Consider the following 72089-nt stretch of genomic DNA (forward strand, 5'->3'; position numbering starts at 1 on the left):
CAGATAATGCAGTTTTCAAGGCCGTTGGGTTCATTCGTGTAAGTTAAACCAACACATGGTTTGCATGTTGTGCTGGTGAATTCAGTGCAATGTCTAAAAACGCGGCTTCCTAAAAATATATTAAAGATGAACAATCAGTTACTTTCTTAGGGAGTCAGTTGCATTTACCTGTTTTAGTATATGGTAAATTTGTACTTGCTCCATATATTCATATATATCTAGAGCAAAATTCTATACTAAATCTCATTACCTGGTGGACACATGGGACAGCATTCTCCGTTTATTTTGTATTCAGCTCGTGCACATGTGCAAATGTACATTTCAATATTCAGGAAGAAAACAGTAGTAATAATAAAAGTATGTTTTAAACTGGAAATCATCATGAAAGTGCTGATGAGACTTCTCAAAAAGAAGAAATGAACGTTTCCTCCCCAGACCTCATGGCCATTTCTGCAGTCGTTTCTGTTTCTTAATGAAGGCAGACATATTCTGGTTTATTTAGAAATTTCAGTTCTGCAGAGATTTGTTGATGCTGCTTATGGATCATTTTACAGCTGCTTTAGAATTTCTGGATTTTTGACAAGCATTCAGAGTTAGAATTTGAGGAAAAAAAAAACTCTTCGGAGAAGAATCTGAAAAATAAAAAGTAGAAATTTCAGACTATAGAAAGGAATAATGTCATGTAAAACAGCACTGTCTTCAATTTCCAGCAAAGAATCCAGAACATGTATAAACAATTGGTCTGAAGAAAAAATGCACCAGTTTTACTTTTACTTACACAAAGGCAAAAGCTCAATGTGAAAAGTAGAAAAGAAATTATATACCATTAAATGTATTTAATTTTGCTTTAGACTTTTAGATATTATTTATTTTAGCTATTAAGAGTATCATATGGTCGATGCAAACTGTATTAACCAACAGAAAACTCCATAATATAAAGTACCATAAGTACCATAATATAAAAATCAATCAATGTTGCTAACCAAGCACTTTATAAGCCTTTCATTTGTTATGCCAGAACATGCACTGAACTCCAATTCCCATAATGCACCTCAGCCTACAAGCATTAACACCTTGGACTAATCTGCCAACATAAACACCGTCACCTGTTCCTGTTTGCACTTCTCTACTCAGTCACCTTAACACACACATACACACACACAAGCACTCTCACTACATCTTCACAAAATATTCATTCAGCTCTGACTTTTTAGCTGCCATACTAAGCCTTATATTTATTACTTTTGAATACTGTTTGCCTTGATCTTGGATAAAAAAGCAAACAAATAAACCAACAAAAACCTTTGACCTTTGTATTCTATAGGCGTTTCTAATACAAAGCATACAAAGTCTTCAAAACTAACTTCAAATCTAGGCATTGTTCATGTTTAACTACTTGTTTTAACTACAGTATTTACCATTCAACTCTATCATAGCTAAGCTTTTGTATTGTGTTATCTGAGGTGATCTAAGAGAAAAAGATATGCAGACACAAAAACATGCACGTGCCTTTAATGTTTTGTAATATAGAGGCAATATTTATCATTAAGTGAGTTTTAATAATGTTTTAAAGATTTTGGCAAAATGTTTTACCTGTCATCATATAATATAAATAAGACACGTTATTGTAATCTTTAAACACAAATACACTGTCAGTTACTAGTAAATTAGGTTCTTACAGTTTTGTCGTCTCCTTAGAAATTAATGAAGAAAAGCTGCTACTGACGTCGTGTTTCTTGTAATTTGTTTTTAAAAAGCTGTCGTTTAGTAACATAAAGTCCGTCTGTTCAGCAGTGTCGTGGGCTTTCTGTTTCGTAAACATTAACGGCGCCTCCTTCAGTTTTTTCTCATTTAAAGGAGTGGACGCTGCAAATGGCTAAAATACTTTTGGTGATTTCGGGCAAAGTATTTTTACTTAGCGAGTCTACAGAACAATTTCCAAAATACATTTGACTTATAAGACTTTTTATTATTAATCCTGCATGTAGATCATGCTGTATTTGTGCAACACAATAGAAGGAAGCAGGATTTTTTGGTTTGTTTGTTTTTTGCCTTTTTTGGTCAGAGTATTAGTACGAAGGTCTGTCTCAGACTGGCTTCCGGATCTTGCCTTGACCGTCACAGTTCCTCTTAACAGCTATGAATAGCAAAAATGTGTTTGAGTGGCTGTCAACTTTTTTCTCTGTAAGTTAACAAATAAAAATAAATATATGCACATGCACAATTATCCCTTTTGAATAACTTCTTGTGAAATTTTGATAGCAAGCAGAATTTCAAAGCACTATTTTTCCTGTTTTCTCCAGCAGCCTATGTCCTAGAGTTAAGTACAATATAAAATTTTGTCTCTGTGAAATTCCTCCAAATACAAACAAGTCAAGAATTCAGAGTGTTCTCATTGTCTCACTACAATAATAAGTCCTCCATCAAGCTAAAACCCTCATAGAGAGAAATTAGTATTGGGTTCATCGTGATTATTGAAGAGGCGGGTCTTCAGACAAGGAAGTGACTCTTCTGATCAGACACCAGTTACAGATGAATGCAGTGATGTCCAGCAGTAATGCAGCCATTCACCAAGTCATTCCAGTCCCTAAAAGAAGGCTTTGCATTGCATTTTTCTTCCTTTATTATGACTGATGTCTAGATCCCCAGAGAGGACAGCATGTTCACCTCGTGTCCTGATCTTCTGTTCTGTAAGTTCTAAAAATGAAAATTATATTTTAGTTCTTGCTATAAAATAGTAGTCAGCATCTCTCTTTAAAACACATTATAAAATACAGAATTATTTAAAGAATCAAACAATTAATAAAAAACATATTTATTTTTACATTTCTAATAAAAAAGACTTCCTAGCATGACTCTTACCCCTTTTATTATAGATATACTGTCTATGGAGTGGGTATTTTCTTGGATGGGAAAAACAAAATTAAAATCACTTTTCTATACATATATGAAAAAATTAACATATGTTCATATATTAACATACATTTATAAACAGAGAAAATATTTAATAATCTTAGAATCTTTTGTCAAATGTTCATTCTAGAATTAATCTTCTTGCATAACTGGTTCATTATATTTGCATTAACATTTGCATGAATATTTATACTTACAAGTTCAGTTTTTGTACCTCGTTCCTTCTCAGCATTCCAATCTGTTTAAAAAGGACAGTTTTTAGAAAAATAGTTTTTTAATCAGCATTTTCTTATAATGTAATCTATTTTGTAAAATTAGTTTGAAACACTTACCTGAACGTCGGCTAAACTCATGTCTAATTTTGACAAAAAGAACTACTACAACAGCCACAACTGCAATGAAAACTATGATTCCAACTATAAGGGCCACTAAATTGATTTTATTTCCACACTCAACATCAGATATCATTGTTCCTGGTTTAATTGCTTCAAGTCCTAAATCTTCACACCTGTCCAAAAGAATCCAGACATCATTATTCATCATTATTCAACAGGTTTCTAGAGTATATTCTGTGGTATACATTTTGTCAATACATTGCATACATTCTGTTGTATCAGCAGTTTAGTCAAGTAAACACTCACTTTGTATGTAGTTTGCACATTTCAAGTGAGCCATCAGAGTAGGTACCATTTTTACATTCAGCACATTCGGCATCTTCACGTGCTGTTCCTGTAAAGAGATGAAATCTGCTGAGAAACAATACAAAATCCTAACATTTGCCTAATTAGTTTCATTGTGCAACTGGGAATGATTACAGTACATAGCAGATATATTATACCAACCTTTCTGCTTTATATATTGTCCAGGGCTACATTGTGTGTGTTCCACAGCCTGTGTACAACTACCCTTCTCATAATTAGTACAGTACAATCCCTCTAGTGGCTCACAAACTGTATCTGAAATTCTTGTGCAGGCTGTTTTTACTTGTAAGCCTTGCCCTGTACAGGTACAGATAATGCACAGATCAATGAAATGGAACATTTTGATGCCTTTTTTTATTATATTAAAAGCACATAGTAATAAACATTGTTTTAATGTGTATAAAAATTGTATAAAATCTGTAAGAATGCATATTTCTTACAAAAAGACAAACTTACCAGAATCACACACTGCACAGCTAAAGCATTGTAGAAGATCAGTTGGCTCAGAAGTGAAAGAGTCAACACAAGGCACACAGGTTGTGCTGACAAATTCTGTGCAATGCCTATAAACATGGCTTCCTGAAAGATATGAATGTTGAACATGTCAGACTAATGCTTTAATAAATCTTTAACTTAAATTATTAAGGAATCCTGACTAAATGATTAATTGTGGAATCTCATTGGACACTTACTGTTTTAAGTAGGACTTCATAATGTCTCATTTTGGGTAAAATCTCTAACCCTGTTTAATCCTCTAATCCATAGGTCACTAACAGGCGGACCGCGGTCCGGGCCTGGACCAAGAAGCTGTCCAATCCGGACCCGGACCTACAGCCAAAACAAATGGCTATGATGTAAAACTTGACGGGGCACTTTTATTTTAACCGGAGCAGCTTTTGCAATCTTTACGGTAGTGGTAGTGGAAACGCACAGACCAATTGGATGCGAGTTATGCCATCCCACGTGATACCACTCAGCCAATCAAGTCTGTGCATTCATGAAGTAAACACTGCGACCCAACAGTGCAAGATATGAGAGAGAATTAGAGTAAAGTTACACATGGAAGAAAGATAGCGATACATGTAGAAAAAAAGGGAGAGAAACAGACGAGTGAGACGGAGAAAGGGAGAAAAAGAACAAATGACGAAAAAAAAAGAAAGGTGGACAGCGAAAATAGAGCATTTAATCCAGAATGGACAGACTCATTTCTGTTCACACTTCCCACTTCACACTAAACTAGTGTGTCTCATATGTTCAGAAACCGTGGCACTTATTAAAAGTGGCAATGAGAAACGCCATTATGAGACAAAACATAAAGGTTTTGAACAAACATATCCACTCAAATCTGAAGACAGCGACTTCTGAGGGAAGTAGCCCGATACATCCTGACCATGTTTGGCTCTACATACAACTGCGAGGCAGCTTTCTCTACAATGAACAGAATCAAAACTAAATACTGTTCCAGGGTCACTAATGAGTACCTCCACATGTGTATGAGAACGGCCCTGACTCCATTCAAGCCCAGGTTTAACCCTAACCCTAACCCAAGCCAAGCTAGAGCTCAGTTCTCTCACTGGGATATAAAGGGGAAAGTTAAGCACTTTATTTAAACATACACAATTTTCACATTTTATTTTTCTCTTATTTTGAAATGTAGCCCTACTTTTATATAATGAGAGAACATTATACATATCTACAATCATACATTCATTCATTCATTTTCTACCGCTTATCCGAACTACCTCGGGTCACGGGGAGCCTGTGCCTATCTCAGGCATCATCGGGCATCAAGGCAGGATACACCCTGGACGGAGTGCCAACCCATCACAGGGCACACACACACACACTTTCATTCACTCACGCAATCACACACTATGGACAATTTTCCAGAGATGCCAATCAACCTACCATGCATGTCTTTGGACCGGGGGAGGAAACCAGAGTACCTGGAGGAAACCCCCGAGGCACGGGGAGAACATGCAAACTCCACACACAAGGCAGAGGCGGGAATCGAACCCCCAACCCTGGAGGTGTGAGGCGAACGTGCAAAATCTGATCTCTCTCTCTCACACACACACACACACACACAAAAATGAGGCATTTTTGTATATAAATAAGGTTTATTATACCAAATATATATATTTTTTTTGCAAAATATATGTTAATATGTTGGGTTTATTGTTTAACCGAATTTATATGAATTTTAAAGATACCGACTTTTTTTTCATTCTTTTTTTTATGAACAATTGTCAGATGACTTTTTGGTCCTTTTGGGTTTGAACATGGATGGTACTTGCTCTAAAACATCTCAAGATCACTGTACTAAAGGAATACAATTTTCCAGAGCTTTCTGTCCCACTGGTCTAATAATAGGTGTCATGTCTAATACTTTATGAATGCTATGAACAACAGAGAAACACAATGATGTAATTTTAGTACTTTTAATAAAAAATGTAAACAAATTACAAAATTTCGTTCTTCCTTCAAGTCCTTCGTTCAAGTCCATTCAGTTGCCTTCTTGAAGTAGGAAACTTCTTTATTGGCAATTTTAAACTTTTTAAGTGTTTAAATTTGAATTGCAGGAGCTTACTTTTACGCACAGACTTTGAGAACAGATTAGAAATCTTTATAATTACATGAAACAAGTAATAATAAATAAAATAATAAACAAATGTACATATAAGTCAAAAGGAAACACCATTGATGAAACTAATAAAAAAAGAACCCTGAGAATAAAAAGAACAGGATACAATGTAGGAAAGTGCATGTGTGCATTAGTGAGTATATGAATGTTTGTGTACTCTCTCTCTCTCTCTCTCTCTCTCTCTCTCTCTCTCTCTCATTCAGATGGCTCCAACAATAAAATACATCAATCGTTGTAATGGTTTAAAAATACAGAAACCAAAAAATACAAGTTTACAGTAAACACGACTTTTTGCATAAATGCATGCATTAAGAGATGAGATTTCTTCTTCTGTGTCACAAGCGAGTGTTAGAAGCATAAAGTTGCACAGCGCCACCTTGTGTGCCGGTTCATTGCATTTGGGTTCTCACTGTTCCATCTTGTAGTTAGACTGCTAGCTTTCCAGCACCACTCCTTAGGTTCCATATGCATGACCTAGGTGATCTACATGTAGTTGACTCCATTCTAGGAAAATAGTAGAAAATTGAAAGGCATCAAATATTTGTGAGGATCATAACAGTATAAAAACTGTTAGATCAATATTCAATATCTCAATAGGGAGAGTAATAACTTTTTCATAGCAGGAATACAGGGTTCCGCACATATTTTGTTGTAGTATATCAAATGCACTTTGTTTACACCAGGACACTTTTGTGCATTAATAGTTTATGGGTGAAGGTCTGATAACATTCTTTATAAAATATGCGTGTATCGGATGGTGGAAAACCATTGATTCTTATCTGTCCTAGCTTGACAATGACTTTCAAATTTTATTTTATAGCACAGATTTACATCAAAGGATGTAAGATTAAATAAATTAATTTATGGCATAAGCTTCTTTTCTACTACAAGTTACAATAGAGAAGGGGGTTGTTCTAAACTTGTCTGTCTATATGACTGAATTTGTTAAATACACATTCAAAAGGTCTGTATATAACACACCCTGCATGTCTGCACACTGAAATAAATGCAGGACAAATCCATACTCATCAACTGAACAGACAAATGAATGGATGCAGTCCTCCCTGCAAGCTTGTATTACACACAGTATACAGCACAAACATCATAAGAGGCCAAATCGATTTAAAAAAAAAAAATTTGAACACAAAAAAACCCAAATTCCTCTGCCACCACAGGACATATTTAACCAAAATTGAAAGCACACTGAATAACTGAAACTGAACTGTTTTGAGCACAACATGCACACGCACATCAACTATATGGACTGCACAGACCTACACCAAATAGACACACTTCCAACCTGTTTACATGCTGTTTACATCCATCAACCTGTTTACATGCTGTTTTTGCACACTTTTTTGCCCTTTGCACATGCTCACATTTCAGTCGTTTGCACAATTCTTTACACTATCTCAGGGACCTGCTGCTATAACACTATGTTCATTCTAGTATTAATGCATGCAATATTGTTGAACATACTGTACAGTATTTACACTGGTCAGCGTTTTCTATTTATTGTCTTTTGTGTATAGTCTTTTTTGTATTGTCTTGTAAATTTTTGTCTTGTCTGTCTTGTCCTGCACTGTTTACACCAGGTTGCACAGATGCACTTTATGTATCTAGGACTACTTACTAAGTCCTTATAGCTCTGTCTTTGTTTTATGTAGCACCATAATCCTGGAGAAATGTTGTCTCATTTCACTGTGTATTGCAACAGCTATATATGCCAGGACTCTGCCCGGACTTTGTCCATGTGCCTTTTTGTTTATGTTTGGTGTTCACGTGTCTGCCCCGCCCTTGTCGTTTCCTCCCCGCCTCTGCACACCTGTCCTTCATGTCTGTTAATTATTTGTATTATTTAGTTGAGCCGCGTTGCCTTGTGCAGCGCGGAATCCTCTGTTGCCTTCGTCTGGTTCGTCTTTGTCCTGTTTCGTGGTTTTTAAGTTAATAAACCCTGTTCTGTTAAGTTGTCGTGCATTTGGGGCCGTTTTTACCCTCGCGCCGTGACAATATATGGTTGAAATGACAATAAAGGCTTCTTGACTTAACTTCAAGAGCTCACTGATTTTTATCTTACACTAAACTCTAAGGATTAAAAAACCGAATGTTACTTTTTGCTCAAAATAGGGTGCAAATTTACAAATAGAAATCGAGAAAAATTAAAAACTAAATATATGATGTGAACACAACTTGGCCAACTTGTTTGGCGACAAAACTGTTCACCTTTTCCAGCTAAAATGTGCCAAGGTACATCACACATCTCTCTTTACTTTGACAGGTATGAAGATTTTGGACTTACAGAAATAACAAATTCTTTGGATGTTGAATGTGAAAAAAACTTCCAGTAGCTCTAATAGCTGGAGTCTCCCTAGTTATTGTGGTAGTTTTGGCTGGATTACTTATTGCTATTTTTAAAATGCGAAAGAAATGCCAACTTGGGTAAGTTTCATATTAATATAAGAATGGTGTTTAATTTGTCTTTTAAATGTTTTATTATTAAATTGGAAACTTTGATAACATTTGTAATTTAAAAAATGTTTTCTTTTCTTTTCTTTTCTTTTTACAAGAACAAATTTCCGTCACCAAAGCACAGGTAAGAGGCAATAGGAACAGACGTTACCTGTTACAGTTGGGAAATGTTCTGTACTCCTGAAGGAAAAAAATGTGCAAATATGAGATATAGAATGCAGAATGTGTATTTAAAACAAAATGATCTGTTATTTTATTTAGTAAGTATAAATAATTATATACTTTGATAAATTTGGCTAACACTAGAGAAGATTTTATTTCCTTTAGTGGTATCTTTACATCTTTTATTTCTATCTTCTTGTCTTAGAAAGGAGACGTGGGGTGATCATGGGGCTTCTCCAGTTGACCATGGAAGATGACCATGGAAAACAGTTTTGTGATCCACAGGAGCAAGAGCTCACAAACATTAGACCAGGGGTGTCAAACTAATTTTGGTCTGGGGGCCGGATACAGCTTAAAAGGATCTCGAAGGGGCCCGACCAGTAAACTCATAGCAAAATTACATAGAACTAACAATAAGTCCACTTTTTTTCTTTGTATTAGTGCACAGAAGAAGTAAATTATAAAAATCTTTATATTAAATGAATTGTCCTTTTACAAAAATATATTATAAACAACCTAAGTAGTATGTGCAATTTCAACAACACTTTTACCCAGTTTAACATTTAAGTTCATTATGCATAAAAAGTGAACACCGTTATTGTACAATGGCGCAAAACATTTAGTCACAGATTTGTGGAACTTAATAACACTGTCCTGCATGTTAACATAAATCAAACATCAAAATATAGAAACTGTTTAAAATCCAACAAATCTGGGAAGCAAATCTGAAGAAAATCTTTGTAAAAACTGTTAATTTATACGTAAGTATGTAAGTATGTATGTTTTTAAAGTACACAATATTTTATCAATTTGCCCCTAAAACTTGCCATTTTTTAGCCTGAACAAGTGCATCAATATCGGGCATTATGTCCTGAGTAGCAGCCAATTTTAGAATCTCATTTAAAGGTAGGGTCTCCGATATTTGTGAAATGCTTCAGAAAACTGCGTTGGGCCACCAAACAAAACAAAAATCAAAACAAACGTGTAACCTATGAGCAGAAAGGGGCGGGTCTTGTCAATAAGGGGCGGAGAGACTGTTCAGTGCGCATGTGTGACATTAGCAGAAAGCAGTTTTAACATTGACATGGAGGATAAAAACAAAGAAAGAAAGCGAAGAAAGGCTTACAGTAAGGCAAGAAGTAGGACCCGTGTTAATATAGGATCAGCTTTCCAGCTCTGGAGAGAAGGAGCGGGAAGTTGGCCGCATATTCACAGATTCAAGTTTCCTGAGTCAGTAACTCCTGAGCTAAACACTGTTACTAGCAAATTGTAGCAATTAAGTTCAGTTAAGTTAAGAGAATTTCAGTTCTGTCAGGACCACTTTGTCAAAAGAGAATTTATTAGATGATATGCATACAGTTAGTGTTGGCGGTATGGTTCTGTTCTGGACAAAAATCCACGCGCCCGTCCGTGCGCATGCATGGTCAGAGCGCGAAGAGCAGCGACTAGAAAATAGAATAAACCCCCGTATAACAGAACCACTAATCATGCATAGTAATGGTACTTCAAATACTTTAGGTACTTTTGTTAGCCATGGGAAAGAAGCTATTTTTCAGTCTATTTGTTCTGGCTTTGAGACAACGGTAGCGGCTGCCCGATGGGAGAAGTGTAAACAGTCCGTGGTTGGGGTGAGAGGGATTTTTGATGATGCCCTTTGCAAACAGCGTTTTTTGAAAATGTTCTCTAAGGTGGGTATTCAATACCGATGATTTGTTGGGCAGTTTTCACCACCCTCTGAAGGGCTTTACGGCCTGAAGCTGTGCAGCTGCTGTACCACACTGAGATGCAGTTTGTGAGGATACTCTCAATGGTACAGCGGTAAAAGTTCTCCAGTATCCTGTAGCACAGACGGGACTTTTTAAGTCTCCTCAGAAAATATAGGCACTGTTGTGCCTTTCTGATCAGGATGGAAGAGTTCAGAGACCAGGAGAGGTCCTCAGCGATGTGTATTCCAAGGAACTTGAAGCTGGGTACACGCTCAGCAGCAGTTCTGTTGATGTGAATTGGAGGATGAGTGTGATTGCCAGCACGTCTGAAATCCACAATGACCTCCTTGGTCTTTTTGGTGTTAAGTTCCAGGTTATTGTCATCACACCATGCTACTAGGTGCTGGATCTCCTCCCTGTAAGCCGTCTCGTCGTTACCTTCAATCAGGCCTACCACTGTGGTGTCGTCTGCAAACTTTATAATGCTGTTATGCTGTTTATGCACTTTATATGTATATGCTGTTTGTTTGTTGTACGTTTTGTTTTATGCAGTGAACTGTATATTGCTTGTAAGGTGACCTTGGGTGTTCTGAAAGGTGCCATGAAATAAAATGCATTATTATTATTATTATTATTATTATTATTATTACCTGTATAAAAGACACTTGGGAGCCAGAAATCTTGCTAATTGATAGGGGGTCAAATATTTATTTCATTCATTAAAACCCAAATCAATTTATAACTTTTTTGAGCTGCATTTTTTGGATTTCTTTGTTGTTATTTCTGTCTCTCACTGTTAAAATAAACCTACCATTAAAACATACAAAATCAGCAGGGGATTAAATAAATTTTCCCCTCACTGTAACTAGCCAGCCAGCCTAGCGAATATAACAGTGCACTTTACAAAGACTGGAGGGTTTTGGTGGTATCCAAATTCTCAGTTGTTGCATCCCATAGTACAGCAGACTGAATGCATATCCATACCAGTCTGAAACTCATGATGAATTGGTCATGCATAAGTATGGAAGCATGGTCATACAATGATATCACATTAATCACAGGCTTCTCGCAGTAACATTAGCACTTGATTATCTAAATTGCCTACAAGAAACTTTCACTGTTTTGAAAAACAATGCGTACAAAGAATACACTGCAGCTGTTTTTTGCTGATTGCACATTCACTGTGACTTGGACAATTGCACCTTACACTCTCAGCAACGACTTTAAAAGAAACATCACTCTTAACCATGTTGTTTACTTTGCACACATTACAAACTGTCACACTGTTTCTGGTATATACTATTGTGCATATTCAATATTGTTGTAAGAATAGTGAGAATGGAATTGTAGCATTGATGAATTCCCCTCCACCCAAAGCTAAACCTCAACCCAGATACAATTTATGAGACACTCCTGTCCAAAAGCAAAGTGAACAAAAACAAATGAGAAATGCAAAAAGGAAGAGGCATAGAGAAGCTAAACGGGAAAGGAAAGAGGAAAAAACGCAACAGATGTTTGCTAATACTGTAAACTTCTGAAAGTAGAAAACTTGGTTACAGAAATGAAACAATTGATTATGAATTAAATAAAATTATGATTCCAACTGCCATTAATGTTTATTGTCTTTTGTGTATTGTATTTTTTGTACTTTTTGTATTGTTTTGTAACTTTTTGTCTGCATTGTCTTGTCTGTCTTGTCCTGCACTGTTTGCACCAGATTGCACAGTGGCTAAGACCACTTACAATTCCTTAGCCCTGTCTTTGTTTTATGTAGCACCATGATCCTGGAAAAATGCTGTCTCATTTTACTGTGTACTGCAACAGCTATATATGGTTGAAATGACAATAAAAGCTTCTTGACTTGACTTGACTTGCTACTGCAAGATTGCAGAGGAACAGCTGGAAGAAGATTAAGACTAAATGCGATTTATGCGATAATAAGTTTAAGATAATAAGATAATAAAAAAACACAATGTATAAATACAAAGAAGAAAAAGAGAAGAAAAAAGACACCACGAGTAAGTAGTTACGTTAACAGACATATTGCACACAGGTAATATTGCATGTTTTTAAAATTTCTGTTATTGCACGTGTTGTTTAAAATACTTGGTTATTGCACTTTATGTGGCTAAGACCACTTACAATTCCTTAGCCCTGTCTTTGTTTTATGTAGCACCATGATCCTGGAAAAATGCTGTCTCATTTTACTGTGTACTGCAACAGCTATATATGGTTGAAATGACAATAAAAGCTTCTTGACTTGACTTGACTTGCTACTGCAAGATTGCAGAGGAACAGCTGGAAGAAGATTAAGACTAAATGCGATTTATGCGATAATAAGTTTTATTTATCAGAAGTTCAAGAGAGCTTTGATCGCTTTTATTTACATTTATATGTATCCATTTTCTATAATTGAAATATATATTTAAATGTTGAATGTGGCTAGAAGAAAATAGAACAAGCTGTTCCATATAATCACAAAATGACATGTAACCAAATGATTTCCTAATATACACTGGGGCCTATCATTCTTATGCAAGAGCATGTGCACTGTCCTGGACAGTGGCAGGTAAATGCAAGGCAAGTGCCCAGTTCTAAAAAAAAAATAAAAATAGTATATAAAGCGTGTTGTATTGAATAGCGGGTGTTCATTCTACTATAGGCAAGATTATGCTTAGTTATTGTACTACATTTGTATTGCTTAAGTATTGTGCATCAGAGAACAAATGCAGTCTAACACTTTAGTGTTTCTTTGTTTGTTACTATCTTTGCATTTTAATTACTTTTACTTATGCTAGAATTGTTTGATTATTTGAAGGAGATTTTATTTGTAATTTTATTTTATTTTCTTTACATATATTACATTTACTTATTTGTATTACATTGCTTTAACCTGTTAAAAATCACTGTAAAAACTATAAAAACAAGGCCTTCCATTGTGAGGACCCTGAAAAGATAAGATAAGAAAAGATAAGATAAGATAAGATAAGATAAGATAAGATAAGATAAGAGAACCTTTATTCATATTTCTCAGTTACAGCAGCAGAGAGAAAGATATATATATATAAAATATATATATGCAAATATATAAAAAAACACAATGTATAAATACAAAGAAGAAAAAGAGAAGAAAAAAGACACCACGAGTAAGTAGTTACGTTAACAGACATATTGCACACAGGTAATATTGCATGTTTTTAAAATTTCTGTTATTGCACGTGTTGTTTAAAATACTTGGTTATTGTTATTATTGCAGTTAAATAGGTATCCACTGTGTAATTATGGTGACTGGTTCACTGGGAGGAGCTTTGATTGTAAATTCTAATAGCAGCAGGGAGAAATGACCGTTTGTATCGCTCCTTCAGACACTTAGGATGTAATAGTAAGTCACTGAAGGAGCTGCTCAGAGATGAAACCGTAGAGTCGTTCTCCAGCAATAATGATGGTTTTGCTACCATCGTCCTTTCTCCCACCTCCTGTACACTGTCCAGCTGAATCCCCAGGACTGAGCTGGCCTTCCTGATCAGCTTGTCCAGTCTATTCCTTTCTGCAGTAGAGATGCTGCTGCACCAGCATACCATGTGGCTGAGGCGACCACCGATTCACTCCAAAAGACCTTAGTCTCCTCAGCAGAAAGAGTCCGTTCTTATAGATTGCCTCAGTATTGTCTGTCCAGTCCAGTTTGCTGTTCAGATGAACACCCAGGTATTTGTAAGCATCCACTCTCACAATGTCCTTTCCCTGAATGTTCACTGGTGGTAATAATGAAGTTTGTTTGTGCCTACAGAAATCCACCACCATTTCTTTGGTTTTCCCCACATTTAACTGGAGGCAGCTCCACTGGCACCAGTCCACAAAGTTCTGGATCGGTCCTCTGTACTCCCTGTCATCATCATCTGTGATCAAACTGATGATGGCAGAGTCATCAGAGAACTTCTGCAGCTGACAGTTTGCTGAGCTGAACATGAAGTCTGCAGTCTAGACGATGAAGAGGAACGGGGACAGAACCGTTCCCTGCGGGGCTCCAGTGTTGCAGACAACCATGTCAGACTCACAGTCAAGAGTCCTCACATACTGTGGTCGGTCTCTGAGGTAGTCCAATATCCAGGCAGGCAGATGATGGTCCACTCCCATGTTCACCATCTTATCCCTCAGGGGCACAGGTTGGATGGTGTTAAAAACACTAGAGAAGTCAAAAAACATGACTCTCACTGTGCTCCCAGCCTTGACAAGACAAGAAGGTCTATTTCTGACTCCTTCATCTAAAGTTCAAACAATAGACTAGGTAGAAGAACTTGAAGAGGATCCTTTGAAGATGCCGAAGCTTCGAAGGAACCCACTCCAAGTTAAGACCAGTCTTGATTTGTACTGTCTGCCGTGATAGCAGCTTACTCGTGCAAAACACAGGATGCACTCCTTAGTGGGTCTGTCGAAGCTTTGTCTAGGCAGGCCAGGAAAATTTGTCACTAAGTGACATGCAGGTCCCTACAATTACTTTAATATGTCTGTCAAGTATTAATAATGTAGTCTATTGTATAGGTTTTTGTAACGTTTAGTGAATATAAAATAATCTTATAAAATAAATCTATATGGTATAACAGAACATACTATGTATAATTTTTTTTGTCCATATACTGTTTGATTCTTTGCAAACTAGAATTTATCTGCACAAGACTGCAGCTCTAAATTATGTAATTTATATTTAAACATGTAACATCATACACTTTATTAGGAACACTGGTCCATTTGCCCATTCTTGCAGTTATCTCCAGTATTTTCTTATATACTTATACCAGCCCTTCTGGGACCAACAATCACAGCACAGTTAAAGTCACAGAAAGCACACTTTCTTTTATTATTAATTCCAATGTGAAAATTAATTGAAGTTCTTGACCTGCATCTGAATGAATTTTTTTGCTGATTAGATAACACCATAAATGTCCAGTTGTGCAGATGTTCCTAATAAAGTGAACGGTGAGTGTCTACAAACCAGGGGTCATTTTAATAGCTAATGTATTTTTATTTTATTTGATTAGTAAAGAAGCAGGCAAGAAATCTGCTTTCTTAGTCCCGTGTGGAATAATATTCTATGGCAAGGGGAATTAATAAATAAAAAGATCTTGACTTTGCCCCTGCACTCTTTAACAATAAAAAAGTCTTTCATTCATGTGTATTAATAATGTTTATTAATATTTTGATCATATATACGTGAGCCTTGCCGATTAACCTATAAGTTTAGTACTAAGACAAATCCGTATGTTAATAAGGCTACAGGTGTTTAGTCATAAACACAAAGCAGAGTCATTAAATTGCTACAGTACAAGGTAATTCATCCCATTTATAAATTCCTTCATAAATTCAATCACAGAGTTATATATACATGGTATACATAAAAAAAAAATTATAAATAAAATGTAAATAAAAGCCACATGCCCCTAAATAACAGACATCCCAACCTGCAAAAAGTATTTTCAGGGAGGTATTCCGAAGTGCCCCTGTTTCTCAGATCATAAAAAGTGTGCCCCCCATGAAAATGAAATGACCCCCTATTCATATGTTCTGCATTATGGCCCTGCATTATTAGTGAATTATGTGCAAGAGTGGCAAGACAAAATGCTTTATAGACTGGGAAAGGAACCAAGTTTCAGTAGGTGGAGTTCACCCTCCTTTAGTCAGTACATCTCTTTCTCTCTCTCAGATTCTGGTTAAGCTGATTTGCTGATGAGACCTCACAGCTGTGCTACATGTGGCTAACTCATTTGCTGACATGTTCAAATGTTCAGCAATGGTAAATGTTCATCTTGCAATTCTATATTTATAAGACTGAAACTGTAAAGTAAAAAAAAACAGAAGTACCCAGAGTCACCAGAGATGTAACAGGAAAAACCAAGTAATTCAAATAATCACTCTTTACACCTTTGGAGACCATAAAAACATCTCAAAATGCAGAAAACATCAAACATTGAGGTGGATGGTCTACTACTGCAGAAGACCACATTGGGTTCTACTCCTGACTGCCAAGTTTATTATTAAGTTTATTTTTTTCCTATCATTCAACTGTCCAATTTATGTGATGTGCTCATGATGGGCTCTGCTTCCTGTTCTTGGCTGACAGGAATGAAACCCAATCTAATCTTCAGCTGTAATAGACCGTCACCTGTGTTCAATGTTTTGCGTGTTCTGAAATCCTTTTCTGCTCACCATAGTTTTTAAGAAAAGTATTTAAGTTACTATATCTTTCTTGTTGGCACAAATCTGACCTTTTTCCTCTGAGCTCTCTCTTTAACAAGGCATTTCCAACAACAGTTGTTGGTGGAAACACTACATGAAGATGCTGGTCCTTGTCTGAATGAATGTATGCACTGCATTGCAGCCACATCATTGATTAGATAAGTTTTGTTTTGCATATGAGCAGGTCTATCTGAGACTTTTCCATTTCAGGATCTTGCCTTGACTTTCACAGTTCCTCTTAACAGCCCTGTATGACATGCAGTGACATTTTGGACAGTGGTAATTGCAAACCAGTGTCATATAGCTTCATTTTCAGGTCCTCAGTCAGCATTGTTGCTTATCACATGATTTGAAGAGTCAGAGAATGTACCTACAATTCCTAATGACGATTTTTACCCTGCCTGATGTCTCCTAATGATTCAATTTGGGCATAACATTTTAAGTTCTAAGACTTTATATGAAAGGTGTTCAATTTTTTGCAGACACAATGGCTATTTTTTCTTCTTCTTTTTAATATATTTGTAGAGGATGAGTTTTTTTCTTGATCAAATATCAACAGAGCGGTATAAGCGGTAGAAGATGAATGAATGAATATATGAGGAGATTTGAGACTCAGCACTATTTGTTTAGCTGAGGCAGACAGATGGGGGAAGGTATCCATTTTATTGCGGATTTATTGTTAGTGCAGCATGTAGGATAGTGAGAAGTAAAAAAGAAACTCACTCCATTTCAGCTGTTTCTCTGAAATGTAACAGCAATTCACTGCCAATGCCTATAAATGAAACTGGTGCTTAGTTTAATATTGTAAAAGCCTTACTCACTGCACTAATCAGGAAGTCTAGGCTTTAAGTAACTTCCTTACTGTAATCTACTTATTAGATTTGCAGGAAGAAGTTATCCTCATTCTACCTAAAAGATTAGTTCCTTGAAATATTCTGGAGATGAAAGAATCACTGTCCTGCCTGGTTTCCTGTTTGTCTGCCAAATGCTGTAATTGACATTCTGCATTGTACCTAATATCTTTTTTCTGTTATAATTCTAGTTTATACAGTATCTCACAGAAGTGAGTACACCCCTCACATTTTTGTAAATATTTTTATTATATCTTTTCATGTGACACTGAAGAAATAGAATAATGGTGGCCACACAAAATATTGGCACTTTGGGCTCAATTTGGACATTTTCACTTAGGGGTGCACTCACTTTTGTGGCTGTGTGTTGAGTTATTTTGAGGGGACAGCAAATTCACACTGTTATACAACTGTACACTCACTAATTTACATTGCAATTGGCCACTTTAAATACCTTTTCTCATAATTGGATGCACAAGTTCAAGGCTTAATGAGCTCACCAAACCAATTGTGATTTCATTTCTTCAGTGTTGTCATATGAAAAGATATAATAAAATATTTACACAAATGTGAGGGGTGTATTTACTTCTGTGAGATACTGTATCTGTTTCTCTCCCTACACAATATAACGTGGAACAGACACACACTGAGTACAATCTGCAGCCTTCTTAATTTTGACCACAACACACAATATTTTGAGCTACTAACAATCCCATTAATCCAGCCTTGAATCTTACAGGCATTAAGATATAAAAAATGTACTATCTGAAAGATTAATAACATTGGGAATTTAACCCCTCATCTTTAGATTTTAGCTTTAGGGTGTTTAAAAAAATAAAAACTATATAGAGAATTAACAATTACTGTATATATGCTGTATATCTAGCAGTGTGTATGAAATATTGTATTGTTCAGGGTTAAGCTGTATGACAAAATCCAGGTTGAAGAATGTAGTCCAAACAGAAAGCACAGAACTAAAAGCAAAAGTACAAAAATCCCCTGAAATTTGAGAGCAGACGCTAAAACAAAACACAATGTACTCTCAAATGACATTAAGAAAAGAGAAGAGACTTTCGTTCTTTCTGTTATATTTTTGGATTTTTGCAGCAGTGATTAAGTTACATTACTTTGGACATCAGACAGGCCCATAGGGGAACATAAATCGCTTAAGAGGGAGTAGAGCTACATGGCATGCTGCTTCATCAACATTTAGCGATTGTTAATAGAAAGCATCACTTCTCTAAGTAGGTCAAAGTCACAGTGAAATATTTGACTCAAGGTTTTTTTTATAAGGGACACTATCTAAAAACTAACTGCAGCTGAATGCTCAAATCTGACTGGTCAGAATGTGTTGCTTTAAAAATAAACAGTGATGTAATACTGGACGTGTTACTGGATGTTAATGCATTTCAGAAATCTCTATTTTAGAACACGTTTATATAATTTTACATTTATGGAAGCTCCAGTGTCAGTGTTTTGTAAAGTAAATTTGTAACATGGCAAAATCTTTAGAACAGGGGCCTGTTTCAGAAAGCAGGTTAAGTGAAAACTCTGAGTATGTTAACCCAGACATGAGGGAAACTCTGGGTCTTCCGTTTCAGAAAGGGAGGTAAGTTAAACCGGAGAAGGAGTTTGGTGCTTACTTTGCATATATTTGTACATGTTATTGTCTCTGTATTGTATACAGTATGTTCCAAGCATATTCACTCCATCTTTAGTGCTCTTTATTCTGTAGTTGTGTTTAATGTTTAATGTAAATCTATATAACATTACCATTAGTACATCTTTCTCTTTCCAGAGCTCACATATTCACGTTAAATCACGTCCAGTGTGTGAACTCGTGTTCCTGTGGATCACATGGTTGTTTTTCACAGTCATTTTTATCTGGAGAAGCCACATGACCAGTGTGATTAAGGGCACACAGAACCACTCTAGGACAAGAAGAAAAATTATTTGCAAGATTTAAATGTCATACCACCAAGGAAATAAAATAATAAATCCTGTAGTGTCAGTCAAATTTAACAAAAGTTTTTATTATTTATACTTAAGAAACAAATTTTTTTTTCAGTCTGAAAACACATTCTGCATACAATCTCTCATTTCTAAACATATCTGCATTCAGGTCTACAAAGACCATAGTATACATCTCTTCACACATAGTATATGTTTCTTACCTGTCTTCTCTTCTCAGTGTTGGTGAACTTTTCTTTGTAGTTTTCATATAATCTTTTTCCTTGTAAAACAAAACAACATTTTATATTATGATCTAAAATTAAATAATTTTCCTTCATTTCCTTCTAAAATTTTCTATTTCTTAGTACAATCTACCTAATTAAATTTTCATGAATAGAAAATATTTAGAATTTTATATTTACAGCATTTGGCATTTGCCCTTATCCAGAGCAACTTACACGTATCTCAATTATACAACTGAAAAATTGAGAGAGAGAAGGACCTTGCTCGGGGGCTCAGGAGTGGCAGCTTGGTGGTCACGGGGTTCAAAATCTCAACCTTCCAGTCAGCAGACCAATACATTAAACACCGAGCTACCACTTCCCCAGAGTTACCAATTCCCTTAGAATATTACTTACATGTATGTTTGTATGGAAGTCCATTTTCTCAGCAGAATCAGCTATTTTAAACACAGTTAGGGATACAAAAGGGTTTCAATTTAAAATTAAATATTTAAAGGCCAAATGAAATCTATATTTAGATCAATATGAAACTTACCTCTAGGTGGACATGTACAACATCTTTTTATAAAAAAAAACAATGCTCCAGCTACTGCCACAACTGTAGTAATCCCTAATAAGGCTCCGGTTATTACAGCTACTGGAAGTGTTTTTCCACATTCAGTATCCAAAGAATTTGTTCCTGGTTTTATTTTTGTAAGTCCAAAATCTTCACATCTGTCAAAGTAAAGTCAGATATATTTTAGCTGGAAAATGTAAACATACAATTCATTTATTTATTTTTAATCTTTGCACTATAAATTGAGTAAAAAAGTAACATTGTCGTGTGTTAATTTTTTTAATCCCTTGGGTTTAGTGTACAATTTAGTCCTTTGTAATTAAGGGTACAGCAGAGGAGGGAAGGTAAGCTCTGTTAATTAATAATAGACAGCATAGATCATGTAGCCATGGCACTGTGAACCTGTGAGTCTTTTCCGTAAACAATTCAAGGTGGAGAATCATGGAAACATTCCTGATAGTATCATGATTGATTCTTAGGTAGGTTGAAGATTTCAGAAAGCTATTTTGTTTAATTCATTTGGTTCTCAAATTCACGAGGATCCTGACCAAGATAAAGCAGTTACTAATTAATGAATGGAGATTGATTATTATTGATTATTATTGTCATAAATTATTAAGTGTTGACAAATTCAGTAATTCAATTCAATTTACATAGTTTGCAGAGATATAAAAGGAAAACATTTACTGTTTTGTAAGGTCAACTTGTTTTGAACTTTAAGTGTAATCAGTTATGAAGGTATGCATATATTTGCAGGAGAAACATATGCAAGAATTCTGAAAATGCTTTGATGAAGTGAACGTATTGCAAAAATGTTTTATCATGTCGTGTTACAGTTCCTACTGCTTTTTGTTCACCTGTTATTAATCATGTTTTCTTCCCATTAAAGGCAGTCTAAGTTTGTTTAACCCTGTATCTTTTAACTTGGTTGGTTGATTTCAATGATTTAATTCATATACAGAGGAAATTTATGGAAAAAGTGGGTGGATAGAAATGTTACACTGAATAATTATACCAGAAATGAAGAAAAGTAACAGTTGTTTACATTTTATTAGAAAGCATGACATTTTTATTTGATGCTATGCAAGCCACTTGGAGAAGAAAGACATATTGTGTACACATTGTTACAATGATTTAGACAAGTTCACTCACGTTGAATGTGGTTTACAAACCAGAAGGGAGCCATTGGAGTAGGTCCCATCTGAACACTCTCCACATTCAGCATCTTTTAATGCTGTTCCTGCAAAGACATGCCTGCAGCTGAGTTAACAGTAAATAATCCTGTAAATAATCCTGCAACCCAGTGATTTACAGACTGCTAAAATGCTACTGGGAAGGTTTATGCTATAATAAATGTGCATTACACCAACCTTTCTGCTTAATGTATTGTCCAGGGCTACATTTTGTGTGTTCCACTGCATATCTGCAGCTGCCGCTGTATTCATCAGTACAGTAAAATCCCTCCAGCGGCTCACAGACTGTATCTGAAGTGCGTGTACAGGCCGTTTTTATTCTTAGCCCCTGTCCTGTTAAAAAAAAAAAAAAATATGCAGAACATTTTAAATACTCTAAATAAATAATGCAACTACACACTGAATATAACATTAAAAGATTGCTTTGTTACAAATAAAATATTTACCAGAATCACACACCATGCAGATAATGCAGTTTGCAAGGCCGTTGGGTTCATCCGTGTAAGTTAAACCAACACATTGTTTGCATGTTGTGCTGGTGAATTCAGTGCAATGTCTAAAAACGCGGCTTCCTAAAAATATATTAAAGATGAGCTGAACAATCAGTTACTTTCTTAGAGGGTCAGTTGCATTTACCTGTTTTAGTATATGGTAAATTTGTACTTGCTCCATATATTCATATATATCTAGAGCAAAATTCTATAGTAAATCTCATTACCTGGTGTACACATGGGACAGCATTCTCCGTTTATCTCATATTCAGCTCGTGCACATGTGCAAATGTACATTTCAATATTCAGGAAGAAAACAGTAGTGATAATAAAAGTATGTTTTATACTGGAAATCATTGTAAAAGTGTTGATGAGACTTCTCAAAAGGAAGAAATGAACGTTTCCTCCCCAGACTTCATGGCCTGCCACATTCCTTAGTGTTCAGGTCATCTGTTTCCAGTTAAGTCTGTTTCTTAAAGAAGGCAGACATATTCTGGTTTATTTAGAAATTTCAGTTCTGCAGAGATTTTTTGATGCTGCTTATAGATCATTTTACAGCTGCTTTAGACTTTCTCACTAAAGAAGAATCTGAAAAAGAAAAGCAAAAATTTCAAGATATAGAAAGGAATTCTGTCATGTAGGAACAGCACTGTCATGTCAGTCAGAACATGTATAAACAATTGGTTTGAAGAAAAAATGCACCAGTTTTACTTTCACTTACACAAAGGCAAACACTCAATGTGAAAAGTAGAAAAGAAACATATAAAATTAAATGTTTTAATTTTGCTTTAGTTTTTTAACTATTTTGGGAGTATCATATGGTCAATGTAAACTGTATTAACCAACAGAAAACTCAAGTCAAGTAGCTACCATTTTATAAAATCAGTCAATGCTACTAACCAAGCACTTTGAAAGCTTTTAATCTGATATGCCAGAATCTGCACTGAACTCCAATTCCCATAAATGCACCTCAGCCTACAAACACCTTGGACTACCCTGCCAACACAGCAACACAATCACCGTCACCTGATTCCTGTTTGCACTCCTCTACTCAATCACCTTCACACACACACATAAGCACTCTCACTACGTCATAAAATATTCATTCAGCTCTGACTTTTCAACTGCCATACTAAGCCTTATATTTATATTTGTTTCTTTTGAATACTGTTTGCCTTGATCTTGGGTAAAAAAGAAAAGCAAACAAATAAACCAACAAAAACCTTTGACCTTTGTATTCTGTAGGCTTTTCTAATATGTTCTTTTTAAAGCATTTTTAATTCTTCAGAAATAACTTCAAAACTAAACGTTGTTCATGTTTAACTACTTGTTTTAACTACAGTATTTACCCTTCACCTTTATCATAGCTAATCTTTTGTAGTATGTTATCTAAGGTGATCTAGAGAAAAAGATACGTAGACACAAAAACATGCACGTCAGCTGTCAGCTTGCTAGTGAAATGTTTTATGTATTAAATAATTGTATTACTTTAAATGTACATTGAGTTATTTTTATATTTAATACAATAATGAAAATAATAGTTTGTGCATGTCATTAAGTGAGTTTTAATAATGTTTTAAAGATTTTGCCAAAAGGTTTTACCAGCTATTTACCTGTCATCATATAATATAAATAAGACACGTTATTGTAATCTTTAAACACAAATACACTGTCAGTTACTAGTAAATTAGGTTCTTACAGTTTTGTCGTCTCCTGGAGAAATTAATGAAGAAAAGCTGCTACTGACGCCGTGTTTCTTGTAGTTTGTTTTTAAGAAGTTGTCGTTTAGTAACATAACGTCCGTCTTGTTCAGCAGTATCGTGTGCTTTCTGTTTCTACTCCTCCCTCAGGTAGGCTACGTCTCATTTAAAGGCGTGGACGCTGCAAATGGCTAAACTACTTTTGGTGATTTCTGGCAAAGTCTACAGAAGTTTTTCCAAAATACATTTGACTTATAAGACTTATTTTTATTATTAATCTTGCATGTAGGTAATGATGTATTTGTGCAACACAATAGAAGGTCGCAGGTTTGTGTTTTTTCCCTTTTTTTGACCAGAGTACTAGTACGAAGGTCTGTCTCAGACTGAGCGTCGATTTGGGTAGGGACGGTAGGGACATGTCCCTACCAATATCCAGGGAATGCTCATTTACAACAGCGTTCTGTAAAAAATAGCGCAACTTGTGGAACACAAACGGTTAACAGATCTACCCCCTACAATGAATCCCGCCTCTGTAACTCACCTCTCTAAAAGGATTGGCCTTTGTCTTTTTTGAGTCCTGCCTCTCTAACCCACGTCGCTGTTTGATTGGCTTTGTCTTTCTCGCTAATGTGTTGAGGTAGAAGGCTGCAGCTATATTCCGTTGTATGAAGCAATATGCAACGTGATTATGCAGGCGACCGGTATGTAAGAAAGTATTCTTATAACAACAGTTTTATGCACAAAATACGGGGAATGTTGTCTCCACCAATGTCAAAATCAAACTTACGCCCTTGCTTGACCGTCACAGTTCCTCTTAACAGCTATGTATAGCAAAAATGGCAATGTGTTTGAGTGGCTGTCAACTTTTTTCTCTGTAAGTTAACAATTAAAAATTAATATAAACCTGTGATGTACCATGCAGCTGCCAGCTGGACCTATTATCAGGGCTGCTGTTATAGAAACTTACACAACACCTTTGAAATCGTACTACAGCAGGATTGTGGTGTATAACTAAAACAAACACAAGAAAATGATAGATTACAAGGTTAACTGAAACAAATGATAGATTACAAGATTAACTGCCAAATGCCAAAACAGACTTTATTCTTCAGACTTTATCCTCTTCAACTTTATTACGTCTTACAGGTTTCTTTTTTAATCCACATGAAACAGTTCCTTTAATCACACTGCAGTGATGCACAGTCACACTTTGCTTCCTCAATGCTATATAAGTGTAAGTCACAGGATGAATTGCTATAAAAAGTTTGAGTTGTTGTGTTAGGTAAGGATCGCTGACCGCAATTTAACCAAATACAAAGTACTTTTTTAATTTCCATTTATTAATTAGTGTGTGTGTGTGTGAGAAAGAGAGAGCGAGAGAGACAGAGAGAGAGAGACAGAGAGAGACCGAGAGAGAGAATGGCTGGTAAGTGTTTGTTGCCTTTTTGGACTCCTTTATCATTTTTAATGTTGCTCCCATTTAAAACAGTTCGGCTCATGCACAGCCATTTTTAGGGTCATGATTGTTTCGTTTTCAGGTTTTGTTCAAACCAAGCAACGAAAATACCCTCGCTAATGATTTTTTTTTCATTGGTTGTTGCGTTAAATCCCAGATAGTGCTATTTTCTGATTGGCTATTGTGTAGCCTCTTTTTTTTTGATTGGCTGATAAGTGTCTGATACATTTTGGGCGCTGCGGCATATTAAATATATGATAAATAGTCAAAAGGTTTTTCTGCGTGAGAAATACGATGTGTGGCGGGAGAGCGTGACAAAAGACTGAAATGAGTGACTGTCACTCTCAATGCATGACACTTGACAGCCCTGTAGCACTATGCATTATATTTTGAAAAAGTAGATTATCTTAATATCAAAACCTTACATTTTCTCTGGCCTTAATGATAAAAAAGAAGAAAAAAAAAAAGAAAATCGCATTCATGACGACTTATGGTGATTTTATTTCTTTGCCTACATTGACGCTGATGCATTAAGAGGGGGTCCCCTGTACCAAGATGGCGGCTCTATTGACGCATTCGTTCCAATGTACTACCGTACCCAAGGCGACATCTAGTGTATATATCTATGCCTCTCTGCTAATGTCAGACATGCGCACTGAACACTCTCTCCGCCGCATATTGACAAGACACATCCCTCTCTGCTAACGTCAGACATGCGCACTGCACTCTAAAAACTGGGTTGTGATTTTAACCCATCTATTAGTTAAAAATGACTACACTGCTGGGTTGAATTTAACCCAAAATGGGTCAGAAATTTAAGTGATTAAAATAATGAATCTACAGCAATACTTATTTCGGTAATCCAACCCCGCCCACGGGAAACAAGGAAGTATGTGGAAGCAATTTAGGTGATCTAAATAAAATGTCGTCCTTCGTTTTATTAATACATATTCTTATTTTTGTAAAGGATGTCTAGGCTAAAATAGCAAACCTTAAATCTAATATACAGAGCTGATTGTCATAACAGCATTTAAAACGCTTGCATTCTATGAAAATGTATCAAATATCACAGTAAATGCTTCACAGACTTCAGTCAGAAAAAAAATACTTTAAGAATACAAATTTTAATTATGAAAACATTTCATAACATTTACATAAACCTCAGTATCTGAAGATATAAGAATCATCAGTAAGAATCATCAATTGTGTTGTATAAGAAAAATAGAATCATTTAGAATAATGAACATGCATCAAACTGACTGCAGTCAGGAAAATTTACTTCCAATTAAAATATGTGAAATATGAAATCATTTCATGTAACAGTGTACAAGTTAAAAAACACAGAATCCAATGAAGCAGTCAGGTTGCAGTAATAATAATTAAAGTTAATTAACTATACACAGTTTAATTAATAATGAAAAAAACAAAAAAGTTAGTTTGTCTGCAAAAATTAATGCTCGCAGAACTCTTACTGCTGGTGTCTCCTCCCCAAGAAGTCCATACACCACAGTCTGTAGAAACTGCCACACCAGGGAACAGTGCTTGCTGCCGTCAACTAATTACATAGAAAATATTAATGTCAGTCAAAAGGCATTTTATCCAAGAATTGCTCCTAAATTGTCCTAATTATCCTGGGTGTGTCACGAATAAAATGGCAGGCGAACATGTTTAGTTTCAAACCTTATTTAGCCTGAGCTGCCCTCAGACATTCCCACTTGTTTCAAACTAACCATAGGCTGTACAGGAGTATAGAAAATTAAATTTAATCCTGAAAAAAAAACTATATATTATGTATTATGCTCTTGATGAATGAATCTTGTTTGCTGTTGAATAAACCTCACAGCGAAGTCAAACAAAATGCAGAAGCAGAGCGGGAAATTGGATGTCCTGACAAAATACGTTACCATCAAGTAAACTCCGCCGTATCAAAACCGTATCTAATACAGAAATCATTTATAATAAAGTAGATTTAACATGTACAAAAGTAATATTTAAAAAGCATTTACCTTATTCCTTCCAAGCGCCGATGAAGTGCCACGCGCGCTCTCCTGTTCACTGTCGGTATTCAGAATTTCACTCGCTTTTATCTGAAGACGCAAAGAAAATGGCGGCTTCTCGCACTGGTGTCGTCCGATTTTCACGTTGACCTGCATGCTCTCTTTCACGTCCGTGTTCCCAACCCAGCGCCGCTGGGTTATAGCTCAAGACAATTTTCAACCCAAACTTGGGTTAAAACAGCCCAAAGTCCTACCAAGCGGTCTCAACCAGTTTTCTGAAGCATTTTCCAAACATTGTGCACCGCGCCTTTAAGTATACCAATGTTTAATGCACTTTTACTTTACCGCAATATGATCAATTATCAGCACATATGATAGTAGGTAGCTACATGCTAAGGCTAACTTTTTCTGTGTTAATGATAAAATAATGTTATGTACTTTCTTGATTGCAACCTCTGTTTATACAGATTACACGGAACTGCACATACACGTTGGATTCGCCGCGTTTGGATGCCAATGTTGGTTCGCAAAGCCATGAGCATTAACAGTAAAGCAACATCCGCCATTGTTCATGTTGTGTTCGTGTTTGCCGCTGCTTCAGCAGGTCACAGGGGATTAAGTGAACATTACACATAAAAGGGAAGCAAAATATGGAGAAATGTGACAGAAGTCATGCACATGAAGGTAATATTGTTGCAGTGTAATCACCATCAGGCAGAGAGCAGAGAGAAAGCATACTCGTTTAAATGCCATTTACATCTACAGAATTTGGCAGATGTCCTTATCCAAAGGATTTATACAGATGAGCAGAGGATGGGTAAGGACCTCACTTATGGACTTAGCAATGGCAGCTTGTTGGTGCTGGGATTTAAACTTTTAACCTGTAGTCCAACATCTCCACCATTAAGCTACCATTTCCCTCCTGCAAGTAATTCTCAGTTATGTTTCAATATGTTTTACCATTCAAGAGCTATTTATTATTTAAAGTTAACATGTTAATCATCAAAATGTATTTAATTTGGTTAATGTTAATTTAATAAGTGTGAATAATCTGTTAATTATTGATAAAGAAATATGCGAACATGTTTATATTTTCATAGTTCCATAATAATAAGTCCACAATAAGTACCTTTTTCAAACTATCTTCTAAAAATCTACATTTTCCAATAAACTGCAAACAATTATTTCTAAAATAATAAAATAAAAAAAAATCAAACATGCATACATCATTATTTCTTCTACATTTATAAGCGTAATGATTAGAACGTGATAAACAGTCAAGTGAGTTTGAATATGTATATAATGCTGTTGTAGTATAAAATGTACTTTCGCCATAATCTTTTGGGTGCTTTTGGGTTTGACCATTTTGGCTATGCGTATTTTGTTTATATCCTCACAAAACATCTGCGTCACAATTTTTTTTTTTGCCATTTAAAAAAATAGAAAAGGCTATATGTAAAAGATATTAAACATTTCCCGAAACATTTAGCTTCCTTGTTCAGAAAGCCTCATCTTGACAGCACTATTACCTTGACTTCCCATTTTAGATTTAAGATTAAACATAGATCCTTTCCTATTTGAGGTCTCCACGGAAATCAACCTCAGTGAATTATTGAGGGAAAAGCTGTAGATGGTTGTCGGTTTACTCCTTTAGTTGTTGAAGCATTATACATTGTATGCTGATGTTTATCAGCGTTTGTGGTTTCAAGTTTTTCTACTGTGCCTTAGCCGGTTGTGCTCTAATTTTTAGTTCTTTTATTTATTCCACATTAAAATCTTCTGTAATTACACACGCCGTTGTTCCATTTCATGACGGATCAATAGATTTAATGATGGTGAAATATTTAATTCCTCGAAGCTTTTTCATCAAGCTGCACATTACTGACATCTTGTGGTCAGAAGGTCGAATGACTGCCTTTGGGGCTCTGCGGACCCAGCTATTTTTGATTGTTTAATGTAAAAAAATCAACCACTTTGTATTCTGAAAACCATAAAGAAAAATGTATATTAACTATGTGATTGAATTTATGAAGGAATTTATAAATGGGTAGTAATTTTATTACTCTGATTTGTGTTTATGACTAAACACCTGTAGCCTTATTAACTTACGGTTTTGGCCTAGTACTAAACGTATAAGTTAATCGGCAATGCTCACGTATATATAATCAAAATAATAATAAACATTATTAATACCATAAAACATAAATAAAAATAAATAAACATTAATGTGGAATGGAATGAAAGACTGTTATGTTCTGAGCTATGGCTGATATGGTTGATTGACCTGTAGGCGGCAATCTATTGCCGTTTGACCTGGGTTAAATACAGCAAAGAAGACGATGTTAATTGCAGATATAATCCACCTGTGATTCTGTGAAATGTGTGTGTCTGCTTTGCTGCTGGTTATCTCAAATTATTACATTTTGGCGACGAGGATGAAAGCGAGGAGAATAAAGTTTTGAAAAGGTGAAAAAGCTGGATCCGTACAAGTGGGAGCTTTGGAAAAGATGGCCAACATGTTAGGAACAGTCACACCATTTGATAGTCAATCGCAATCTTGGGAAGAATATTGTGAAATCTTGCAACATTTCTTTGAGGCAAATGAGATTACAGATGCAGCCAAGCAAAGAGCTATACTGTTGAGCACTGTGGGAAATCAAACATACAGTCTACTGAGGAATTTATTGAGTCCAGTTAAACCAGGAACAAAGACTTTTGGAGAATTAGTGGATTTATTGAAAGAGCATTTCAATCCAAAACCCCGTGAGATTGTACAACGGTTCAAATTCAATTCAAGATCAAGAGATGAAGGGGAAAGTGTTCTTGAGTATGTGGCAGTATTGAGGAAATTGGCTCATGATTGTAATTATGAAGAAAAATTAACAGATGCTGCAGGACAGACTGGTCTGTGGAATAAATGATGACCATATTCAACGTAGACTGCTGGCAGAATCAGAGTTAACGTTTGAGAAGGTGTTGAAAATAGCTCAAGCACTGGAAACAGCCAATAAAGATGTAAAGGATTTTTCTGTTAACAGGACTTGTTAAAGAGTGCAGGGGAAAAGTCAAGTTCTTTTTATTTATTATTTCCCCTGCCATAGAATATTATTGCACACAGGACTAAGAATAAAAAAAACATTAGCCTATCTGCACAAGAGGTGGTCCTTTGGTTCTGTGTGGTTTGGACACACTCACCATCCACATTATCTGCACAACTGTACATTTATGGTGTTATATAATCAACAAAAAATCATTCATATGCAAGTCAAGAGCCTCAATTAATTTTCACATCGGAATTAATAATAAAATATAAATTACATAATTTAAACTGCAGTCTTAATTTGCTTGTTAAGTTGTGTAGATAAATTCTAGTATGCAAAGAATCATACAGTATATGGCCAAAAAAAGGAAACATAGTATGTTCTGTTATACCATATAGATTTATTTTATAAGATTTTTTTTTTTTTTCACTGACCATTACAAAAATATATACAATAGACAACATTAGTACTTGACAGACATTTTTTCAATATGCACAATAGTATATACCAGAAACAGTGGTACAGTTTGTAATGTGTGCAAAGTTAGCATCATGGTTAACCCTTCTGCAGACCTGGGGTCTATTTGACTCATTTGGAAAGTTTAATGTGTCATAATTCCACAAAATGTTCACAAATGTAAGCTGATCACACAGAATGGTGATAATTGTATAATTTTTGATTTATAAGAATTCAAGTCAATTTGACCTGGAAAAAAACAGGTTTTATTATTTGCTGACATTAAAAATGGTTTCTCTTGGCTTTGAAATATACCAGCCTGTAATTGTTCATTAACCTTTGTGCCTCTATAGTGAAAATAATTCAAAATTTGTTTTTTTTTATTGTTTTTTACTACAAAATGAGGCATTTTTGTATATTAGAGGTTTATTATACCAAATATTACATTTTTTTGCAAAATATATGTTAATGTTGTAAAAAGGTTAGGCAAAAGGTGAAAAAAAAGGCTATCATATATACTTTGTCTGTTTTGACTGCTTATAAAAAACAAGGTCAACTTGACTTGGCGCTCCTAATTTGTATAGGAATTCAGATGAGGTCTGCAGAAGGGTTATGAGAGGTGTTTCACAATTACACCTTACACTCTTAGCAAGTAACAGAAGTGAATGTGCAATCAGCAAAAAAACAGCTGCAGTGTACCCTTTGTACGCATTGTATTTCAAAGCAAATTTTCTTGTAGACAATGTAGATAATCGAGTGCTGATGTTACTGTGAGAAGTGACATCATTGTATGCTGCCATAAAACTTATGATGAATCATTTACGATTCATCATAAGTCTCTGAATGGTATCAATATGCATTCAGTCTGCTGGTCTGTGGGATGCAACAATAACTTTTGAAAATATTTTTTTACCAGCTATCAACTGAGAATTTGGATACCACCAAAACCCTCCATTCTTTGTCAAGTGCAGTTATAATTGCTAGGGTGGCTGGCTAGTTACAGTGAGGGGATAAATTATTTAAACCCCTGCTGATTTTGTCCGTTTGCCCACTGACTGTCAGTCTACAATTTTAATGGTAGGTTTATTTTAACAGTGAAAGACAGAATAACAAAAAAGAAATCCAGAAAAATGCAGATCAAAAAAGTTATACATTGATTTACATTTTAATGAGTGAAATAAGTATTTGACTCCCCATCAAATAGCAAGATTTCTGGCTCCCTGATGTCTTTTATACAGGTAACAAGCTGAGATTGAGATTAGGAGCATGCTCTTAAAGTAAGTGCTCCTAATCTCAGCTCGTTACCTCAGAGCATTTGTTGGTTAACAGTGTACAGGTTTAATGGTTGTTACTTTGCTTTGGATTTTTATAGTAATAATTATCTTGTACACATCTGCTGGTCAAATCTACATATCTACCTAGGCTACACAATTCCCTGGGGTTTAGCTTGTAACCTTGCCAAACCAAATTGGCTCTATTTATAAAATTTGATGAATTGAGTGAATACTGCTGTTGACTTACTTGGACAGAGTTGAGAAAATGTATTTTTAATTTTCATTTTGTCAGCCCATCAAGCTACAAAGTACAAACATTACACTTTACAACCATCAGACTCTCACTGGTATACTGAGATGGACTGTGGATTAAATGCAAATGTCTGCTATTGTTAGATTTGACAATGGCAACATCTGTGCTGACTGCAGATCTCCTATATATAGTTTTGCATGCATTGGTTCCATTCCAATGGTCAAAACTTATGGTCATAAATATGACTGAAACAGGTCAAAACAGTTGGTCTATTAGTCCCTACATGTTTCTAGAAGCCTTTTTTAATTTCTTTTCCTTAATGAAGAAAGATGATGTTCATGTGCACTAAAGAAAAGTTGCCCTGAATGTTTTACCATCGCATGCAAGATTCAAGAAATACTATCCACGATCACATTACAGCACTTCTAATGTTTGTGAGCTCTTGCTCCTGTGGATCACAAAACTGTTTTCCATGGTCATCTTCACCTGGAGAAGCCCCATGATCAGTGTGATTAAAAACACATGTTTCCTTTCTAAGACAAGAAGAAAGATGATAGAAATGAAAGATGTAAAGATACCACTAAATGTAATAAAATCTCCTCTAGTGTTAGCCAGATTTATCAAAATATATGAGAAAAGATAGAATTATTTATAGTTAAAAATAATAGATATATAATTTATAATAATTATAAAATAATAGATCATTTTGTTCTGAATACACATTCTGCATACTATCTCATATTGCTTCTTACCTGTGCTTTGGTAAAGTAAATATGTGTTTTGTAAAAAGAAGAGAAAACAAAAAATGAATGAATAGAACATTTTTAAAATATTGCCTGTAAACATAAAGCAGCACTTCCATCTGGCTCGTGTCTTGTTTTCCTCTAAGTACCATCTGATTTAAGAGACAGTTTGGAAAAGAAATGTTACCAAAGATTACAATTTAATAATAAAACATTTAAAAGACAAATTAAACACCATTCTTAGATTAATATGAAACTTACCTCTAAGTTGGCATTTCCTTCGCATTCTCACAATAGCAATAAGAAATCCAACCAAAACTACAACCATAACTAGGGAGACTCCAGCTATTAGAGCTACTGGAAGTTTTTTTCCACATTCAGCATCCAAAGAATTTGTCCCTTTTGTTATTTCTGTAAGTTCAAAATCTTCACACCTGTCAAAGTAAAGACAGATGTGTGATGTACATTGGCACATTTTAGCTGGAAAGGTGAACAGTTTTGTCTATTTCCTTTTTAATTTTTTGGATTTTTATTTGTAACTTTGCACCCTATGTTGAGTAAAAAGTAACATTCAGTTTTTAATCCCAAGAGTATAGTGTAATATACATGATTAGCTGAGTTGATAAGTGTATGAATGTGCTAGTGTACAGGCATTTACATTCAAAAGTTAATACACTCACAATGAATGTGGTTTACAAATTTGAAGGGAGCCATTAGAGTAGGTCCCATCTGCACACTCTGCACATTCAGCATCTTTTAATGCTGTTCCTGCAAAGACAACAGTAAATAATCTAAGATCCTGCAACCCGTGATTTACAGACTGCTAAAATGCTATAATAAAGGTGCATTACCCCAACCTTTCTGTTTTATGTATTGTCCAGGGCTACATTTTGTGTGTTCCACTGCATATCTGCAGCTGACGCTGTATTCATCAGTACAGTAAAATCCCTCCAGTGGCTCACAAACTGTATCTGAAGTCCGTGTACAGGCCGTTTTTATTCTTAATCCCTGTCCTGTAAAAAAAAAAAAAACATATGCAGAACATATATAATACTCTTAATCAATAATGCAAATACACACTGAATATACCATTCAACATAAAAGATTGCTTTGTTACAAATTAAAATATTTACCAGCATCACACACCGTACAGCTAATGCAGTTTGCAAGGCCATTGGGTTCATCCGTGTAAGTTAAACCAACACATTGTTTGCATGTTGTGCTGGTGAATTCAGTGCAATGTCTAAAAACACGGCCTCCTAAAAATATATTAAAGATGAGCTGAACAATCAGTTACTTTCTCAGGGGGTTAGATGCATTTAACCATTTTAGTATATCATATATTTGTACTTTATAGTAAATCTCATTACCTGGTGGACACATGGGACAGCATTCTCCATTTATCTCATATTCAGCTCGTGCACACGTGCAAATGTACATTTCAATATCCAGGAAGAAAACAGTAGTAATAAAAGTATGTTTCAAACTGGAAATCATTGTGAAAGTGCTGATGAGACTTCTCAAAAAGAAGAAAATGTTTCCTCCTCTGACTTTATGGCCTGCCACACTCCTTAGTGTTCAGGACATCTGTTTCCAGTCACGTCTGTTTCTTAATGAAGGCAGACATATTCTGGTTTATTTAGAAGTTTCAGCTCTGCAGAGATTTTTTTTTATATATATATATATATATATATATATATATATATATATATTTATTACATTTATATAGAGATTTTTATATATATATAAACAAACTCTGGGTTTACGGAAGAAAACCTGCTCCCGACCAGGTTAGGTTCACAGAGTAAGTTACTATGGTAACTGACTCTGAGTATAAGTTACCTCTCTTTCAGAAACTGGCTTAACTTAACCTGCTTTCTCAGGTTTAACATACCTCCCTTTCTGAAACAGAAGTTTTCAACTCTGGGTCGGAAGTTCAGACCCAGAGTTTCCCTCATTTCAGGGTAAACATACTCAGAGTTTTCACTTAACCTCCTTTCTGAAACAGGCCCCTGGACTCAGTCACCTTCACACACATAAGCACTCTCACTACATGTTCACAAAGCAAGGCTGCCAACTCTCACGCATTCGGCGTGAGACTCATGCAATTGACCCAATTCTCGCGCTCTCACGCCACACCCCCATATTCTCACGCAGACTCGTGCAGCAGTGAGGGAAAAAAATCGTGCCGCATGATCTCGCAAAGCAACGCGCAGAGAGACCAGACAGACAGTGTAGTGAGAAACAAGTAGTTAAACATAAACACTGTTAAGTGTTGAAGTTACTTTTGAAGATGTAAAATGCTTTAAAAAGAAAGTATTAGAAAAGCCTGCAGAATACAAAGGTCAAAGGTTTCTGTTGGTTTCTTTGTTTGCTTTTCTTTTGTTATCGAAGATCACAGCAAATAATATTCAAAAGTAATAAATATAAATATAAGGTTTAGTATGGCAGCTGAAAAGTCCAAGCTGAATGAATACTTTGTGACAGGGCTGCCAACTTTTGAGTTCAGTTTAGAGTAAGATTTTGGGGCAGGGCTTTGGTTATGTGGGCTTGGTGTGGGAAAAAAATACAAACACAAAATCCTTGCATTAGCAGAAGTGTATTAAATATATATTAATTGTCAAAGTATTTGGTATCTGTACAGAATTTCTTGGGAGATTTACACTTGAACCCTGACACTAGATAACATGCTATAACAGAAAATTCAAATTTATCCATAGTGACACCACCACCAGTCAAATATCTGGACATGATTGATGAGTTGTGATTGATATAAATAAAATCATTTTAATATGGGATGTCGTTGACTTGACATTCTGTTCTTAGAAAACAATAATTAACATTAACTACTAGGCATGTCCAGATATTTGTCACCTGGAAATGCTTTTGTCAAGGCTGAGACTCACGCAATTGACCCAATTCTCACGCTCTCACGCCACACCCCCATATTCTCACACAGACTCGTGCAGCAGTGAGGGAAAAAAATCGTGCCGCATGATCTCGCAAAGCAACATGCAGAGAGACCAGACAGACAGTGTAGTGAGTTTTTTGTGACAATTGTGAGGGAAATACACAATTTATTCCCATAAACTGTGTAGTCAGCCGTTCTCCCTCCCACCTGCAGTCAGTTACAGGGCGCTCCGTGTCTCTGTCTAGTTTAGGCTAGTAACTAATAGGCCTATGCTGTTATATAGTTTATGTAAAATTAAGTTAGCATTAGCAGAGTTGTTTGCTTTGCAGTCTGAGCAACTTATACAAAACATTACAAAAGCAGGTCTGCCAATTTTTGAGTTCAGCTTAGAGTGCGATTTATGGGGGCGGGGTTTGGTTATGGGGATGGGCTTGTGGAAGGGCGGGGCTTGGTGTGGAAAAAAAATACAAACACAAAATCCTTGCATTAGCAGAAGTGTATTAAATATATATTGATTGTCAAAGTATTTGGTATCTGTACAGAATTTCTTGGGAGATTTACATTACATTTAATTTTCAAACATTTTTTAGAAATAGTGTCTTTCTCTGCTGCTTCTCAGGGTCACAGGACTTCTTGGAGGGCTGATAAGCTGCCCACATTGATACAAGCGTTCTTTTCTTGCCTGTCCCTGACACTTTAGATAGCATCCTATAACAGAAAATTAAAATTTATCCATACTGACACCACCACCAGTCAAATATCTGGACATGATTGAGTTGTGATTGATATAAATAAAATCATTTTAATATGGGATGTCGTTGACTTGACATTCTGTTCTTAGAAAACAATAATTAACATTAACTACTAGGTATGTCCAGATATTTGTCATCTGGAAATGCTTTTGTACTGTTTTTTTATGATAAAGTTATGTAAAATAACTGCTCAGTGCTGCAAAACAAACAACTCTGCTAATGCTAACTTAATTCTATATGAACTATATAACAGCATAGGCCTATTAGTTACTAACTGGACGGAGACACGGAGCGCCCTGTAACTCACTGACCTGCCTGCGTTCACAATTCACACGGTGCAGATGGGAGGGAGAACAGCTGACAGAGCCAATAGGCCCTATACGCTCACTATGCAAGTTGCGTAGGGCCCCGCAAATTACGCAAGGCCCCACCTCCCCCTGCCTCATTTTACAGCGCGTGTTAATGTTTACCGTGTAGATGACAATATGAAGCGGAGCTATCCATCTGGCCATGAAAAGAGAAAAAAGAAACAAAATGAGAGTAAAATGCGAGAACAGCAATCAGGTAAACTTGTGTTCTCTTCAAGTTTGATGTCAGCAAGAGCAAATAACAGTAAAGTTAAGTGATTCTGTCTCTACTCTCTATCTGACTAGCTAAATTAACTGTGCAGGGCTGCCAGTGCATCTCTTGGCCTGTCTGTCACACATCTATTTATTGCGTGAACATTCGCGTGAATAAACGCCCAAGAGCAAAGGTGTTTATAAACGGCAGCTCGATAACCGCGCCGCGCATGAACATGCGTTTATATGCATGTGCAATCGTGCACGAAATGACACGCGCGCTTTCCAGCAGCAACATCTGTGTGGGGACCAGTACAAAAGGTAGCGTGATAGCACTCCTAATGACAATGTTTGTCTCACAATCAAGGTTACAACAACGTTAATGCAATATGGAAACCAATGGATTTACATTGGAATGGGCATAATGCCAGGTCAATGCACATCCCTCAGTAAATAACAGAGGTGGGAGTAAGTCACACATGTGCAAGTCACAAGTAAGTCTCAAGTCTTAACCTTCAAGTCTCAAGCAAGTCCGAGTCATTTTTTGTGAGAGTCAAGTCAAGCAAGTCACTGGCAAGTCATACAGATGTTTGATAATTTAACTAAATGTATATATTAAACAAAGTTAAATCTACAGTATTTATGGACTATGAGAGTTTTATTTGCAACAAAAATGATTATATGCATTTATTTTTAAAAGGTGTCCACATACAGGCGAGTTGTAAATACAATAAAAATCTAAAAATGAATAAAAATCAAAACTACAAAGCCTAAGATGTAAATGTAACTGAAATAAGGCCAACATAAAAGCATGAAAAGTTTCAATATGCCTCAAACATGGCAGAAGACCATGGAAAAGTATATATAAAAAGTACAATGGTTACTTTGCAACCAAATGGCATTTTTTGAACAGGCATTCCCTTTTAATGGGACATGAACACATCCTTAAATTAGATCCTTCCTTTTTAACAACAGAATAACAACAACAATCAATCACGTCAACCAAAAAACGTAATTATTATTGAATCCCACAAACCTTGAAGTGAATTAACTATTGCAGAGAGAGAGAGAGAGAGAGAGATGATTGGAGTGAGTGTAATTTATTAATTAAAGGGATAGTTCACCTAAAAATGAAAATTCTGTTATCTTTTTCTCACCCTCATGATGTTACAAACCTGCAAGTCTTTGTTTTGATGAACATACATGTAGATATTTTGAGGACTGTTTGTAACCAAACCATTCATGAGCCCCATTCACTTCCATAGTGGGAAAAAGAATAAGTGAATGGGGCTCATGAATGGTTTGGTTACAAACATTCCTTAAAATGTCTTCCTCCGTGTTCATAAACAAAGAAATTTATACAGGTTTGTAACATCATGAGGGTGAGAATTATAAAGGATTTTTTTTATTTTTGGGTGAACTATCCCTTTAAATTGAATGTGTGTGCGTGTGCATGTGAGACAAGAATATGGCTCTGCTTGCAACTCTGAAGTTTTTTATTTTTATATTTATGTTTTTTATATATATGTGCATCCCCATAAACGATCCATACGCTTTTCACTCAAAGCCTAACACTGAAGACCAATTATTAGAGCTATTGCAAAAAAGCTTTCCACATAAACAGTGACCAACCATTTACACTACATTAAGCTTGCAAAAAAATTAAATTTGATAGAACTTTGTCATTCCATTGTGAGCGATGTGGTCGCATACTGCTGTTCTTCTCTTCTCATTTTGCACAAAATCCCGGTACCTGAACTTAATTATTTTTGGTGTAGCGCCTTCCATGTTTCATCATGTCTGTTAAGGTTTATTAGTTAGTGCGCGCTCTCCCTCTGCGTGCCTCCTGCGTCACGTGGTTAGATGATGCTCTTGCGTTCGTTTAAAAACAGATTTAAACACAAAATGGACTAAGAAGATAAAGCAAGTTATTTCGAGTCATTTAACTCAAGTCCGAGTCAAGTCTCAAGTCATGAATGACAAGTCAAAGTCAAGTCGAGTCTTTTTTTAATATTTGTCAAGCAAGTCTCAAATTTGTGACTTACTATAAGTCCGACTCGAGTCAAGTCATATGACTCGAGTCCCCCATCTCTGGTAAATAATAACCATCAGGGATCAAGTATTGCTCTCATGCATACTATAAAACACAGTGATGCGGTATGGCAAGCCATTTTAGCTTTTATACATTCACATGATATGGATTTTTGGTAACCATATTTTTGATATCAGGAATTACAATTTACACTAGTAAAAACGTAATTTCTGATATTTGCTATTGCATATTCACTAGTTTAATATTGCAAGAGCCAAGTCATATTATAAATAGTAGGCCTATTTTATATTTGAAAATGGATAAAGAGGAATCTGAGGGAGCCAGTTTAAGTGGGGCCTAATGCAAAAATCAAAGCTGTGTTCTATTTCTTTATATGTGGGCACGGTGGCTTAGTGGTTAGCACGTTCGCCTCACACTTCCAGGGTTGGGGGTTCGATTCCCGCCTCCGCCTTGTGTGTGTGGAGTTTGCATGTTCTCCCCGTGCCTCGGGGGTTTCCTCCGGGTACTCCGGTTTCCTTCCCTGGTCCAAAGACATGCATGGTAGGTTGATTGGCATCTCTGGAAAATTGTCCGTAGTGTGTGATTGCGTGAGTGAATGAGAGTGTGTGTGCCCTGCGATGGGTTGGCACTCCGTCCAGGGTGTATCCTGCCTTGATGCCCGATGACGCCTGAGATGACGCTCCCCGTGACCCCATGTAGTTCGGATAAGCGGTAGAAAATGAGTGAGAGTGATATATATATTTTTTTTTTTACTATTTTCTGCTTATTTAAGATAATGCTATATATTCAGGCAGTGGGGTGTCAAGTGTGAATGTGTGGCAAATGGTTTACATGGCTCACGGGCCAGGTAGGAGGGCCCCTTAGCAGAATTTTGCTTAGGGCCCCAGGGAGGTCAGGATCGGCTCTGACAGCTGACTACACAGTTTATGGGAATAAATTGTGTATTTCCCTCACAATTGTCACAAAAAAACTCACTACACTGTCTGTCTGGTCTCTCTGTGCGTTGTTTTGCGAGATCATGCGGCACGATTTTTTCCCCTCACTGCTGCACGAGTCTGTGTGAGAATATGGGGGTGTGGCGTGAGAGCGCGAGAATTGGGTCAATTGCGTGAGTCTCACGCTGAATGCGTGAGAGTTGGCAGCCTTGACAAAAGCATTTCCAGGTGACAAATATCTGGACATGCCTAGTAGTTAATGTTAGTTATTGTTTTCTAAGAACAGAATGTCAAGTCAACGACATCCCATATTAAAATGATTTTATTTATATCAATCACAACTCATCAATCATTTCCAGATATTTGACTGGTGGTGGTGTCACTATGGATAAATTTGAATTTTCTGTTATAGCATGTTATCTAAAGTGTCAGGGTTCAAGTGGCGCTGCAACCAAATCAATGATTAAGGCTGTGTAAATCTCCCAAGAAATTCTGTACAGATACCAAATACTTTGACAATTAATATATATTTAATACACTTCTGCTAATGCAAGGATTTTGTGTTTGTATTTTTTTCCCACACCAAGCCCCCATAACCAAAGCCCTGCCCCAAAATCTTACTCTAAACTGAACTCAAAAGTTGGCAGCCCTGTCACAAAGTATTCATTCAGCTCAGACTTTTCAGCTGCCATGCTAAACCTTATATTTATATTTATTACTTTTGAATATTATTTGCTGTGATCTTCGATAACAAAAGAAAAGCAAACAAAGAAACCAACAGAAACCTTTGACCTTTGTATTCTGCAGGCTTTTCTAATACTTTCTTTTTAAAGCATTTTACATCTTCAAAAGTAACTTCAACACTTAACAGTGTTTGTTTAACTACTTGTTTTAACTACAGTATTTAATCTTTAAACACAAGTACAATCCACTGTCAGTTACTGGTAAATTAGGTTCTTACAGTTTTGTCCTCCCCTGGAGAAATTAATGAAGAAAAGCTGCTACCAACGCTGTGTTTCTTGTAGTTTGTTTTTAAACCGTCTGTTGAGCAGTGAGTTGCGCTTTCTCTTCTGTAATTAACGGCGCCTCCCTCAGTTTTTTCTCATGAGCCAGGGAAAAAGTGACTGCCTGGAGGGGGGAAAGAAAGGGGGAAATGAGAATTTTTTTTTCTCATTTAAAGGAGTGGATGCTGCAAATGGCTAAAATACTTTTGTGATTTCGGTCAAAGTATTTTTACTTAACGAGTCTACAGAACTTTTTCCAAAATACATTTGATTTATAAGACTTCTTTTTATTATTAATTTTGCATGTAGATCATGCTGTGCAACACAATAGAAGGGCGCAGAAGAGTTTGTTTTTTGCCTTTTTTGGACAGAGTATTAGTATGAAGGTCTGTCCCAGACTGTTCAAGGGCTTCCGGATCTTGCCTTGACAGTCACAGTTCCTCTTAACAGCTATGTACAGCAAAAATGGCAATGTGTTTGAGTGGCTGTCAACTTTCTCTGTAAGTTAACATTTAAAAACTAGATTTGTAAAGTTCGTCGCGACAAACTTTGATGTTGGCTTTGACGAGGCAAGTATTCGCAAAGGCCGGTGCTTTTTGGAGGGGAGTGGACATAAGGGTCAGTGTTACTTTTGGAGGCACTCTAAACATTCGATTCACTCGCCAGAAATTGTGATCTCACTAGATGCGCATAAAGCCTTCGATCGAATTGAGTATGGACACCTTTTCAAAACTCTAAGCAAATTCGGCTTTGGTCCAGTCTTTATTTCTTGGATTCGAACGTTGTATGAAGCACCCCAAGCTAGAGTGAGGACTAATAATTTAATTCGCAATATTTCACTGTTCAGAGAGGGACACGACAGGGTTGTCCGTTGTCCCCTCTTCTCTTTGATCTGGTCATTGAACCACTTGCCGCAGCATTGCGATGTAATAACAATATACGGCGTATCACGAGGGGTGGCCTGGTTCATAAAGTGTCATTGTATGCCGATGATTTGCTGATGTTTATATCAGATCCGGAGACTTCAATCTCAGAATGCCTAGACACCATTTATCAATTTGGTAAATCCTCTGGGTATAAGATTAACCTCACCAAAAGTGTTTTGTTCCCAATTAATGTTCTGGCTCGGAATCCATCCTTTGATTCATACCCATTCAGGACTACAGAGGGCCACATGACATACCTGGGAGTAAGTGTCACAAGTAGATATAAGGACCTATTCCAAAATAACTTCAAATCAGCCTTAGGACAGATCAAGGAGAACCTTAATTGTTGGTCTACTCTGCCTCTGTCCCTGGCTGGACATATTAATTCAATAAAGATGGTAACGTTACCTAAGATCTTGTATTTATTAGAAACAGTCCCAATTTTCATACCCAAATCATTCTTTAAGGAACTTGACAGGAACATCAGTGCATTTATATGGAACAAGACTATACCTCGCGTTCGGAAAACAGTTCTCGAGAGACGTAAGGAGAATGCAGGACTAGCTCTACCAAATTTTTTATACTATTATTGGGCTGCGAACATTCACAAATTAGTAATATGGTATGGAGCTTCTATTGGTGGGAGTAGTCCAAGTTGGTGTCTAATGGAACAACATTCATGCTCGTCCGTCTCTTTGGCCTCAATGCTATGTGCTCCACTGCCGGTGGTAGTGGGTGCACATACGGACAATCCTATTGTAAGAGGCTGCTTGCGTATATGGACCCAATTTCGCAAACATTTTGGTCACATACAAGCTTTGGTGTCTATGCCTCTGTCCTCAAACTTTCTTTTTAAGCCATCGCTTATAGATACGGCCTTTCTCACCTGGGCTAGAAAAGTCATAAACAGTGTCGGAGATCTTTTTGTAGATGGCACGTTTGTTTCTTTTGACTACTTGGTTAATGAATTAAGTTTACCAAAACCACATTTCTTCAGGTATCTTCAGGTCCGTGATTTTGTCCGTTCCCAGTTCCGTTCATTCCCCTCAAAACCAAATATCGGCCCTCTTGATCATTGTCTGACGGTCAAGCCTCATCTCTCGGGTGGTGTCTCCCAGCTGTATACTGCTATTCAGGCCATGAAATGCCCATCTCTTCTGTCTCTTAAGGTACAGTGGGAGGAGGATCTGAATACAGAATTGACGGATGAAATTTGGCAAAGAGCTATACATAAAATATACACATCGTCTATCTGTATTAGGCACAGATTGATACAATTCAAAGTATTTAATCGCCTGCACCTTTCTAGGACCAAATTGGCCAAAATATATCCTAATGTGGATCCCAACTGTACGCGCTGTCACCAAGTCCCTGCTTCTTTGGCTCACATGTTCTGGTCATGCCCAGGCATAGGCACATTCTGGTCTGAGATATTTAATACATTCACCTACATTTGTAAAAAGAATATTGATCCAGATCCTATCATTGCAATATTTGGGGCGGTACACACTGAAGTTGGGGTCTCAAGAGGCCAATCTCAATTAATAGCATTTTCTACACTGTTAGCCCGCCGACTAATTCTTACAAATTGGAAATCTCCCTCACCTCGAAAATACTCACGTTGGGTGTGCAAAATTATGTCCTTCCTCCAGCTTGAAAAGTTAAGAACTACAGTCCAAAACTCAGCAGAAAGGTATGGCAACCTTTCTTGGATTATTATGAAAATGCATTTGATGCTAATTCTTTAGATTAAAAAATTAGGTCCCCCCCCTCCCCCCCCCCCCCTTATTTTTCCTCTTTTTTTTTCTCTTTTTTTTGTGTTCTGTGTGCATTCTCAGTGCTTGTAAGATCCATATACAGCGTGAATTCGTCTTTCCACAATTTCCATGATTTCGCCAGATTAGTTGAGTCTAGGCTAAGGGCTTGTGGCGGTCTCAGTCCCAGTGTATTCTCCATCCGCGCTGCCCGTGACTCCGCTCGCTCTACCATACTCAGCCGGTGTCTTTCGTTGTGTCTGTTAATCTCTGTGCTTGTCCTTTTCACAAAGCACCGCTGCCACCATGTTTCATTCTATCCTCTATTATAAATAGAATGGACAGTTAACACCAATATAGTTGTGTACACTTAGCTTTATTGAACACAACAAAACCCGGTCTGTACTCTCACATGCAAACAACATGAGGCGACTGGTGTCACCCTTAATACAGTCCGTGCTGCAACAACAACCATCCCAACACTTTGGATGCGAATCTGTGGCGAAAGGGGATATGTTTGCAAAGTATGAGGTTTGTGGATAGGGATGCCTTGTATGACATAAGAGAATGTATGCTGGTTTGTTTGTGTTATGTACATTTAAAACAATAAAAACACTTTGAACTAAAAAAAACAGACTTTATTCTTCAGACTTTATCTACTTTACTTTTACTTTATTACGTCATTACTGACATTCAACTGTTGATGCTTTTGTATAATAATGTAAAATGTAAGACCAAAAATAGTTATTTAGTAAAGGCTAAAAGTGCAAGTGCGGATAGATTTTTAGTATAACAGGCAGTATTAGCCTCTAGAGTGCTAGAGTGGCAAGACAAAATGCTTTATAGACTGGGATAGGACCATAAGTTTCAGTAGGTGAAGTTCATGCTCCTTTAGTCAGCACATCCCTGCTTTCTCTCAGATTCTGGTTAATCTGATTTGCTGATGAGACTTCACAGCTGTGCTACATGTGGCTAATTCATTTGCTGACATGTTCACTTAGTTCCAGCCTCATCCCTTAAAATAGCTTTCTTGCAGGAAAATCAGCAATGGTAAATGGTTATCTTGCAATTCTATATTTATAAGACTGAAACTGTAAAGTTAAAAAAAAAAAACAGAGTCACCAGAGATGAAACAGGAAAAACCAAGTAACCAAGAGTGATTATTTCACTCTACACATTTGGTGAGATAAAAACATCTCAAAATGCTGAAAACATTAAACATTGAGGTGGATGGTCTACTACTGCAGAAGACCACATTGGGTTCGTCTCCTGACTGCCAAGTATATTTTTAAGTTTATAAGTTTATTTTTTACTACAGTATTATTCAACTGTCCAATTTATGTGATGAGCTCATAATGGGCTCTGCTTCCTGTTCTTGACTGACAGGAATGAAACACAATCTAAACTTCAGCTGCAATAGACCATCAACTGAAGGTGTTTGATATTCTGTGTGTTCTGAAATCCTTTTCTGCTCACTATAGTTTTTAAGAAAAGCATTTATCATCTTTCTTTTTGGCACAAATCTGACCTTTTTCCTCTGAGCTCTCTCTTCAACAAGGCATTTCCACCAACAGAACACTCACTGTCAATCACTATATGTTTTTAAATTATAGATACTGCTGTTCTTGAAAATCCCAGGAGATCAGCAGTTTCTGATATACTCACACCAGCCTATCTAGCATCACCAATCATGTTATGGTCAAAATCAACGAGATCACATTCTGATTGTTGGTGGAAACACTACATGAAGATGCTGGTCCTTGTCTGAATGAATGTATGCACTGCATTGCTGCCACATCATTGATTAGATAAGTTTTGTTTTGCATATGAGCAGGTGTATCTGAGACATAACATTGTATGAAGGGCAATAGGATCAGTGGGGGCAGAGTTCAATAAAGAGACAGCTCTAGGAAAAAAGCTGTTCTTTAGTCGGCTGGTTCTGGTCCGGAGGCACCTGAAACGCCTGCTGGAGGGCAGAAGAGAAAACAGTCTATGGGCGGGATGAGAGGAGTCCTTAAGAATGCTGCGAGCTCGACGCAGACAGCGTTTCTTCTGTATGTCCTCCATGGCTGGAAGTGGAGTCCCTGTGATGCGCTGGGTGGTTTTCACCGCCCGCTGCAATGCCCTGCACTCTGCAACAGAGCAGCTCCACTACCAGACTGTGACACAGCTGGTCAGGATGCTTTTTATTGCGCAGTGGTAGAAGTTCACCAGGATATCCCAGGAAAGCTGATTTTTCCTTCGTGTCCTCAGGAAAAAGAGGCGCTGGTGAGCCGCCTTGACCAGGCTGGAAGTTGGTAGTCCAGGACAGGTCCGCCGAAATGTGGATCCCCAGGAACTTGAAACTGGAGATGCGCTCAACAGCCATCCCATTGATGTGGGTGATGTCATATGTGCCTCTTTCCTGAAGTCCACAATGAGCTCCTTTGTCTTGGAGGTGTAAAGGAGCAGGTTATTGTCATTGCACCATGCGGCTAGGTGCTGGATCTCCTCCCTGTAGGCAGTCTCATAATTGTTGGTGATGAGACCGATCACGGCAGTGTCATCTGCAAACTTGATGATGGAGTTAGATCCATTCACAGGCCTGCAGTCGGAGGTGAAGAAGGAGTAAAGGAAGGGGCTCAGCACAAAGCCCTGTGGTATACCAGTGTTGAGTGTGATGGTGTTGGAGCAGATGGAGCCTGATCGAACCTGCTGGGGTCTGTTGGTTAGAAAGTCCATAATCCAGTTGCAAGTGGAGGTGGTAATGCCCAGATCTACTAATTGGGCTATTAACTTGAATGGAATGATGGTGTTAAATGCTGAGCTGAAGTCAACAAACAGCATACGTGCATAAGTATTCTTATTGTCCAAGTGTGTGAGCACAGAGTGCAGTGCCATGGAAACTGCATCTTCTGTGCTCCTATTGCTGGTGAGAGTCCAATGTGGATGGCAGAGAGTCCTTCAGGTGTGCCAGGACCAGCCAACTGAACCAACCAGAACCAACTTTATATGAAAGGTTTTCAAATTTTTGCAGACACAATGGCTGTTTTTTTTTTTTCTTCTTTTTAAAATTTTTGTAGAGGATGAGTTTACTTCTTGATCAAAAATCAACAGAATTTGTTCTGTTCATAATTTACAATCAATTATATAAGCAATTACCTGTTGTTTCTTCACCTGCCTATATTTTTTTGTCTCACCTTTAGGTATTAAGACACAAAATGCAGCTTGGAATGTTTAAGAGAAGCCTCAAAGTCTGTCCTGAAGACTGTCCTGTGGTGGAAACTTCAACAAAGTACTGACACCTGACACTTCTTCCATAAGGGTTTCAGTTTACACAAAGTGGCTTTCATTTATTGTAATTGTAAGCTTGTGATTTTACTTTCTGTCTGGTCCAAATCTACATGTTCAGAATGAGCTCAGATCTCTATGCTGCTATGTACTTTTGTTTGTTGAAAGCAAAACAGACTCACAATGCAAAACAGACTCACAATGCAAAACGGACTCATAATGCCTCTTTGTTTTTCCCCTGCACTGCATATACAAAAGATGCTGTTGTAAAGAGTTTTACAACCCATAAAAACAGAAGAAATACAAAGAAAATAATATACTGATACATGCACTTTGAGATCAGTGAAAACAGTCAGGTGACATCAAGTGCCAAATTCATGAAGAATATGAGCCATTCTAGTTATTTGCTACAGTCCAAAGTTGTTAGTGTAAATAGGAATTAGTCTGATTTTCAGGTTTCAAAGTGGTCTCGGATTAATGAGTCATTTCCTATGACTATGGGAACACACCATAGATGATATATTTGAACAATTGTTTCAAATGCAGTTTATGGTCTTTAAAACACAAACAAGCAAACAGACAAACAAACAAATAAACAAACATAAATAAATACATACTTTAGTTAATTAGTTAAAATCTAATTTTACCTTAATGTTTTACCTTAATGATACATTTACTATGTATATCATGTGACATTTTGAGATCAATGGAATTGTTTTTTTATAAAGCAATATGTTTTTTGTGTCTCTATTTCTACAACAAATGCTACTGTGAAAACAACCAAATCCCTTAAGAGTTTGTTTACATTTAATTAATATTTTGTGACACCTGCCCTAGAGAGAAAACCACCACTGTTTTATTTCCTATAACATCTAGCAAGTGTCATTTGAAGAGGAATCTTGGTGCATTATATTCTGATGTGAAAGCCCTTAAAATCACCAACCAGCCAAACAGCCCCATTGCATCACTTATCCACCTCCATATTTTACAGTGGAATATCAGGTGTTTTTTCCTTGTGTGGTTAAACATGCTGATGGTGTATGTGACCGAAATCCTATTTTGGTCTTATCTGACCACAAAGTACTGTATTTTATTTTACTGTATTTTATTTCCACACTCAACATCAGATATCGTTGTTCCTGGTTTCATTTCTTCAAGTCCTAAATCTTCACACCTGTCCAAAAGAATCCAGATATCATTATTCATCATTGCCCTAACAGGTTTCTGATAGACAGGTGGTATACATTTTGTCAATACATTGCATACATTCTGTGGTATCAGCAGTTTAGTCAAGTAAACACTCACTTTGTTTGTAGTTTGCAAATTTCAAGCGATCCATCAGAGTAGGTACTGTACCAATTTTACATTCAGAACATTTGGCATCTTCATGTTCTGTTCCTGCAAAGAGATGAAATCTGCTGAGAAACAGTGCAAAATCCTAATTCATTCAGTTCAATTCAATTCAATTCAAGTTTATTTGTATAGCACTTTTTACAATTGACATTGTCTCAAAGCAGCTTTACAGAACATAAACATAGAACAAAGGTTATTATAAAGAATAATATAAAGGTTAATAGAATACAAAATTAAAATAATATAAAGATTAATATCAATTATATTTAAATGTGTTTGTATTTATCCCCAATGAGCAAGTCTGAGCTGACTTCAGGTAATTAGTTCCATTGTGAAACTGGGAATGATTACAGTACATAGCAGATATATTATACCAACCTTTTTGCTTTATATATTGTCCAGGGCTACATTGTGTGTGTTCCACAGCCTGTGTACAACTACCCTTCTCATAATTAGTACAGTACAATCCCTCAAATGGCTCACAAACTGTATCTGAAATTCTTGTGCAGGCTATTTTTACTTGTAAGCCTTGCCCTGTACAGGTACAGAGAATGCATAGATCAATGAATGGAACATTTTGATGACTTAATAGTTTTTATTATATTAAAAGCACATAGTAATAAACATTGTTTTAATGTGTATAAAAATTGTATAAAATCTGTAAGAATGCAGATTTCTTCCAAAGGACAAACTTACCAGTATCTCACACTGCACAGCTAAAGCATTGTTGAAGACCATTGGGCTCAGAAGTGAGAGTCAACACACGGCACACAAGTCATGCTGACAAAATCTGTGCAATGCTTTTAAACATGGCTTCCTGAAAGATAAACATGTCAGACTAATGCTTTAATAAATATTTAACTTAGTCCAAACATAAATTATTAACAAATCCTGACTAAATGATTATTTGTGGAAACTCATCTGACACACTGTTTTAATGATGATATGATATGATATAATACTTTATTGTCAGAACATGTCTGAAATTTTTCTTGCATCACAGTATATTTTCTATTAATCCACTATTAATCTACTTCTATTATTTTTCTTAATCCACAAACTCAAAAAAAAAAAAAACACACCTAAAAGCCATGTCGCCAGCAGTCATGTGAAATAACATCTGATTATGTCTTGTGACAAATCAGCCATTGTGTCATTCCCGGCTCCGGGGGGGTGGGGGCGGGGACTGTTAGAACTGTTAGTGTTTATTAGTTCTAACAGTTTATTAGAACTGTTAGTGAACTTGATTAACACACTATATATAGCCTAATTACATACAACATGTACAGATTTCTTGTTCCGAAAGGACAAAAGAAAACCACTTTAGCTCTCCAGGACACAGCTACAGTACCACCTCCTCATCCATTTGCGGCAATGAGGTCGGAGAAATGGATGAGTCGAGTTCATCTGCAACTTCCGATGGTGTCAAAAGCACAAATACACCCACTCAAAGATGCAGTAATTCTGTCCCGAATGATTTAAACAGGGCGAATCCTTACCAGCCGGTTCTGAAATCATACCCCAAACTCTTTTTGGAGGGAGAGAGACATGTTTTTCAGCCGCTTGGTATCAGTCACGGCCGTGGCTTGAATATTCTTTAGATCGCGATGCATGCTTTTGTTTTCAGTGTCGAGTGTTCGGTGTTGCTTTCTCTGAAAATGACACGTTCGTTTCGACAGGTTTTCGAAACTGGAAAGCAGCATTAGAACGTGATCGCGGTCTTCAAAAACATGCGTGCAGCCAAGCTCATTTACAATCCTCGACCTCATGGACAGAGTTTTGCCGCCGATCGGTGTCGGGGGAGACCATAGCATGTTTGCTCGGCCCCCAACAGATAGAAAAGAATCGCTATTACATAAAAAGCATGGCAGGTGTTATTAAGTTTTTAGCAGTCAATGAGCTTCCACTATGTGGGGATTGTGAAACACGTGACAGTGAGGAAGATTGCGTGGCTGCTGGGCTTTTTGCAAAGTTTTGTAAAACAATGAAGCTGGGCCTGCATTGTGTACAATATTATAAGGAGGATTACATGCAGCGTTTAGTTATAAGATGACATGAAAAAGTCAAAACAATCCTGTCCGCCTGCCTTCTAAATCAAAGTGTAAAATGTTCATCGACTCATTCAGGCACAGAGACAAGCTTTGTCAAATACCTGAAAAGCCGTGTTTCTATTTAAAACATTCCAGTCTGTCTTGATTGTTGTCATAAACTGAAAACTCATCATGGGTCAAGCTCCAAAATCCAGGTTGAAGAATGTCCAAACAGAAAGTACAGAACCAAAAGCAAAAGTCCAAAAATCCCCTTAAATTTGAGAGCAGACGCTAAAACGCAACACAGTGTACTCAAATGACGAGAAGAGAAGAGAAGAGAAGAGAAGAGAAGAGAAGAGAAGAGAAGAGAAGAGAGACTTTCATTCTTTCTGTTTTATATTATATTTTATATTTTTGCAGCAGAGATTAAGTTACATTACTTTGGATCCTAGCAACTGACGCTTCCTAAAAATGACACCCTGACAACATTAAACATGGTTCAATTCATAAAGCTGAAGATTACTAGCATTGTTCTGTAATGTAAAAGTGTGTTAAATAAGTAAGAAATGACAAAAAATTCACAAATAATAATATATATAATGTATATTAAATGTATCTTTTTTCTTCCAAAATAAAACGATTAAGATGACCATCACCAATAGAGATGGCACCAAAATCCCAATGATGAGGCCCAGGCTGTTTATGGCTGTACACTGCATCACTCGACTGTTTTTCCCTGTGTGATTGTTATCTGCCCCCAAAGACTCACATCTGTAAAGGAGAGTATTATTATGCTGGCTTTGTAGAAGCCAACATTCTGTTTTCCCATTTAAGCTTAGACAAGAATTTATTAAGAGTAACTCCTCCTAGGGCTTTCGAGCCACATGCACCAAATTCGGATATGTTGTAGACTCTGGTCTGAAGTTTGTTGCTATTACCGGGTCTCAAAATGGCCTTTTTTCCCATAGACTCCCATTATAAAATTTGGAGGTTTATAACTCGGCAAGCTTTCGAACTATCTACACCAAACTCTGCCAGCTCCTTTAGGGTGATACTCTAAACAAACTTTTAAATTGGTTTACCGACTGGCCTTCCGGTTGTGCCGCAGCCCCGCCCCCAATATATGCAAAATCAAAAAACTTTTTACAACATGGACATGTGACATATCAAAACACTCAGAACAATGAGGGGAACTTCCTCATGTGTATTCTGATGACATCACGTGATGTCACGTGAAACTAAAAGAATTGCACAACATGGGCATGTGATATATCAAAACACTTAGCACAATGAGGGAAACTGCCTCACGTGTATTGTGCTCACGTCACGTGACGTCACGTGAAAATCAAAAATTAGCACAACATGGACAAGTGACATATCATAACAATCAGCCCAATGAGGGAAACTCCCTCAGGAGTATTTGGATGATGTCACATGCTTGTCTCCGCTTACCTCCAAATGTTTTGGCAACCTAGCTTTTTGTCCACTTGCCTCCAAAAGCAACACTAACCCTTATGTCCACTTGCCTCCAGAAAGCACCATCCATTGCGAATACTTGCACCGTCAAAGCCAACATCAAAGTTTGTTGCGACAAACTTTACAAATCTAGTTATTATTGATATTATTTTAATATTTTTACCTCGTTTGGAAATAGAGTTCACAATACAGAAATGTGACAGTTGTCTTATACTCACTTTGTATGTGGTTTGCAGAGTGTAAATGAACGTATTTGGTTGTGTCACTTTAAATCTTTCTTGAGGATGTTACATGTTTCATCATGTTTCTTGAGCATGTTAGGTTATGCAGTAGGGGGAGTAACACAAAGGTAATTAGATCAGCAGAGAGAAAAGAGCGAAGATTCATGTTCCTATACAGTCTTTTTTTTTGACGTGACATACAACTAAGTATGGTGACCCATACTCGAATTCGTTCTCTGCATTTAACCCATCCAAAGTGCACACACACAGCAGTGAACACACACACACCGTGAACACACACCCGGAGCAGTGGGCAGCCATTTTTATGCTGCGGCGCCCGGGGAGCGGTTGGGGGGGTTCGGTGCCTTGTTCAAGGGCACCTCAGTCGTGGCTGGCCCGAGACTTGAACCCACAACCTTAGGATTACGAGTCAGACTCTCTAACCAATAGGCCACGACTTGCCACAATATACAGTCCATATACATATGTGTTTTCCAGTGAGCAGAGACTAAATTCTGCTTAATTTCATCTTTAGTAAAGCGGAGCGAGGTATGTGATGTCGACATATGTTACGTGTTATAGTTTATTTCAAAGTCCTATGAGCCTGTTAGCATGTACATGTTAATCATTGAGCTCTTTTTGTTAATTAATCGTTTCACCCCAGTTTCACTCCACCCCAGTCTTCATTCACTTTATCATTTATATTTTATATGTTTCTCTGTAAATGTGAACTTTATTTATTGTATTTTTTTTTGTATATGAGTCGTATTTATTTGTTATGTTGTTTCTTTGTGTAGTTTCACGGTGTTACACAAACTAAAGTGTAATGGCGCTCTTCGCGTGCTAAATAAAGAAAGAAGCACCCGTCAGAAACACTCGGCAGCTACAGTGAAACTCGATGCTTAAAGGAACCAAGCATCTGTTACATCGCTGCTGTCGTCGTCTTCACGAGATTACAACTCTAAAGCACGGCCATTCTTCACCTCCGTGAAGTTGGCACCCCATAAGAAGAAATTATCACCAAAACTATGCCATTCGTTTGTGCTACATTTGTGCTGATTTGTGCCGCAAAAATGAACGTATGTGCTTTTTTGGTGTTTGAGATATTAAACATTATTTTTTTGACCGTGTGACGTCACTTTCCACCCCACATCGCCCAAATCGATCAAAACCGACTTATTTTGTTTGTGCTTGATTTGTGCCCATTTGTGCCGTTAAAACAAACACTGTATCTGTTTTCCTTCCTGAGATATAACCAAAATATTTTCGGGAACTGTGACGTCACTCTCCACCCCAGTTCGTTTAAATCACACAGAACTGGTTTCTAGGGATGAGCGAGTACAGCATTATCTGTATCTGTATCTGTATCTGTTAAACATATGAATTATCTGTATCTGTATCTGTACTCGGAGTGGGTGGGGCCTAACCAGGAAGTAGGCGGGGCTTTGTGTTGAAACGTGTGTTGAAATGGGCGGGGCTTTAACCGGTATGTTATTTTAAGCATGCAATTGATATGGGTTGATCAGAAATTGTTATATTTATTGCTGATTAGAAAAATATTTACAGGACAGCATCAGGATTGAGCTTCAGATCAATGGTTTTGATCACGATAGCAAACGCACTATATTACAGAACAAGTTTTGCAACAATGAAAACAAAACAATGAAGTAAAATGTAATGAACAACATAACTTTCTTTTTTAACTTTTAATTTTTTTATGATCAGTGTGATTTATTTATTTATTTATTTTTTTGGGTTCTTTTTTATTTTTTTTATTTCCACACCAGGTGTGTGTGTGTGTGTGTGTGTGTGTGTGTGTGTGTGTGTCTGTGTGTGTAGCTTAATAATTAATTTGTAATATTTAGAATACTAGCTTACTACCTTTATGTTTTTATGAAATACAGAAAAAACGTGTCAGACACTCAGTGTCTGGTTACTGGTTAGAGACAGCTGAAGGTTTAAAAAAGAAAAAATCTCCGACAGGCAGAGACGCAATGCGAGTCGCATTCTACCAAGCAAGCACCACGTCTGAACGAACCCACGTTTACCAGAACTCTACTGGTTAGTAAGTACATATTATTAACGTTACAACCCGAAGTAAAAAGCTGAAGAAACCCTAAACGTTAACGGAAAAGACCTGCGAACCCAAGTGACTGAGGGAGAGACAGAGAGCTGTTCTGTGTGTGACTGTGAGTGAGCAGAGCGAGACACAGCAACACAATACATCTGTATGTGTGTAGGGGAGGGGCGCTGTGACTAGCCTATCACAGAACGCTGACACAATCAGATACCCAATGATGTTTTTCATTTAATCCGAGCACAGATATTGACTCGTATTACTCGTATAATACTCATACTCGGCAGAAGTGCTTTAACCGTGCTTTATAGTGCTTTATCCGCTCATCTCTACTGGTTTCATTCATTTTTTTGCTCGATTTGTGCCGTTGAAATGAACGTCAAGTATATTTCCCCTTCTTAGAAATAACAAAAACAATTTGGAGCTGTGACATCACTCTCCACCCCGTGCCGTCCAAATCTCTCCAAACCGGTGGCGTTCGTTTGTGCTCGATTTGTGCATGCTTTGAATTTTAAATAAAATTTAAAAAAATCTAAGAGCGCTTACCTTGTTCCTCTGCCAGAAGGTTTTTTTTCCTGTTTTGTCTTCCCACTATGCAGTGCTTAAGGTAAATAAATGTTTTTATGGGGTCAGAAACATGTTAAATGTCTATTGACTGTTAAACGCATTCAGAAAACTTAAGACAATACACAATTATATTTTTCCACATTTATATTGGACAAAATCCATGAGTCCTCTTACAATATTAATACAGACAGAGAAGTTTCAGTACATTGCAGGTAAAGATGTAAGATCACAGTGCATCACATTGGAGATTATCTAAGAAAGAAAACATTACGAAATACATTACCTGACAATTTCAAGGACAGATCTAAAATGTTAAATTCCACAGTTAAAATTGGTAAATAGAGAACTTTGCCTTGTGGCTCAGCTCCTTCTTCACCACAACAGACCGGTATATCGACCGCATCACTGCAGAAGATACACCGATCCGCCTGTCGATCTCCCGCTCCATCCTTCCCTCACTTGTGAACAAGACCCCAAGATACTTAAATTCCTCCACTTGAGGCAGGAGCTCTCCACCAACCTGAAGGGAGCAAGCCACCCTTTTCCGGTTGAGAACCATGGCCTCGGACTTGGAGGTGCTGATTCTCATCCCCGCCGCTTCACACTCAGCTGCAAACCGTCCCAGTGCACGCTGAAGGTCCTGATTTGAGGAAGCCAACAGGACATCATCTGCAAAAAGCAGAGATGAAATCCTTTGGTCCCCAAACCCCCCCGACTGCACCTAGAAATCCTGTCCATATAGATAATGAACAGGACCAGTGACAAAGGGCAGCCCTGCCGGAGTCCAACATGCACCGGGAAGAAGTCTGACTTACGAAGTCTGACAATGCGAACCAAACTCCTGCTCCGGTCATATAGGCACCGGACAGACTTTAGCAGATGGCTCCGAACCCCATACTCCCAGAGCACCCCCCACAAGTCACCACGAGGGACACAATCGAATGCCTTCTCCAGATCCACAAAGCACATGTGGACTGGTTGGGCAAACTCCCATGAACCCTCCAGCAACCTGGCGAGAGTATAGAGATGGTCCAGTGTTCCACGACTGGGATGAAACCCGCATTGTTCCTCCTGAATTCGAGGTTCGACTATCGGCCGAAACCTCCTCTCCAGTACCCTGGCATACACTTTTCCGGGGAGGCTAAGGAGTGTGATCCCCCTGTAATTGGAACACACCCACCGGTCCCCCTTCTTAAACAGAGGGACCACCACCCCAGTCTGGATCTCTTTTGTCCCCAATCTCTTTTGTCTGCACTGTCTTTTGTCCTGCACTGTCTTGTCTGTCTTGTCCTGCACTGTTTGCACCAGATTGCACAGTTGCACTTTATGTGGCTAAGACTACTTACAACTACTTACAGCCCTGTCTTTGTTTTACAGTATGTAGCACCATGGTCCTGGAGAAATGTTGTCTCATTTCACTATGTACTACAACAGCTATATATGGTTGAAATGACAATAAAAGCTTCTTTACTTGACTTGACTTGCTACTGCAAGATTGCAGAGGAACAGCTGGAAGAAGATTAAGACTAAAAAGATTTATGCAATAATAAGTTTTATTTATCAGAAGTTCAAGAGAGCTCTGATCACTTTTATTTACATTTATATGTATCCATTTTCTATAATTGAAATATATATTTAAATGTTGAATGTGGCTAAAAGAAAATAGAACAAGCTGTTCCATATAATCACAAAATGACATGTAACCAAATGATTTCCTAATAGACACTGGGGCCTATCATTCTTACGCAAGAGCATGTGCACTGTCCTGGACAGTGCCAGGCAAATGCAAGGCAAGTGCCCAGTTCTAAAAAAAATAATTAATAGTATATAAAGCTTGTTGTATTGAATAGCCGGTGTGCATTCTACTATAGGCAAGATTATGCTTAGTTATTGTACTACATTTGTTTTACTTAAGTGGTGTGCATCAGAGAACAAATGCAGGCTAACACTTGGATAGTGTTTCTTTGTTTGTTACTATCTTTGCATTTTAATTACTTTTACTTATGCTAGAATTGTTTGATTATTTGAAGGAGATTTTATTTTATTTTATGTTATTTTATTTCCATATATTACATTCACTTATTTGTATTACATTGCTTTAAATAAAAACAAGGCATCCCATTGTGAGGACCCATTGTGAGGATAAGATAAGATAAGAGAACCTTTATTCATCCCACAATGGGGAAATTTCTCAGTTACAGCAGCAGAGAGAAAGATATATATGTAAAATATATGTACGCAAATATATATAAAAAAAAGACATAATATGGTAAACAATATATACACAACACAATGTATAAATACAAAGAAGAAAAAGAGAAGAAAAAAGAGACCACGAGTAAGTAGTTACGTTAACAGACATATTGCACACATGTAATATTGCACGTTTTTAAAATTTCTGTTATTGCACATGTGTTGTTTAAAATACTTTGTTATTATTATTATTGCAGTTAAATAGGTATCCAGTGTGTAATTATGGTGACTGGTTCACTGGGAGGAGCTTTGATTGTAAATTCTAATAGCAGCAGGGAGAAATGACCATCTGTATTGCTCTTTCAGACACTTCGGATGTAATAGTCTGTCACTGAAGGAGCTGCTCAGAGATTGAACCGTTTCATACAGGGGGTGAGAATTGTTCTCCAGCAATGATGATAGTTTTGCTACCATCCTATTTTCTTCCACCCCCTGTACAGTGTCTAGAGGAATCCCTAGGACTGAGCTGGCCTTCCTGATCAGCTTGTCCAGTCTCTTCCTTTCTGCAGTAGAGATGCTGCTGAACCAGCATACCACACCATAGAATATGGCTGAGGCTACCACTGAGTCAAAAAAGGTCTTCAGTAGCTCTCCCTGCACTCCAAAAGACCTTAGTCTCCTCAGCAGAAAGAGTCTTCTCTGTCCTTTATTATAGATTGCCTCAATATTGTCTGTCCAGTCCAGTTTGCTGTTCAGATGAACACCCAGGTATTTGTAAGCATCCACTCTCACAATGTCCTTTCCCTGAATGTTCACTGGTGGTAATAATGAAGTTTGTTTGTGCCTACAGAAATCCACCACCAGATCTTTGGTTTTCCCCGCATTTAACTGGAGGCAGCTCCGTTGGCACCAGTCCACAAAGTTCTGGAACAGTCCTCTGTACTCCCTGTCATCATCATCTGTGATCAGACCGACGATCATCAGAGAACTTCTGCAGGTGACAGTTTGCTGAGCTGAACGTGAAGTCTGCAGTGTAGCCGATGAAGAGGAACAGGACCATTCCCTGTGGGGCTCTAGTGTTGCAGACAACCATGTCAGACTCACAGTCAAGAGTCCTCACATACTGTGGTCGGTCTCTGAGGTAGTTTAATATCCAGGCAGACAGAAGATGTTCACCATCTTATCCCTCAGGGGCACAGGTTGGATGGTGATAAAAACACTAGAGAAGTCAAAAAACATGACTCTCACTGTGCTCCCAGCCATGACAAGACAAGAAGGTCTAAGTCTAACTCTTTCAAACAATAGACTAGGTAGAAGTACTTAAAGAAGGTCCTTTGAAGATGCTGAGGCGTCGAAGGACAACCCACTCCAAGGTAAGACCAGTCTTGATTTATACTGTCTGCCGTGATAGCAGCTTACTCGTGCAAAACATACGACACACTCCTTAGTTGGTCTGTAGAAGCTTTGTCTAGGCAGGCCAGGAACATTTGTCACTAAGTAACACGTAGGTCAATACAATTACTTTAATATGTCTGTCAAGTATTAATAATGCTGTCTATTGTATAGGTTTTTGTATTGTTCAGTGAATATAAAATAATCTTATAAAATAAATCTATATGGTATAACAGAACATATTATGTATACATTTTTTTGTCCATATACTGTTTGATTCTTTGCAAACTAGAATTTATCTGCACAAGACTGCAGTTCTAAATGATGTAATTTATATTTAAACATGTAACATCATATACTTTATTAGGAACACTGGTCCATTTTCCCATTCTTGCAGTTATCTCAGCATTTTCTTATATACTTATACCAGCCCTTCTTGGACCAACATTCACAGCACAGTTAAAGTCACAGAAAGCACACTTTCTTTTATTATTAATTCCAATGTGAAAATTAATTGAAATTCTTGACCTGCATCTGAATGATTTTTTTTTGCTGATTAGATAACACCATAAATGTCCAGTTGTGCAGATGATAAAGTGAATGGTGAGTGTGTCCAAAACAGGGGTCATTTGTATAGCTAATGTATTTTATTTTATTTGATTAGTAGGGAAACAGCCAAGAAATCTGCTTTCTTAGTCCTGTGTGGAATAATATTTTATGGCTGGGGAAATAATAAATAAAAAGAACTTGACTTTGCCCCTGCACTCTTTAACAAGTCCTGTTAATAAAAAAAATCATTCCATTCCACAATAATGTTTATTTATTTTTATTTATGTTTTATGTGTATTAATAATGTTTATTATTATTTTGATTATATATACGTAAGCTTCGCCAAATAAATTATAAGTTTAGTACTAGGACAAATCCGTATGTTAATAAGGCTACAGGTGTTTAATCATAAACACAAAGCAGAGTCATACAATTGCTACAGTACAAGGTAATTCATCCCATCATTTTAAAATGTGCTATGCATGCTTTCTTTTTTATTTTATTAGAAATAATTGGGGATTTTACATATATGTGATGTGTAACATGATATTCACTTACAGGGAAATTGGTTCATGGTTAAATTTAGTGATTTCCTGGGAACTGAGAGGAAATCAAAGTTTACATTAGCTTGCATTTATTCAAAACATTCCTCTGGAAAGTAAATACTTTTGTCTATAGTCACAATTATTTTATCTAATTTTATGCTATGACTGTGTTGTGAATTGTTATCATCACATTTGCTTTTAGAATGTGAGTAGATTTTGTTATAAATATTTTGTTATACATATATACAAATATTTTGTTATCCCTTTTTGAATAACCTCTCATGAAATTTTGATAGCAAGCAGAATTTCATAGCACTGTTTTTCTGTTTTCTCAAGCAGCCTATGTCCTAGAGTTAGGTACAATATAAAATTTATCTTTGTTGAATTCCTCCAAATACAAACAAGTCAGGAGTTCATAGTGTTCTTTCTCATTGTCTCACTACAATAAAAGGTGCTCCATCAAGCTAAAACCCTCATAGAAAGAAATTAGTAATTGTTATGAACACGAAACAGAGCGGACCCAAACGCAGGATAACATAAATCAAAACAGGGTTTTAATAACTGAAAACATGGAACAGGACGCAGACTAAAGACAGGACAGACCACAGTAGATGCCGCGCTGCCCAAAGCAACGCGGCACAGTTAAATACACAAGACAATGAGAACAATAAGGATCAGGTGTGATGACAGGGAGGAGCAGACGAAGGCGGGGCAGACACGTGACGAGAAACATAAACAAGTGCACGTGGCCAGAGTCCGGGCAGAGTCCTTACAGAGCCCCCCCCCAGGCGCGGCTCCCGACGCGCCAATCCGTCCAGGCAGTCCCGACGGGTCCGGGAGGGGGGAGCAAGGCACACGGCGAGGCAGGTGGGGGGAGCAAGGCACACGGCGAGGCAGGTGGGGGGAGCAAGGCACACGGCGGCGCAAGCCAGAGAGGGCCGAGCGACGTCCCCAGCCGAGCTGAAGGGCCGAGCGACGTCCCCCCGATGCACCCCGGCCAGATCCACCCCCGGAGTCCAGGAAAGGGAGGGAGGGAGGCAGGGAGGGAGGGAGGAGAAAAATAAATCCTCCACAGAACAGGGAAGTCCAAAAACAGGAAAAAATGCAGTCCTGCGACACCCCCCCGCGGACAGGAAGTGGGGCGACGTCCTCCACGGAAACCAAAAGTGAAGCGACGCCCCCCACCGGAAAGTGCGGGGCGATGTCACAGGACACTGAAAAACAGAACAAACCTTGGGCTGGCGACATGGTCCGCAACCAGGAAGTGAGGCGGCGCCCCCCGCGGAAAAACCGAAAGCGAGGCGGCGTCCCTCACCGAAAAAATGCGGACCCACGTCGCCAAACGCGCCAAGTCCAGGGGGAAAAAAAAAGAAAAAAAAAAAAAACAAACAGGAAAAAAGTACTCCCAGTCGGCCGGTCCAGGTTGCTGCTATCCCGTTGGGTCCTCATGTGGCGGCATCTTCTGTCATGAACACGAAACAGAGCGGACCCAAACGCAGGATAGCATAAATCAAAACAGGGTTTTAATAACTGAAAACATGGAACAGGACGCAGACTAAAGACAGGACAGACCACAGTAGATGCCGCGCTGCCCAAAGCAACGCGGCACAGTTAAATACTCAAGACAATGAGAACAATAAGGATCAGGTGTGATGACAGGGAGGAGCAGACGAAGGCGGGGCAGACACGTGACGAGAAACATAAACAAGTGCACGTGGCCAGAGTCCGGGCAGAGTCCTTACAGTAATGGGTTCATCTTTTTTTATGTAGTAGTGTAGATTAAGTTCTTGATTAAGTGATTATTGAAGAGGCGGGTCTTCATACAAGGAAGTGACTCTTCTGATCAGACACCAGTTTCAGATGAATGCAGTGACGTCCAGCAGTAATGCAGCCATTCACCAAGTCCATTCCAGTCCCTAAAAGAAGGCTTTGGCATTGCATTTTTCTGCCTTTATTACGACTCTGATGTCTAGATCCCCATAGAGGACAGCGAGTTCAGTGTCCTGATCTTCTGTTCTGTAAGTTCTAACAATGAAAATTATATTTTAGTTCTTGCTATAAAATAGTAGTCAGTATCGCTCTTTAAAGCACATTATAAAATACAGAATTATTAAAAGAATCAAACTATGAATAAAAACCAAAATATTTTATTTAATTTCATGTTTAAACATATAGGGACTGTATTTTTACATTTCTAATAAAAAAAAAAAAGACATCTTCCTAGCATGACTCTTACCCCTTTTATTATAGATATACTGTCTATGGAGTGAGTGTTTTCTTGGATGGGAAAAACAAAATTAAAATCACCTTTCTATACATATATGAAAAGATCAACATAAGTTCATATATTAACATACATTTATAAACAGAAAAAATATTTAATAATCTTAGAATTAGATTAGAATTATCTTTAATAATCTTTTGTCAAATGTTTATTCTAGAATTAATCTTCTTGCATAACTGGTTCATTATATTTGCATTAACATTTGCATGAATATTTACACTTACAAGTTCAGTTTTTGTACCTCGTTCCTTCTCAGCATTCCGAACTGTTTAAAAAGGACAGTTTTTAGAAAATTAGTTTTTTAATCAGCATTTTCTTATAATGTAATCTATTTGTTAAGATTAGTTTGAAACACTTACCTGAACATCGGCTAATCTTATGTCTAATTTTGAAAAAAAGGACTACTACAACAGCCACAACTGCAATGAAAACGATTATTCCAACTATAAGGGCCACTTGAATTAAATTGGTTTTATTTCCACACTCAACATCAGATATCATTGTTCCTGGTTTAATTTCTTTAAGTCCTAAATCTTCACACCTGTCCAAAAGAATCCAGATATCATTATTCATCATTATTCAACAGGTTTCTAGAGTATATTCTGTGGTATACATTTTGTCAATACATTGCATACATTCTGTGGTATCAGCAGTTTAGTCAAGTAAACACTCACTTTGTATGTTGTTTGCACATTTCAAATGAGCCATCAGAGTAGGTACCATTTTTACATTCAGCACATTTCGCATCATCATGTGCTGTTCCTGTAAAGAGATGAAATCTGCTGAGAAACAGTACAAAATCCTTTTTGCAACATTTGCAGCCTAGTAATTAGTTCCATCGTGTGGGAATGATTACAGTACATAGCAGATATATTATACCAACCTTTCTGCTTTATATATTGGCCAGGGCTACATTGTGTGTGTTCCACAGCCTGTGTACAACTACCTTTCTCATAATTAGTACAGTACAATCCCTCTAATGGCTCACACACTGTATCTGAAAATCTTGTGCAGGCAGTTTTTACTTGTAAGCCTTGCCCTGTACAGGTACAGATAATGCACAGATCAATGAATGGAACATTTTGATGACTTAATATTTGTTATTATCTTAAAAGCACATAGTAATAAACATTGTTTTAATGTGTATAAAATTTTTAAAAAATGCAGATTTCTTACAAAGGACAAACTTACCAGAATCACACACTGCACAGCTAAAGCATTGTTGAAGACCATTTGGCTCAGAAGTGAAAGAGTCAACACACGGCACACAAGTTGTGCTGACAAATTCTGTGCAATGCCTATAAACATGGCTTCCTGAAAGATATGAAAGTTGAACATGTCAGACTAATGCTTTAATAAATCTTTAACTTAGTGAAACTATAAATTATTAAGGAATCCTGACTAAATGATTAATTGCGGAAACTCATCTGACACCTACTGTTTTAAGTAGGACATCATAATGTCTCGTTTGGGTAAAATCTCTAACCCTGTTTTATTCATATACACATTTGTCAGATGACTGCAGAATCATTTGGTTTTATTCTCCCTTCACAAAAAAGAACTGACATGGTTCAATAACCTTTTACAATAAATAGTGCAACATCAGCAGAACCACTGGGCTTAAAGAGTACAGTTTAACTCACAATGCACATATAACCCCTTAATATGAAATTAAGGTGGACATGTACATAATGTTGGCTACTTTTGGACCACACACATACCAATAGAAACAGATTGCATCCAAGAAATGATTCTAAGCAGAGACTATAATTTTACTGTGGACCCATTGCTAAATAGAATAAGGTGTGTTCTTATACAAAGCCGATCCCAAAAAAGTTGGGACACTGTACAAATTGTGAATAAAAAAGGAATGCAATAATTTACAAATCTCATAAACTTATATTTTATTCACAATAGAATATAGATAACATATCAAATGTTGAACGTGAGACATTTTGAAATGTCATGCCAAATATTGGCTCATTTTGGATTTCATGAGAGCTACACATTCCAAAAAAGTTGGGACAGGTAGCAATAAGAGGCCAGAAAAGTGGAGGACTGGAGGACCAATTTGCAACTTATTAGGTCAATTGGCAACATGATTGGGTATAAAAAGAGTCTCTCAGAAGTCAAGATGGGCAGAGGATCACCAATTCCCCCAATGCCGTGGCGAAAAATAGTGGAGCAATATCAGAAAGGAGTTTCTCAGAGAAAAACTGCAGAGTTTGAAGTTATCATCTACAGTGCATATCGTCCAAAGAGTCAGAGAATCTGGAACAATCTCTGTGCGTAAGGGTCAAGGCCGGAAAACCATGTGATCCTGTGATCTTTGGGCCCTTAGACAGCACTGCATCACATACAGGAATGCTTCTGTAATGGAAATCACAACATGGGCTCAGGAATACTTCCAGAAAACATTGTCGGTGAACACTATCCACCATGCCATTCGCCGTTGCCGGATAAAACTCTATAGGTAAAAAAAAAAACATATCTAAACATAATCCAGAAGCGCAGGCATTTTCTCTGGACCAAGGCTCATTTAAAATGGACTGTGGCAAAGTGGAAAACTGATCTGTGGTCATAGGAATCAAAATATTAAGTGCTTTTTGGCATACTGGGCCACCATTTCATCTGGACTAAAGAAGACAATGACAACACAAGTTATTATCATCACTCAGTTCGGAATCCTGCATCTCTGATGGTATAGGTTTGCATGAGTGTGTGTGGCATGGGCAGCTTTCACATCTGGAAAGGCACCATCAATGCTGAAAGGTATATCCAAGTTCTGGAACAACATATGCTCCCATCCAGACGTTGTCTCTTTCAGGTAAGGCCTTGCATTTTCCAACATAACAATGCCAGAACAAATACCGCATCAATTACAACATCATGTCTGCATAGAAGAAGGATGCGGGTACTGAAATGGTCAGCCTGCAGTCCAGATCTTTCACCCATAGAAAACATTTGGTGCAGCATAAAGAGGAAGATGCAACAAAGAAGACCTAAGACAGTTGAGCAACTAGAAGCCTGTATTAGACAAGAATGGGACAACATTCCTATTCCTAAACTTGAGAAACATGTCTCCTCAGTCCCCAGATGTTTGCAGACTGTTATAAAAAGAAGAGGGGATGCGACACAGTGGTAAACATGGCCTTGTCCCAACTTTTTTGAGATGTGTTGTTGCTATGAAATTTAAAATGAACTTTTTTTTTACCTTAAAATTATACATTTTCTCAGTTTAAACATTTGATATGTCATCTATGTTGTATTCTGAATATAATATTGAAATTTGAAACTACCACATCATTGCATTCTGTTTTTATTCACAATTTGTACAGTGTCACAACTTTTTTGGAATCGGGTTTGTAATTAACAAACCAGGAAATCAATTTCTAATTATATTGTTGATTTCGTCTTGACCCAAGTGTGGAGGTCTTTATTCCCTGATAATTATACTCCCATTTACAAATTCGTAAAAGTGAGCACTCTAAAGGTAAAATGGTAAAAGACACCACTGCCATCAGGGAATATCATTATCATGAATTGTGTAACTGGTTCACCACAGATTTTAGGTAAGTGGCACTTGCCCATATGGCATACACATGAATGTCTGGTACCAGGGTTCTCCAGCAGAACACTGGCCAGAGCATCAAGCTGCAGAAGAATGGGACATATCAGACCAGACAACCATCTTACATTGCTCCAAGGTCCACTGATTGTAGGCACCTTTGAAAGTGGACAGTGATTAGAACTCTTGACAGTTTGCATATATGCAGACCTATACACAGCACACGTTCATTCCAAAACCATCATTAAATATTTTAATGACTTGTGCCACAGATGCCTTTCTCTCACACAACACCCTGCTGCTGGTTTGAGGTTTCTTCCTCCTTGGACCATTGTGGGTACAGTAGTAGTCACCACTGCTGACAAGGATCACCGAACAATGTTTTGGAGATGCTGCACTGAAACAGTTGTCTGCCTATAACAAAATGGCCCTTGCCAAATTCAATTAGGATTTCATGCCTACTCATTTCTCTGCATCCATCACAATGACCAGAAGACAAGCACCACTTTATTGCTTATCATTTAATGCATCCCATGACCCTATATATAATATCCTGTTCACTGAGCATTATTTGTTCCTACTATCAAAGTTTTTAAATGATGTTTTTTAACTTTATGAAAATAAATTAGATATCCTAATTTTTTACAGGAAATGTATTGTAAAATGAAATGAATGATGGTATGTGAAGTTATGAAATGTTGATTGAATGTCTCTCATAAAGAAACATTTGGCTTGAAATGTAGCATATCTGTATATTATACACATTTGACTTACCAGGTGCACACATGGGGCAACATTCTTTATTGATCTCATACTCTGCTCGAGCACAAGCACAAAAACATAGATCAATGTTCAGGAGGAAAATAGCAGCAAAAATAAATATCTGCTCCAAACTAAACACCATCTTTAAAGTGCTGGGTTTTTCTTGGAAAAAAAATCCAAAAATGTTTCCTCTCCACAGTTCATAAGTGCTTCTCACTGCTTGTCTCAATTCATCTGCTTGCACATACAGCAAATTTATATCCCACTGAAACCAGTCCTCTTCTGGGCATTCTGCTCCAAAACGTCATTACTTGTCATATCCAGTATTAAACAGAATTGCTGTATTAAGAGTTCTGGGTCCATGTTATGCTCTTTCATTTGTGGACAAAGCTGAAAAGAAGGCATAATACATGATGAATACATCAGGATATTAATAGCTACATACACAAGACTCATCTTCTGGGAAACAAATGACTGAACAGCTAAATGGAACATTAGGATATCACATCTTCCATGTTCCAGTATCGTATAAACAGACTATAGAACCAATAAATAAATAGAGCATTCTCTGCCAGTATGTAATTTAATGGAGTTTAAAATAGAGATTTATGAACATTAACATTCATTCAGTGGCTGACATACAGTAAACCATGCTGTCACAACAGCTTTCACTGGCACTCACTGTACACTCACTGTCCAATTTATTAGGAACACAAACACAACCCCTTATTTATTTAAGTAAGCTAATCATGTAAAAAATCGCTAATCTCCTAAGGTTTCAATACATGACAGTCTCTAGAGTTTACATAGAATGATGCAAAAAACAATACAAATTTAAGAAACATCCTTGGAGGACTTACCTCATGATATTTTATTATATTATACCACAAGATTGGCTGGTTAGACAATTTCTGATGGTGAGAGATCTGAATTCACTATAATATCCTGTATGAGGGATTTTCCAATGCAGTACATCTTAGGTTCTCTGCTTCAGAGGAACTAATCTTCAGGCTAATTTTGGAATTCCTCAAAGAGTACAAGAGAGAGAAAAAGTAAAAGAAGTAGGACTATAGAACATATAGTAACTGACATACTGAAAATGAAAGTAAATGGCTAAATTGGTCAAGGTTCACAAGTATCACAGCAACAAAATATTTCTTCTTAAATATCTTCATTTTAAACATCCCAACACTTAATAACTGTAAAGGTTATGATGTAAGGAATAAAACCTGACGGAGGGAGACATTAGAAGGAAATAATCAATATCAGGGTAGAGAAATGACATTGTCCTGCTGAGCTTCATTATTATCCTCTAACAGCTGATCCCACCCCGGTACTTTCATGTGTGAGTCACACACTGCACAGACACTGTCCATAAATCAAGACATGACGTGTCACTGAAAACACACACACACACACACACAGAGAGAGAGAGAGAGAGAGAGAGAGAGAGAGAAATAGATTCTTACTTCGTCGTGACATCTGTGCAAATCCGTTGCTTCCGTTGCGGCATATTGAGGAATCAGTGGATTGAGCAGTAAACATGTCTCTCTGGGTAAAATTCAGATATTCATGTCTAGTTTCTATTCCTGTATGAATAATACAACGGGCGCTTCTTCCATGAACGCCACTTCCTAGTTTTATCCTCCTATCAGTACGATGGTTGGCGGGTTTGGTCAAAGGCGGGTTTGTTGTCTGACAGCAAGGGGAAAAAAAAAACACCTAAAAGCCACGTCGCCAGCAGTCATGTGAAATAACATCTGATTATTTCTTGTGAGATATCAGCCATTGTGTAAAATATTATAAGGAGGATTACATGCAGCGTTTAGTTATAAGATGACATGAAAAAGCCAAAACAATCCTGTCCGCCTGCCTTCTAAGTCAAAGTGTAAAATGTTTATCGACTCATTCAGGCACAGAGACAAACTGTCAAATACCTGACAAGCCCTGTTTCTATTTAAAACATTCCAGTCTGTACTGATTGTTGTTATGAACTGAAAACTCAGCATGGGTCAAGCTCCATAATCCAGGTTGAATAATGTAGTCCAAACAGTAAGTACAGAACCAAAAGCAAAAGTCCCAAAAATCCCCTTAAAGTTGAGAGCAGACGCTAAAACACAGCACAATATACTCTCAAATGACAGTAAGAGAAGAGAAGAGAGACTTTCATTCTTTCAGTTTTATATTTATATTTTTGCAGCAGAGATAAAGTTAAATCACTTCCCTGCTGAAAAATCCAGCATAAACCAGCATGAATTCCATGCTGGTCCAGGCTGGTTTTTACTGGTTCATGCTGGTATAGTGCTGGTATAATACTGGTCAGTGCTGGTATAGTGCTGGTATAGATGGGTGGCCAGCATAGTCATGATGTTATCAAGCAAAACGGGGCTGGTGTAGCTGGTTAACCAGTATGATCTTGCTGGAATGAGCTTTATGGAAACAAGCTTTATTTTTGCTTGTGTATGTATGTATGTTTCTATGTAACACAATAATATAAGATTAAAACACAATATATTGGAATATATTTAATTATACGTGTATTTCTTTTGCGCCCTCTTTTGAATAAAGAACTGAAATAACAAAGTTCAAAAAGCTTTGAATAACAAAGAATAAAAACATATATGCTGCTTCCCTCGTGGAGCCCGGGACGTCAACATTTGTTTGTCAACAATGTCTTTCAAAAAACATCATTCTGTATGATTTATATATAAATCATACAGAATGATGGTTTTTGAAAGACATTATTTATATGTATAGATAGATAGATAGATAGATAGATAGATAGATAGATATAGAAAAGAAAAAAAGAAAGCCATGTAAATGATAGGAATATCCAGAATGTTTTTCCTTATTAAAAAGTGAATTGCAATTCTCTAGAAAATTGTCTTGGTCTTTATTTAACTATGAATATGCACTAAGAAATGTGATATGTAACAAATGGGTTTTGTTGTGGTCTTGCTGGGATTATACTAGCATCATAGACAACATACTGTATGTTGACCAGCACCCCAGCATCCCAGGCTGGTCGGTCAGCACACCAGCAACCAGCACCTAATGCTGGACCAGCATACCACCATCCCAAGCTGGTCCCAGCATGCAAAAAACATACCTTATGCTGGACCAGCAATGCTGGTTATTTTTAGCAGGGTACTTAAAAAATGCTCATTGTTCCAATTTCTGGCAAATTTTCAACTGTTTTAGACACTGTTTTTCATGACTGTAATCATGCTAAATTAGATTTTTAACTACTAACTTTTAATATAAACCTGATTTGTGCAGTTTAACAACCAACAGACTCATCTGTTGAAAATTCACTGTTTTTCACAATGGAAATGAATGATGAGGGGATTTTACATATATGTGATGTGCAGCCTGATATTCACCTCCAGGGAAATTGGTGTATGGTTAAATAGTTATTTCCTGGGGACTGAGAAAAAAATGTAAATTTATTTATTCAAAACATTCCTCTGGAAAGTCAATAATTTTGGCCATTATTTTTTTAAATCTAATTTTATGATATGATTGTGTTGTGAATTTGTATCATCATATTTAATAATGTGATTAAAACTTGATTAATGGTTATTTTGTAATTTATGCTTTATTGTAATTTAAGTTGGAATTTGTTGTAAATAATTTGTTCTACAAAATAAAATAAACAATATTAAAGTAAATGTTTCAAAACTTGCACATGCACAATTATCCCTTTTTGAATAACTTCTTGTGAAATTTTGATAGCAAGCAGAATTTCAAAGCACTATTTTTTCCTGTTTTCTCCAGCAGCCTATGTCCTAGAGTTAAGTACAATATAAAATGTTGTCTCTGTGAAATTCCTCCAAATAAAAACAAGTCAAGAGTTAAGTGTTATTTCTCATCGTCTCACTACAATAATAAGTCCTCCATCAAGCTAAAACCCTCACAGAGAGAAATTAGTGTTGGGTTCATCTTGATTATTAAAGAGGCAGCTCTTCAGACAAGGAAGTGACTCTTCTGATCAGACTTCTGATCATTCATTTCAGATGAATGCAGTGACGTCCAGCAGTAATGCAGTCCATTCCAGTCCCTAAAAGGAGGCTCTGGCATTGCATTTTTCTTCCTTTATTATGACTCTGATGTCTAGATCCCCAGTAAGGACAGCGTGTTCACCTCGTGTCCTGATCTTCTGTTCTGTAAGTTCTAACAATGAAAATTATATTTTAGTTCTTGCTATAAAATAGTCAGCATCTCTCTTTAAAACACATTATAAAATACAGAATTATTAAAAGAATCTAACAATTAATAAAAACAAAAATATTTTATTTAATTTTACTTTAAACATACAGGGAATATATTTTTACATTTCTAATAAAAAAAGACATCTTCCTAGCTTACCTCTTATTATAGAAATACTGTCTATGGAGTGAGTGTTTTCTTGGATAGGAAAAACAAAATTAAAATCACTTTTCTATAGATATATGAGAAAAGTAACATTCATTCATTCATTCATTCATTCATCTTCTACCGCTTATCCGAACTACCTCGGGTCACGGGGAGCCTGTGCCTATCTCAGGCGTCATCGGGCGGCATCAAGGCAGGACACACCCTGGACGGAGTGAGAAAAGTAGCACATGTTCATATATTAACATACATTTATAAACAGAGAAAATATTTAATAATCTTAGAATCTTTTGTCAAATGTTTATTCTAGAATTAATCTTCTTGCATAACTGGTTCATTATATTTGCATGAATATTTATACTTAAATGTTCAGTTTTCTGTTTTAAAAGAACAGTTTTTAGAAAAATAGTTTTTTTTAATCAGCATTAAACAGAAAAAATATTTAATAATCTTAGAATTAGATTAGAATTATCTTTAATAATCTTTTGTCAAATGTTTATTCTAGAATTAATCTTCTTGCATAACTGGTTCATTATATTTGCATGAATATTTACAAGTTCAGTTTTTGTACCTCGTTCCTTCTCAGCATTCCGAACTGTTTAAAAAGGACAGTTTTTAGAAAATTAGTTTTGTAATCAGCATTTTCTTATAATGTAATCTATTTAATAAGATTAGTTTGAAACACTTACCTGAACGTCGGCTAATCTTATGTCTAATTTTGACAAAAAGGACCACTGCAACAGCCACAACTGCAATGAAAACTATGATTCCAACTATAAGGGCCACTAAATTGATTTTATTTCCACACTCAACATCAGATATCATTGTTCCTGGTTTAATTGCTTCAAGTCCTAAATCTTCACACCTGTCCAAAAGAATCCAGATATCATTATTCATCATTATTCAACAGGTTTCTAGAGTATATTCTGTGGTATAGATTTTGTCAATACATTACATACATTCTGTGGTATCAGCAGTTTAGTCAAGTAAACACTCACTTTGTATGTTGCCTGCACATGTCAAGTGAGCCATCAGAGTAGGTACCATTTTTACATTCAGCACATTCGGCATCTTCACGTGCTGTTCCTGTAAAGAGATGAAATCTGCTGAGAAACAATACAAAATCCTAACATTTGCAGTCTAGTAATTAGTTTCATTGTGCAACTGGGAATGATTACAGTACATAGATATATTATACCAACCTTTCTGCTTTATATATTGTCCAGGGCTACACTGTGTGTGTTCCACAGCCTGTGTACAACTACCCTTCTCATAATTAGTACAGTACATTCCCTCTAGTGGCTCACAAACTGTATCTGAAATTCTTGTGCAGGCTGTTTTTACTTGTAAGCCTTGGCCTGTACAGGTACAGATAATGCACAGATCAATGAAATGGAAAATTTTGATGCCTTTTTTATTATATTAAAAGCACATAGTAATAAACATTGTTTTAATGTGTATAAAATGGTATAAAATCTGTAAGAATGCATATGTCTTACAA

General features: G+C 36.9%; 4 protein-coding genes, 1 long non-coding RNA gene and 1 pseudogene across 12 annotated transcripts in view; all 6 read right to left on the minus strand.

The window, feature by feature from the left end:
- Window positions 1–378: 378 nt before the first annotated feature.
- LOC132853721 (uncharacterized) lies at window positions 379–14561 on the minus strand. The gene is made up of 9 exons (XM_060881658.1): window positions 14381–14561; window positions 10593–11063; window positions 4071–4193; window positions 3756–3911; window positions 3555–3642; window positions 3246–3421; window positions 3111–3151; window positions 1680–2697; window positions 379–632 (listed from the first exon to the last, which is right to left on the minus strand). Exons 1-8 carry the CDS (start codon window positions 14559–14561, stop codon window positions 2638–2640), a joined length of 1296 nt encoding a protein of 431 aa, XP_060737641.1. The 3' UTR covers window positions 379–632; window positions 1680–2637.
- A 4187-nt stretch (window positions 14562–18748) lies between these two features.
- On the minus strand, window positions 18749–23952 carry LOC132853888 (tumor necrosis factor receptor superfamily member 14-like; annotated as a pseudogene).
- Window positions 23953–26373: 2421 nt separating this feature from the next.
- Window positions 26374–28241, minus strand: LOC132853890 (uncharacterized). The gene is made up of 2 exons (XR_009649205.1): window positions 27275–28241; window positions 26374–26823 (listed from the first exon to the last, which is right to left on the minus strand). It is a non-coding gene; the product is annotated as an uncharacterized LOC132853890 (long non-coding RNA).
- Window positions 28242–30686: 2445 nt separating this feature from the next.
- Window positions 30687–34629, minus strand: LOC132853889 (tumor necrosis factor receptor superfamily member 14-like). Its single transcript, XM_060881919.1, has 6 exons — window positions 34403–34629; window positions 34166–34291; window positions 33890–34045; window positions 33713–33800; window positions 33294–33466; window positions 30687–33184 (listed from the first exon to the last, which is right to left on the minus strand). The coding sequence occupies exons 1-6, from the start codon at window positions 34527–34529 to the stop codon at window positions 33174–33176; spliced, it is 681 nt and encodes a 226-aa protein (XP_060737902.1). The 5' UTR covers window positions 34530–34629; the 3' UTR covers window positions 30687–33173.
- Window positions 34630–60132: 25503 nt separating this feature from the next.
- LOC132854060 (tumor necrosis factor receptor superfamily member 14-like) lies at window positions 60133–68245 on the minus strand. 4 transcript variants are annotated; one of them, XM_060882200.1, is made up of 10 exons: window positions 67684–68243; window positions 67075–67240; window positions 66227–66604; window positions 63076–63198; window positions 62768–62923; window positions 62559–62646; window positions 62244–62425; window positions 62109–62149; window positions 61837–61877; window positions 60133–61625 (listed from the first exon to the last, which is right to left on the minus strand). In XM_060882200.1, the coding sequence occupies exons 3-9, from the start codon at window positions 66354–66356 to the stop codon at window positions 61860–61862; spliced, it is 738 nt and encodes a 245-aa protein (XP_060738183.1). In that variant the 5' UTR covers window positions 66357–66604; window positions 67075–67240; window positions 67684–68243; the 3' UTR covers window positions 60133–61625; window positions 61837–61859. The 4 variants fall into 4 exon arrangements, with proteins under 4 accessions (XP_060738183.1, XP_060738182.1, XP_060738180.1 ...); XM_060882199.1 differs by lacking the exon at window positions 61837–61877; XM_060882197.1 differs by lacking the exons at window positions 60133–61625; window positions 61837–61877 and having other exon boundaries at window positions 61884–62149; window positions 67684–68245.
- A 1541-nt stretch (window positions 68246–69786) lies between these two features.
- Window positions 69787–72089, minus strand: part of LOC132854062 (tumor necrosis factor receptor superfamily member 14-like) — a 4902-nt gene continuing 2599 nt past the window's right edge. The window contains exons 4-10 of one of the 5 annotated variants that reach the window (XR_009649222.1): window positions 71791–71946; window positions 71587–71674; window positions 71278–71453; window positions 71160–71183; window positions 70729–70793; window positions 70583–70621; window positions 69787–70387 (exon numbers count right to left, since the gene is read on the minus strand). Coding sequence is in view for 1 of the 5 variants with exons in the window: in XM_060882203.1 (XP_060738186.1) it covers window positions 70777–70793; window positions 71160–71183; window positions 71278–71453; window positions 71587–71674; window positions 71791–71946 (461 nt within the window). In the remaining 4 variants the exon portion in view is untranslated. Of the gene's footprint in view, window positions 70388–70582; window positions 70794–71159; window positions 71454–71586; window positions 71675–71790; window positions 71947–72089 lie in introns of all 5 variants that reach the window. The other 4 variants (XR_009649220.1, XM_060882203.1, XR_009649221.1 and 1 more) reach the window with 4 other exon arrangements.

Source organism: Tachysurus vachellii, chromosome 11, assembly GCF_030014155.1.
Source record: "Tachysurus vachellii isolate PV-2020 chromosome 11, HZAU_Pvac_v1, whole genome shotgun sequence".
Lineage (NCBI taxonomy): Eukaryota > Metazoa > Chordata > Actinopteri > Siluriformes > Bagridae > Tachysurus > Tachysurus vachellii.

Excerpts from the sequence above, each read along its gene's own strand:
- LOC132853721 (XM_060881658.1), bottom strand. The coding sequence starts at position 14,561 with ATGTTCAGCTCAGCAAACTGTCAGCTGCAGAAGTTCTCTGATGACTCT. Across the intron at positions 4,194-10,592 it reads AACTGCCCAACAAATCATCG|GAAGCCATGTTTATAGGCAT; the intron begins GTATTGAATACC and ends CATATCTTTCAG. Across the intron at positions 3,643-3,755 it reads ACAATATATAAAGCAGAAAG|GAACAGCACGTGAAGATGCC; the intron begins GTTGGTATAATA and ends ATCTCTTTACAG.
- LOC132853889 (XM_060881919.1), bottom strand. The coding sequence starts at position 34,529 with ATGATTTCCAGTTTGAAACATACTTTTATTACTACTGTTTTCTTCCTG. Across the intron at positions 34,046-34,165 it reads CTGTACGGTGTGTGATGCTG|GACAGGGATTAAGAATAAAA; the intron begins GTAAATATTTTA and ends TTTTTTTTACAG. Across the intron at positions 33,801-33,889 it reads ACAATACATAAAACAGAAAG|GAACAGCATTAAAAGATGCT; the intron begins GTTGGGGTAATG and ends TTGTCTTTGCAG.
- LOC132854060 (XM_060882198.1), bottom strand. The coding sequence starts at position 66,356 with ATGGTGTTTAGTTTGGAGCAGATATTTATTTTTGCTGCTATTTTCCTC. Across the intron at positions 63,199-66,226 it reads TTGCCCCATGTGTGCACCTG|GAAGCCATGTTTATAGGCAT; the intron begins GTAAGTCAAATG and ends CATATCTTTCAG. Across the intron at positions 62,924-63,075 it reads CTGTGCAGTGTGTGATTCTG|GGCAAGGCTTACAAGTAAAA; the intron begins GTAAGTTTGTCC and ends GTACCTGTACAG.